The 71744-nt window shown below is 37.8% G+C and overlaps 8 protein-coding genes and 1 long non-coding RNA gene across 9 annotated transcripts; 5 read left to right on the top strand and 4 right to left on the bottom strand.

Moving 5' to 3' along the window:
• Positions 1 to 1701: 1701 nt before the first annotated feature.
• On the bottom strand, positions 1702 to 2928 carry LOC129941163 (peritrophin-44-like). Its single transcript, XM_056049732.1, has 2 exons — positions 2811 to 2928; positions 1702 to 2731 (listed from the first exon to the last, which is right to left on the bottom strand). The coding sequence occupies exons 1-2, from the start codon at positions 2815 to 2817 to the stop codon at positions 1746 to 1748; spliced, it is 993 nt and encodes a 330-aa protein (XP_055905707.1). The 5' UTR covers positions 2818 to 2928; the 3' UTR covers positions 1702 to 1745.
• A 5118-nt stretch (positions 2929 to 8046) lies between these two features.
• On the top strand, positions 8047 to 9787 carry LOC129941165 (peritrophin-48-like). The gene is made up of 2 exons (XM_056049734.1): positions 8047 to 8177; positions 8613 to 9787. The coding sequence occupies exons 1-2, from the start codon at positions 8171 to 8173 to the stop codon at positions 9584 to 9586; spliced, it is 981 nt and encodes a 326-aa protein (XP_055905709.1). The 5' UTR covers positions 8047 to 8170; the 3' UTR covers positions 9587 to 9787.
• A 7325-nt stretch (positions 9788 to 17112) lies between these two features.
• LOC129941164 (peritrophin-44-like) lies at positions 17113 to 18267 on the bottom strand. The gene is made up of 2 exons (XM_056049733.1): positions 18197 to 18267; positions 17113 to 18129 (listed from the first exon to the last, which is right to left on the bottom strand). The coding sequence occupies exons 1-2, from the start codon at positions 18201 to 18203 to the stop codon at positions 17156 to 17158; spliced, it is 981 nt and encodes a 326-aa protein (XP_055905708.1). The 5' UTR covers positions 18204 to 18267; the 3' UTR covers positions 17113 to 17155.
• A 1090-nt stretch (positions 18268 to 19357) lies between these two features.
• LOC129951667 (mucin-5AC-like) lies at positions 19358 to 34664 on the top strand. The gene is made up of 4 exons (XM_056063918.1): positions 19358 to 19456; positions 19519 to 23217; positions 24236 to 24925; positions 31057 to 34664. The coding sequence occupies exons 1-4, from the start codon at positions 19450 to 19452 to the stop codon at positions 34593 to 34595; spliced, it is 7935 nt and encodes a 2644-aa protein (XP_055919893.1). The 5' UTR covers positions 19358 to 19449; the 3' UTR covers positions 34596 to 34664.
• On the top strand, positions 24019 to 25160 carry LOC129941170 (spore coat protein SP85-like). The gene is made up of 2 exons (XM_056049739.1): positions 24019 to 24159; positions 24236 to 25160. Exons 1-2 carry the CDS (start codon positions 24153 to 24155, stop codon positions 24997 to 24999), a joined length of 771 nt encoding a protein of 256 aa, XP_055905714.1. The 5' UTR covers positions 24019 to 24152; the 3' UTR covers positions 25000 to 25160.
• Positions 34665 to 41396: 6732 nt separating the features above from the next.
• On the bottom strand, positions 41397 to 56089 carry LOC129951656 (uncharacterized). The gene is made up of 3 exons (XM_056063907.1): positions 55325 to 56089; positions 54998 to 55260; positions 41397 to 43954 (listed from the first exon to the last, which is right to left on the bottom strand). The coding sequence occupies exons 1-3, from the start codon at positions 56003 to 56005 to the stop codon at positions 41488 to 41490; spliced, it is 3411 nt and encodes a 1136-aa protein (XP_055919882.1). The 5' UTR covers positions 56006 to 56089; the 3' UTR covers positions 41397 to 41487.
• LOC129941168 (probable endochitinase) lies at positions 44569 to 45533 on the top strand. Its single transcript, XM_056049736.1, has 2 exons — positions 44569 to 45223; positions 45286 to 45533. The coding sequence occupies exons 1-2, from the start codon at positions 44603 to 44605 to the stop codon at positions 45481 to 45483; spliced, it is 819 nt and encodes a 272-aa protein (XP_055905711.1). The 5' UTR covers positions 44569 to 44602; the 3' UTR covers positions 45484 to 45533.
• On the top strand, positions 49871 to 50484 carry LOC129941171 (uncharacterized). The gene is made up of 3 exons (XR_008780824.1): positions 49871 to 50126; positions 50185 to 50365; positions 50425 to 50484. It is a non-coding gene; the product is annotated as an uncharacterized LOC129941171 (long non-coding RNA).
• A 2571-nt stretch (positions 56090 to 58660) lies between the features above and the next one.
• LOC129941167 (probable chitinase 10) lies at positions 58661 to 59759 on the bottom strand. The gene is made up of 2 exons (XM_056049735.1): positions 59639 to 59759; positions 58661 to 59565 (listed from the first exon to the last, which is right to left on the bottom strand). Exons 1-2 carry the CDS (start codon positions 59664 to 59666, stop codon positions 58673 to 58675), a joined length of 921 nt encoding a protein of 306 aa, XP_055905710.1. The 5' UTR covers positions 59667 to 59759; the 3' UTR covers positions 58661 to 58672.
• Positions 59760 to 71744: the final 11985 nt, after the last annotated feature.

Genomic DNA, 71744 nt, shown 5'->3' with positions numbered 1-71744 from the left:
CTTTCGCACACTTTGATGAGACCTGCTTTCCCAAAATGCTAGGAGAGCAGGACACTGGCTGATTGTCCAGGTTTCTACTAAAACTCTTCTAGAATTGTGGTGCCGCAGTAAGAATACGTTAAGGGTGGTTAGCAAAAATTAGGTGAAACTTGTTGTGGTAAAATTTACCGCAACACTGTGTCCAAAACTTTATTATAAATACCCGGATGTGCAAAAATTATCTTTCCAATAAACCCATACATTTTTTTCAAATGTGAGGTTTCATTTTGACTAATTTAAAATAGCTTACCTGTCACTTTTCAAGCTGTCTTCTTTTCCCATTTTACAAAAAAAATACACTATTACTAAAAGTAAGAAACATACATGCTTAAACGATGCATAGAAGTTGTTAAAATTCACTACAATAACGTTGAATATTTTCACAGCTTGTGGTTTTGGAAAGAAAGTTTCTTCATTGTGTTATTTCTGTTGAATGGTGATCAAAACTGGCAACAAAGATCTTGGGACTTAACGCCTTTGTAATTTTTTTTTGAATGTACGTGATACATTCCAGATGAAATCTGTGCAGCTGTAAAATTGGGAATTAGTGTTGGTAAATTCCATGAAAAGCTAATGCAACCGTGGTCCATGTTGCTCATTTGGCTGATAACGTTTTTTATTGCTAATAGCATACCTTCCTCTTAAGAGTGATATAAGCCTCCAATAATTTCTCGTTTCTTTTTATTATCAGAATAAAATCTCTTATTGAAACACCCTAAAAGTAGGAGGCCAGCAATTCTCCCTAAGACTATTCTCTCAAACATGGCGAAGAGTTTGGAATTAATTCTGTTATCGAATTATATAAATCCATGGTATTATTCAGCTATGATTAAGCTTTTGGATTTTAAAAGACTTCCCAATGCAGACTCCTTCAGATTTCTCCTTTCATAGTTTTCGTTTAGTTGACCCTATGAACAACAAGTTTCAAAAAATGGATCTTTGAAAAAAAAAAAAAAATAGTAAGGAAAATTCATTGAACCAGTCTGAAGCCTTAAGACTTTAAAAATTGTTTAATATTTAATTGCATACTTTTTGGTGAATATAATCTCTCTTTCTCTTTTATATCACAGTAGCAGCCTGTAATAACTAGACACTGAAATTGATATTTTTTACGATGTAGCGTCTCCGTCTTATTCCCAAGACCACGCTCAAGATTTAAGAAAGCTCATTACGTAGATTAATTCAGGCAGTTCTAAAATAACACTTTTTTGAAACCTAAGCCGCTGTTTTTTTAATTAAATTCAGCGTTTGTTTCAAAATTCACTTTTCAAATAATTGTGGAGAGCAATATCACACAAAAGTGAAGCTGACCAAAAACTTGCCTATTTTTGAATAATTCTGTTGTTGCACTAAGCTTGTGTGCATCTTCACACCAAAGACAGAACGAGCTTAAAATTTGGCGTTATTTCGAACCACCCAAAGGAATATGTCATCAGCAATCGTCTAGAGGATTCGAAATATTTCAAAATTTATTAAAAATAAAACGCTTCGTAAATTTTAGAAAATATTTAAAATATATTTAGCACCTTTTAGCACCTTCTTCAGCAGTTTAATATAAACTAAAATATCCTGTTATAAAAATATTTAAAAAAAAAAAATGCAATATCATCATCAAAAAATCTAAAATTTGACAGTTACAATTACAATAATCACAAAAACCTGTATGAACAACATTATATCTTTATTCTTGCATTTCAAAATCCAAATCAAAAGTCACAAACCGGATAGAATGTCTCATTCAACGTACAAGCTTGTAGTTTTTCATCAAAGAACATATCTTTCGGACACTTGCGTGTTTCTTTAACAGAACCATTTTCACAAGCTAAATAGTCCCGACATCCCCAGATTTCGGAAATGACTTTCAAATCTCCCCGACCCTCACAACGATTGTGCTTACACGTGCTTTCAGTCGGATCAGCGCAAGCTTGCAATTTTTCATTAAAGAACAATCCTTCGGCGCACTGATACCAGGAGGGTTTTTTATCAGACAAACGTTCGCCCTTATAAGCGCAATAATAATAGCCCCGACAACTGACCTTGTCCTCAACGAATTTATCGTAAATCGGTTTACTATCCTTGCCACAGACATTGGATGGAATAGGATGTTTCTTGCAGGGTACTTCATACATGCTTTTACACTTTTCACTAGCTATATCATAGTACAGACCACTCGAACAAGTTGTCAGCTTTTGTACAGAACTTTTGGAACACTTGTAGTACTTATTGCAATTGCTGGGATCGGAAAATGAGGAACTGGAAGGAAGGATTCCACAGAAGTCCGAAATATCCTTGCACTCCGAGTCCGATGGGAAAACACACATTTGGGCACTTTCGTCAAAATGATAGCCATCGGAACAAGTGCCTTTGATACCTACGCCAGATTGACAGTAAATGTATCCAAAACAATTTGCTGGATCCGATAACCAGCGGCCATTTTTGTTTTTGCATTTTTCTTTGCAGTATGAATCGCTCACTGATTTGGCACACTTCTTTTTGTCCTTATCATAGAGTTCACCTTCTGGGCAAGCTGTTACTGTTCCAGTTCCATTTTTGCACGTTACAAAAGCTTGACAATTACCGGGTTCTCGAAATTTCATTCCATCAACAACTCGAGCACATAATTCATCATATTTGGCAAAGGTAACAGTTATGAGAGTTGTGAAAAGAATTATGGTAAAAACATTGACAAGAACTGAAAATAATTTAAAAAGAAAAAAGGAACGTTTTATAAAATCTTCTGTCATTTTTGACACACTCGTATCTGCTGTCACCTTTCATCTTTTTGGAAGGTAAGTCCAAACTGTTGACACGATTAATTCTGGAAAGCAACTAAGCCAATAAAACAAAGTCTTATTGGTTTTAAATGCTGGTATCAAGAGTCATAGTATATTAGTTGATGATTTTTGAACTTAAATTATTAAAGCGATAAGATAAATACTAAGTGAGTTGCTGAAATGTTCTATAAAATCTCAAAGCAAGATTTACAATGGAAGCAATAAATACATCCAATTTGTTTTGGTTTTTTTTGTTCTTTGATTTTGATAAGCTATTATCTGCATAGTACTTTTAATTGTTTATTTATCATGTTTCCTTAGACTGATTGGGTTTTTCATCTTTTTATAAGACTCTGTTTGCACTGATTTAGGACAGATATTATTTCAGAAATCCTGATAGATAAAGAGGAAGACAAATGAGGAAGAACGTCATGCAAAAAAGAGGTCTATGTAAGTAGTTGTGACAAATCGTGGTGGATTTTTCAAATTCGAGACTTCATAGAAAGCTAAGAAAAAGAAAGCAAAAATCAATAGAATTTGAAGAAGTTGCAAAAACTTCTCTACTCTATGCCAATTTTTTAACAAGCTTATACTTTTGTTCCTACAATCTGCTAATTTTTTCACTCGAGATTATGATTTATAAAAATAAAACCCTTCTTTTTAACCAAACAAGCCGTTTTGACCAGTAAAGAAGTATAATTAATGGCTGAATCACAAACACACTACAGATTCGGGTTTGTCTGCGTTACGGTGGGCCTGCTTCGAGGTTGCTTTAAATGACATGTCTATTATTTCATCCCTCCAAAGAGCAAATATTTTGTTTGTTGACATTTTTTTACTGCTGTTGAGCTGTCAGACAAAGCAAATGTTCATATAATTGAACTAAAGCTTCCGTTTCGAGTCACATTACGTTACGATTGTCAAACGAAACGTGAGGTCGAAGCTCCATTGTGATAGCATGCATTGAATTCCTATGGCTGAACTCGTAAACGTCAGGTGAAGCCGAAGCTGAAGCGTGTTTGTGATTCTGCCATAGCGGCTTCAAAGCACTGAAGGACAGGAAAGCAGTTGGACTTGATTCCTGCAGTGCTTCTAAGAGTAGCTCAACTATAGGGTTTTTCAATAAGAGTGGATAAATGTTGTTCGTAGCACCGTCCTGCTGGAACCACATGTCGCCTAGGTCCATATGGTGCAGTTTGGACCATAGAAAATTAATTATCATCGTTGTTGCGCTCGCTGTTGACAGTGACCGCCTCACTATTTTCGTTAACAAAAAAGTACGGACTAATTACGCAGCCGGCCAGCCCAAAATCCACACTATACGGTAACTTTTTAAAGATACATTACCACCTAGCGAACATCGCGTGGGTTGGTGTTGTCACATATACGTCAATTTTGTTGTTAACTCAGCCATTCATCCAAAAATGCGCCTCGTCACTAAAGATGATTTGTCGGCCAAAATTGGAGTCTTCTTCTAAACGATTGGAATCCCAAGCAGCAAACAAACGGCCCGGCGTTGTCTATGGTCATGAACTTTGAGTTCCTGGATAAGAGGGATCTTGTACTGGTGTAGGTCCAAGTCCTGACCCAATATTCGCCAAGTTGAAGTCTGCGAAAGGCCGAGTTCTTGTGCACGGCGAGGAATAGACTGCCCCGGGTTCTGCTGTACACTCGAAACGAAAACTCATTTTGATTATAAAGTTAAATCATTTAAACGTGCAACTTATTCTAGCTGACCATCTGGTATCGGAAAGTTTGTGAAGGGATCTGGGCACATGTTTTTTAAGAATTTCCCAAAGTTGGGCACTGCTGCTAAACAAGTTGAAACACTTTTGAACAACACCAATAAATGTGATTGGGGCAGTACAACATTCCGCTGAATCGACTCTACACACGGTATTCGGATATTTCTTTAAAATGTAATTTCATATTGCTTCCATTGCCATAGCCTTGTGCACATCAGGTTTCTAAAGGGATTCCGTTCTTCGCCAATGTTTCGCAGATAAAATCAGCTATTGCGGTGCAGTTTTTTGTTGCAATCGAAAAATTCCAAAAACCGTTCTTGGATGGAGAACATTTTTTCTTGTGACAGTGTCTGTGACCTTCCAAGTGTTGTATCCATAAAACAGTACGGATTCAACATTTAAGCAGAACATGTTTGGTTCTTAACATAAAGGGTGGTTAAATTTTAAGGGCCGATGTTGAGCGAGAACTATACCTAAAAGTTAAGATTTTACTGCATTTCATTGGACATTTATCAATTTCAGATTAATTTAATTTGAACCATGGAAAGATACACAATTCATCAATGCGTTAGAGTTAATCAGGCTCACTATGAAAATGGGCGTTCAAAAATCAAAATGCTTAATCTTAACTTAAACCTAACTTAATCGTCCAAATGTGCGTTTAATCGGAGAAATCGTTCAAAAATTTTAGCTTGAAAATGTAAAAACCCCAGTGCATGTACGCTCAAGAACTAAAGCGTCGTCAATGGTTAATATTATTGTAAGAAATGTCAACATAAATGATCAATTTTTAAAGAAAATTGTCTTCGGTGATCAGTCACATTTTCGACTCAGTGGATTCTTCAATAAGAAGAATTGCTGCATTTTGGCGAATGATAATCTAAACTTTGGCGCGACAGATTCAATTGCTGAGTTATCTCACGAGTTAGGGATGCCAATAGGCCGCCAAGATCATGTGTTTTTGAAAAAAAAGTTGCACGTCAATAAGCCAGCAATAATTCAAGAGCTAAAACATGAGATAATTCAGCACAATAACGGCATGAATCTGAATTATGTCTCAGCGTTATAAAGCCCTTTGATTTTTCCTTTAGCCACACGATTTTCTGCTATTCAACTTTTTAGTCACTTGACATTTTTTAATTAAATTTTGAATTCCTCCATTTACATTCGACAAAGCATTCCCTCCACTTTGAATGTCAAAGTTTTTTAACAAACTTCCTTTATGTAAATGGATCCATTAAAATGAAGCCTATAAAATAGCAATCAATATATCTGGGCCTCCTGCGCCAAGCAAGCCAATTTCCTGTTGCCAAATTAATTTCCTACGGCTTTTTTGGAAGCTTTTTAATCTTTCGTTTTTTTCACTATTTAGAAAAGTTTTCAACTCAGCATATCAGAGGCGGCTTCTCTGATTGCATCTTGGCAATGTTGCCACTGGTTTTCAATACATTGTGTTGGCGGCAGCGAACTTCGAGAGAGGTTACTTGCAACTCGGTCGGAAAACGATTTGGCGAACTCTGGCGATTGTAGCCGTTCGACGTTGTACCTTCTCCCAGCACCTCCCTGTTTTTCCTTGGGTCTGGAAACCCAACTGCTACCTTGGCTACAACGAGGTAGTGCTCCGAGTCGATGTTAGCTCCTCGGAAAGTTCGGACATCCATGATGCTGGAAGTGTATCTGGCATCGATCGCAATATGGTCAATCTGGTTGACGGTAGATTGATCTGGAGAACTCCAAGTTCCTTTGTAGATGTTGAGGTGTGGAAAACGCGTACTGGCTACTGGCTACGTTTCGCCCCGAAGCAAAATCTATGAGCCTAAATCCGTCGTCGGAAGTGTTGTCGTGCAGGCTGTTCTTCCCGATTATTCCACCAAAGATTTCTTCCTTTCCTAGCTTGGCATTAAAATCGCCCAGGACTATTTTAATATCGTAGCTAGGACACTGCTCATATGTTTTGTCTAAGAGCTCGAAGAACAAATCTTTGCTGTTGTCGTCTTTCTCTTCTGTGGGGGCGTGCGCGCATATCAAGCTGATGTTGCTTAATTTAACCTTGATGCGTATGGTCATGAGGCGTTCATTGATGCACCTATAGCTCAAGACTTCTTGCCTTAGTCTGGACCCAATGACAAAAAAATAAATAAGTTGGGTGACAAAACAGTCCGTTGAGAACTAGCGCCTAGTAACTTACAACTCTCAACCATTCCTATATTCGAGTAATGTTGTCAGGAAAGGAGGCCACCTACAGTTTATATCCCGAATCCTAACGGCTAATTTGAGAAAGCACTTTTTCGTGACAAGAGTTACTCTTCTAGAACATGTCAATTCCTCGCAAGAGGCAGTACCCGTGAAAAGACTTTAGACGGCATAGGCAGGGATCCAACCCAAGACATCTGGCATGACAGTCCAACGCAATAACCATCATGCCACGGGTACTACAATGACAAAGCCGCTTCCAAATAAGCGCTGTTGGTTTTCGTGGTAGCAGTCAGCATAGTAAATATTGCAGTTTTTCATCCTTTTTTGCCCAGCCCATCCCATCGTATTTCCTGGATGGCGGTGACGTCTGCTTTATAGCAGTCTAGAGCGTCCGCTAATTCTTCGGCCGCACGTGGTCTGTTAAGGGACCTAACATTCCACGTGCATATCCGAAGTTCGTTGTCCTTAATTCGTTTGCATAGGTTGTCAACAGTAAATCCGTCTGTATCCGAGGCTTGTTGGTGCTTCGCAACTGTGAGGCTTTTACTCCAAGAATGGGGAGCCAAAAAAAACCGCTCCTTATAGGCCTTGGCTCCGAATAAGTCGAAGAAGCCCTATAAGGTGTTCACTTAGTAGTTCAACCTTACTCGAACTGTAGACACCACCGTTGATACCATCTCGGGAATTATTTCCGTTGATTCCAACCAAATTCATGCTATTTGTAATAGAAAATAAGAGGGTACCATATCAGTAGGCACGAACTTTGAAAAAAAAAAAAATTGAGATTTTTTCATTCCGTTACCGGATTTCCTCTCGACGCACGGCCCGGAATCAGCTAGACTAGGGAAGAATTGGAAAGAACTGAGATATATTTCCTGAAGTCGTACACTATGTAGCGTAGTAGGAGGCCCTATTTCCCGATTTCATTGGCCTTGAAGTTCCTAATTAAGTAAGTTCTTACCCAAAGTCCCAAGTTCTTTAACATAAACAAAAAACCCAGCTGTTAAACCTTAAAAATAATGATCATAAATAAATTTGTGTTGATTTTTCCATAACATTTATTATCAAAGAACTATTCAGACACATTTTTTAATTATTAATTTACAACCAAAAGCGTATAATTTTTTCGATAACAAACATTCTCATCAAAATTGGTTCGACTAAATTCTTCTACTCAAACCTTACTTATTTTTGTTCTTTTTTTCTATCTAATCTTTAAACTACAATATTATAAGAAATTCACAACATTTTTTCAAATGAATAAATTGCTAGGGATTAACAACAACAAATACAAAAAGTATAAAAGGCCGAGTTTGTCTAAGGAAAGCTTTTAGTTATCGGTTGTTTAAATTTTGACAAAAATCAAAATAATATTAGCAGATTCGAATATAAGAATCTAATATTATCGCAAGAACAATGAAAGGTATGAGACATAATAAAAAACAAAAAAAAACTGAAATTATCGATTGATATTGAAATTTTAATTTCGCTTTCTTCGTGTTTTTTAACTTGTCATTTCGATAACTCGAAAACAATTAGTTTTGACTTTGTCTAAGTAAATAAAGGAATGTTCTAGTAAGTGATAGCATGTGCTTGAATTGAAAGAGTTTAATGTAAATAAATAGATATGAGTGATTGAATAAATTGTCAAGCTTCTTGTTGTCTATAATTTTTAAATTTGAACTCAATAAACACCTTTAAGAAAAGTTCGTGTTTTCAGAAATGTCATTCTTATTTATAAGCGCATATAAACCACTCAATAAACACGGGTTTAACTACAAATACCTCTTATCTGCAAAGAGATTCCCAAACTTATGAACTTATAAACTTAAACTGTATTTTGTTTTTGGTTTTTTAGGATTCGCGGTCTTTTCCAGCACTGTTAGTCTGTTCCTAATCTTGTTTGGAGTCTCGCAGACCTTAGCAATCTTCAACAACATTTGCCGCTTATTTCCAGAGGGAACAAAACTCGGTGATCCACGATCATGTGAATCCTACATAACATGTATCAATTCTACAGAAGTCTTCACAAAATGTTCCAAAAACCAAACTTTCAGTGTTGAGTCGAAAAAATGTGTTTCATCCAAAACTGGCTGCGTCGATCCATGTGCACCTGATGTTGATGAATATTGGTTAGCTGATACACGATCTTGTAGCGGATATTATTATTGTAAGAATGGTGTTGGAACTATTGGAAATTGTTCACCGGGTCAGCATTTCGATGAATCTTTACAAGAATGCATCTATTCGGAGAAATCGAAATGTAAAGGAGACAATTACTGTGAAATTGTTCCGAATAATATAAATTTCAAGGACGAGAATGATTGTGAAAAATATCGAGTTTGTTCGAAACGAAAATTAAAATCGAAAAAATGCCCCAAAGGTCAATGGTTCGATCGAGACACTGGAAATTGTGCAAAAAAGTCAAGTGTCAAAAGCTGTAATAGTTTACCAACAAAAGTTTGCGTTAAAGGCTTGAGGGTTGAGAAGAATAAATTTGTTCCAGATAAGGCCACTTGCAGGGGTTATTATTATTGTGCGGATGTCGGAAAGTCAGCTGATGAAAATCCTGAATGGCATCAATGTAAAGAGGGACAGTTTTTCAATTATAAATCTCAATCGTGCACAGATCCTTTGAATGTTAAATGCGATGAAGATCGTTGTGACGGACGTGGGAATCTATTTGTGAACAGCGCTAAGAGCTGTCAACATTATTTGGTCTGTCAAAATGGATTAAGTGTGGCAGAGAGGAAATGCGCTGATGAAATGTTCTTCGATGAAAAAAGACAAGGTTGTACATCTGAAGTTATTGAATATGATATTTGTTCTTAAATATAAGCATGATTGTTTAAATAAATTCAATTATAAATATGTACATATTCAATTTAATGAAGAAGTGTCATTTTTTTTAATTTATGAATTAGATCGTTATGAATACACTTGCAATCTTATTATTTAATTTATACATCCTGGCAAGAAAAACTTCTTTTTTTAAATAGAATACTTCTAATAAAATTATTGCGATTTATACAATATTGACGTGTACTTTATGAATGTCAAATTAAAATTGACATTTTTCAATGGTGATACTTTGACGTGCTAAGACTTTTTTGCAGGGTAACAACTTAATTTCTGCCTTTCGAAGTATACATTTAAAAATGCCTAACTTCACCTTCAGGGAGCATTGGTTTATACAGAAATTTTACGATAAACTAACAATGATTTGTTGGGGGTTGTGCGTCGTGGTGACTTCCTATCCACATTAAAGCTTTCATAGTTGCGAAGCACCAACAAGCCTCGGATACAGACGGATTTACTGTTGACAACCAACGCAAACGAATAAAGGACAACAAACTTCGGATATGCACGTGGAATGTTAGGTCCCTTAACAGACCACGTGCGGCCGAAGAATTAGCGGAGGCAATAGACCGCTATAAAGATATATACGATATGATGGGCCGGCCAAAAAGAGGATGAAAAACTGCGATATTTACTATATGGTGATTGCTAATACGAAAACCAACAGCGCTTATTTGGATGCGGCTTAGTCATTGGACCCAGACTTAGGCAAGAAGTCTTGAGCTATAGGTGCATCACCGAGCGCCTCATGACCAAGGCCAAATTCGGCAACATTAGCCTGATATGCGCGCACACCCCCAAAGAAGACAAACACGATAACACCAAACATATGTTCTTCGAGCTCTTACACAAAACATATGAGCAGTGTCCTAGCTACGATATTCAAATAGTCCTGGGCGATTTTAATTCCAAGCTAGGAAAGGAAGATATCTTTGGTGGAATAATCGGGAAGAACAGCCTGCACGACAAAACTTCCGACAACGGATTCAGGCTCATAGATTTTGCTGCGGGGCGAAACGTCATTATAGCCAGTACGCGTTTTCCACACCTCAACATCTACAAAGGAACTTGGAGTTCTCCAGATCAATCTAACGTCAACCAGATTGACCATATTGCGATCGATGCCAGATACGCTTCCAACATCATGGATGTCCGAACTTTCCGAGGAGCTAACATCGACTGGGACCACTACCTCGTTGTAACCAAGGTAGCACTTCGGATTTCCAGACCCAAAGCAAAACAGGGAGGTGCTGGGAGAAGGTACAACGTCGAACGGCTTTAATCGCCAGAGATCGCCGAATCATTTCCCGACCGAGTTACAAGTAACCTCTCTCGAAGTTCTCTACCGCCTACACAATGTATCGAAAACCAGTGGCAATATTGCCAAGATGCAATCAAAGAAGCCGCCTCTGATGTAATGGGTTTCAAACAGCCACCAACAAGGAACCCCTGGTTTGATGAGGAATGTCGGCAGGTAAATGCAGCCAAACAACAGGCATGCAAAGCTGAGCTGCATAAAAGGACGAGAGCTGCTCATGAGCTCTATGAGCAGAAGAGTCAAAAGGAATGCCGATTTCTCAGAAGGAAAAAGGGAGGGCATGAGAAGCATGCGGTCGAGGATGTTGAGAGGTTTAAAAGCAGAAATGAAGTTCCAAATTCACTGGTACATAAACCTAGAACCAAAGGCTGCAAAGACAAAAGTGGAAACATCATAGTGTAACCGCAGTCAATGCTGAGGATATGGAAGGACCACTTCTACAGACTGTATAACGGCGACGACGAACTGAATTCCGCTGTCAGGCAGGATGATCCATTCAACATAGACGACGAAAGCCAACAATTCCGTCCTCCCGACTTAGACGAAGTAAAGATTGCCATATCTAAGCTGAAGTCTAATAGCGCCGCTGGAGCGGATGGCTTGAATGTTGAGCTCTTTAAAGCAGCTACAGATAAGTTGGTTAGGAGCATTCACCAACTTATTTGTAAGACATGGTCGAAAGAAATCATGCCCGATGAATGGAACCTCAGTATTGTTTGCCTGATCCTAAAAAAGGAGACCCTCTAAACTGCACCAACTATAGAGGACTCAGTCTACTTAACATCGCCTATAAAATCTTCTCTGCCGTAATATGTGAAGGTCTAAAGCCCATTGTCAACAACCTGATAGGTCCTTATCAGTGTGGTTTTAGACCAGGAAAGTCCACAGTTGATCAAATATTAACATTACGGCAGATTTTGGAAAAAACCCTAGATCTTTTCATCGATTTCAAGGCCGCATATGACAGCATATACAGGGACAAGTTGTATAGAGCCACGTTTAGTTTTGGCATCCCTCCCAAACTCGTCCGTTTGTGCAGGATGGCCATGGAAAATTCACGCTGCTCCATAAAGGTTGGAAACAACTTTACAGAACCTAAGGATGTCAAAAAAGGTTTTAGACAAGGTGGCATGTGATTTTTTTAACATCGCGCTTGAAAGAATAGTGCAGAGCTCACACGTCAACAGTAGAGGCACTATCTTTCAAAAGTCTGTCCAATTACTGGAATATGCTGATGACATAGACATAATCGGAAGAACTCAGCGTGATGTCAATGGGGCTTTTGTGAGTATTGAGGCAGAGGCGGCAAAAATGGGTTTAAGGGTTAATGAGGGCAAAACAAAGTACATGCTGTCGTCAAGAAAGGACATAAGGACATACAACACCGACATCTTGGTCAAAACGTCAAGACGTGACTTTGAGGTAGTCAAGGACTTCGTCTACCTAGGCTCCGCCTTAAACGCAGAAAACAACACCAGCGCTGAGATCAAACGCAGAATAACTCTTGCTAACCACAGTTTCTTTGGACTAAGAAAGCAATTGAGTGGTCAAGTCCTCTCTCGAGGGACCAAAGTGTTGCTATATAAGACCCTTATCATCCCCGTCCTGCTATACGGTGCAGAAGCATGGACACCTTGGGTCGGTTCGAGAGAAAAGTTCTTCGTGTAATCTACGGTCCCGTATGCATCGAAGGGGAGTGGAGGAGAAGATGGAACGACGAGCTGTACGGGCTGTACAGTGACGTAGACTTAGCCAGAAGGGTAAAAGTCCAACGACTAAGATGGCTGGGTCACGTAGAGCACATGGACAGCGCAGTAGAGAAAGACCGCGGATCAGGTGGCTCTCACAAGTTGAAGGTGACCTCACCCAACCTTGAGCGCGAAACTGGAGACATCTAGCTAGGGACCGAGCTAGATGGAGAAGTTTGTTTGATGATGCCCTAGTTCACACAGGACTGTAGCGCCACCTTAAGTAAGTTAGTAAGTAACAATGATTTGTTTGCTTGGCTTACACGTTGGGATTTAATGAAGTACAAGGAACTTACTTTGAGGTTTCATCATTTTATTTTGCTCCTACTTGGTAAATTTTTCCGCAATAGATGTGTTGTAATCGCAACCTTATTATTAAATATTGTAATCACTGTACTTGTCATTGACTTACTCTGAATTTATATGTATACCTATTTTGACATTAGAACTTTATTCTGAATAAAGAAGTCCTGGTGTTCACCTTTACTTATCATTTGACCACGAGGATTCTTTCTAAATTTTGAACCACAAATTGTGATAATTCAAGGAAATTATCAAAGGGTAAGATAAAACGATGGAGAAAGTAACCTTGGAAGCTATTTTGAACACACAAAGTGATTGGATGGCACAGATTTTGGAGGCTCAGAAATCATGGATGGAGACAAACACGCGGAGCATAACTGTTGTTAATTCAGATATGTCAGTTGTTCATTCTTTTCCGGCTTACAAAAAGGAGGATAAGCAAAAGCGCACATTTTTCCTTTCTTGAATTGGAAGTGATAACTTTGAAACTCTTCAGAAGCTCTATGGGGGAGAAGACTTAACTACAAAGTCTTTTAAAGAGGTAACGGAGAAGCTAAGTGAGTATCTCGTGTCCAAAATTCATGTTCTAGCTGCCAGATACCAATTTCACAAAACATCGATGAAGCCAGGCAAATACATGCCGATTGGGTTGCTGATCTTCGAGCTGTACGTTTTCTTGCCCAAAAGAAGAGTGTTCAGAACCGTACGTAGATAACATGATTCGGGACATCATTGTTATCTACACTCCGCATTACACTGTTCGTACGCAAGCTTTACAAAAGATTGACCCAGAGTTAAAAGATGTATTGGATATAGCCACTGCATACGAGACAACGCAAAAAACACTTTCTGCGATCAAAGGGAACAATAATAAGATGGAGGTAAATGCATTATCGACCTCAAAGTGATGTTCTCAGTCGCTCACACAATCCGGTTCAGCGAGAAAATCTTGTCCCAGCTGTTTTGTTCATCATCAGAGAAGCAATTGTCGTCACAAGAAAACTGTTTGCAATAAATGCAAAAAAATTGGGTATATAGCAGCTGTTTGTATGATGAGTGCGCACGAGTGTTGCCCGATGAGATTCCAGGTTGACACAGGGCCATCTTGTTCGCTAGTTGGGTTGGAAGGATTCCAAAATGGGGGCAGCCAAAGTGCTGTTCTACAACCCAGTCTCTCCAAGCATACGGTGGAACACCACTTAGGTTAAAATGAGAACTGGCTTTACAGGTAACATACGAAAATTCCACACATAATATGAATTTTCCCGTAGTTGATGGCTCTGGTGCGAACATATTGGGACTAGATTGGTTCAAAGCTTTCAGCTTAAATATTCAACACTCTATTTTACAAATTAAATCTAATGTTTTTCTTCTTAACAGCATTGAGAAGTTATGCAAGAAGTACGGCAGACATTTTTCATCGGGGCTAGGCAAGTGCACATCCTTTCAAACCTCACTTGAAATTGAAGGAGGGTGTAGTGCCAAAGTTTGTAAGTCATCGTCAAATTCCCTATGCTCTCTTAGACGAAACGAAAAAAGAACTAGATCACTTGGTAGCCGAGGGAATATTGTCCTGTGTTAAGTGCACTCAATGGGCCGCAGCGGTGGTGATCGTCGAGAATGCTAAAGGAGGAATACGGATTTGTGGCGATTTTAAAACAATGGTGAATACACAAATCTTATGCCTCCAAGACTGTGGACTGCCATCATAAACTCTGTAGTCAAATAGAAATTAGTACCTTTATAGCCGTATTTTCGAGCTGCAAACGGATCACAAGCCTCTAACGGCGATATTAAACCGGAGTAAGCAGATTCCCGAAATGACTATTCGACGTCTTCGGAACTAGGCTTATATTCGGTGTAGAAGACTTCATTCGAGAATGGATTATTTCCATGCTCAGTATAAGGAAGATTCGAGCCACTCTAGGCAATACAATCGCAACAAAACCCGTGAGTAGGGGAACACCCCAGGGTGGTGTCCTTTCGCCTCTTCTATAGCTTCTGGTCATGGATACAATTCTCGTTAAATTAGAGAGATGTGGAGTGAAGGCGGTAGCCTACGCGGATTATTTGGTGCCATTGGTGTCAGGAAAGTACACCTCTGTGATTAAAGAAATTACGGAGTCAGCTTTAAAGAAAGTTAGCAGCTGGGCCACTAGCTGTGGACTAGAAGTTAACCAAAGTAAAACTGAACTGTTGCTCTTTACCACCAAAACTAAAGTACCGCCCTTCACGCTACCTCGACTCAATGGTCAAATCCTATCATTGTCTTCCAATGCAAAATATTTGGGGGTTATACTCCACCCTAAACTAAACTGGAAACTAAATATTGAAGTACGAGTTAAGAAGGCCTGTGTTGCCTTCTACGCTTGCAGCAAAACTTTCGGCAAAAAGTGGGGACTTCAGCCGAAGATGATTTTATGGACGTACACAACCGTAGTACGTCTAATCTTAACATATGGTTCGATTGTGTGGTGGCCTGCTCTTAGCAAAGCCTATAATATTGATAAGCTAAAGAAGGTTCAGAGAATAGCTTGCGTGGGCACCACAGGGGCCATGTGAACCTGCCCAACGGACGCCTCAAACTTTATTTTGGATCTTCTACCAATTGACCTTTTTATTAAATACATAGTTTCCTGCAGCGCTATTAGGTTAAAGAAATCAAACAGCTGGTTGTCAAAACCTTATGGTCACAGCAACACAACGAAATTGATTTCCTCAGATATTATCTCGGTAGACACTGACTACTGCACTCCCACTTTGACCCTTAGTAAGGGTTTTAAAGTTATTTTTCCATCCAGAGAAGATTGGGAAGATGACATGTGGTCGATAGGTTTCGACACAACCATCTTTACTGACGGCTCAAAGATGGAGTGCGGAGTTGGTTCTGGGATCTTTTCTGAGTCCCTAAATGTAGCTAAACCCTTTAGGCTTCCTGACATTGCTAGCGTTTTTTCAGGCTGAACTGCTGGCAATAAGGGAGGCATGTAAGATACTTAAACAAAGCCCAAACAAAATCGAAATGCGGCTATCTTCACAGACAGTCAGGCAGCTGTCAAAGCCATTAACTCGGCCACATCCTCGTCTATATTGGTCCAGCAATGTCGCGATGAGCTTGCGAGTCTGAATATTAACTTCGGTGTCCCCCTGATCTGGGTTCCGGGCCATAGTGGTTATCGTGGGAAATGAACGGGCTGACGAGCTAGCCAGGCAAGGATCGGCCCTTCATAGCTCACTTGCGAAAATGGTTAACATTCATCTTGGTGCTATGAAGGGTAAAATCTTTTCTATCTACCAAACTGAATCAAACTGAAGGTGGAGCAAATAACCCAACTGCATTATATCTAGGAAGAATGGCCCACCTATAATAAAACCCGTACAAACGATCTTCTATGCAGGCCCAGCCAAGACATAGCCAGGATTGTTGCGGTTTGTTCCGGAGATTGGCCTATATAGGAGTTGCATTTCATCTGCAAATGTCCTGCTTTGGCAAAGCATTCTTTCAACAACTCGATGAGCTATCTGAGACAAAGATTAGAGACCTAATCTTTTTTCTCAATGCGACAAAATGGCTTTAACAAAATCGCTATGAAACTTTCCTATAGATCTTTTCCTTTCTATCACAGGTCAAACGAGGTTTTGGTATCAAAACGGCGCACTACAGCGCTAACTAGATCTCAGGCTAGGTTGCCTTGAGATCGCCATTTCTTCCTTCCTACCTAGGCTTATATTTACGTGAACAGCCCCAATGACCTTCATGAATATATTTTATTTTAACGCAGTTAGCTACCAATTTTTCGATTTTATTTTTAAAGAGTTGGAGGCATGTAAAATGCTGAAACGTCAAAATAAGCCTTCTCAATGTCGTGAACAATGTCGATGGAAAACTTAGAAAATTGATTATATCTTTAATTTAACTGTGGCCCATATTTCCCAAATATTGAGTTATAAATTGTAGTGTTTAAGGTCCCCCAAAAGGATTAAGATACATTTAAGGTTACCTTTAAATATATGTACAATGAAATAAAACGACCTGACATGTCAATTTATAGCATTGACAAATCAATATAAAGTCAATAGTGACATTTCAAAACCATAATGCTACTGTCCACTTTCAAACAAAAACAAGCTGACATTTCATTTCTCAATTTATTTTGCCATCATATTACATCCTTAAAGAGAACACGCTGGATAAGACTTGACATCTGTTGTGCACTCTAAAGTGTCAACATCAAAATACATATCCTCCGGACATTTTTCTTCAGCAACCATAACTCCATCCTTACAAATCAAATAATGCTGACAACCTAATTCGGAACTGATGACTTTGGGACTATTCATATTATCACATCGATCCTCGTCGCATTTGACATTTTCTGCAGTTATGCAACCCTGTTCAACGGTGTCAAAAAATCTTCCCTCCGGACATCGACCGATAGTTGGTTTTTCATCTACAACATTATCACCACGGTCATGACAATACAAATAACCAGAGCAAGTCCGTTCATCGTCAACAAATTTATCTCGAACTGGTCTCTTAGCTGTACCGCAAATTCCATTGGGAATCGGATGTACCGGACAATCAACTTCGGATTTTTTGACGCAACCTCTCTGAACGTCATAATAGCCCTTGTTGCAGAAACTTTCTTTCAACTTATTCTTGACACATGTATAATACTTTTCACAGTTTTTCTCGTTCTTAAATGACACATCGTTATTTGGTACTATGTCACAGTAATTGAAGCCTTTGCATTTTGAATCCGATTTGTAGACACAAGCTTGTTCTTTGAAATCAAAATCCAAATCATCTGGACAATAATCCTGAACACCTCCATGATCGGTACACTTGAAATATCCATTACACGATTTAGGATCTGCTTCCCAAAATGGTGATTTCTTATTGCACGGATCCTTACAATATGAATCAGGGGCCTTGCTAACACACTTTTTGCTATCCTTGTTGTAGAAGGAGTTTTTTCCAGTACATTGGGTTATTTCCTCTACGCCATCGTTACAGGTTATATAGGAATCACAACTCCCAGGATTACGTAGCCGAACACCATCTGCAAACAGTCGGCATATATTCGATCCATATGGCTCAACTTGGCCATATGATGCACCAATAAGAGCCAACAAAAAGATCAAAACTGTACAATTGGAAAGGTTTAGATTAATTTAAAAAAAACAATCGATCTTTAGTTGATGCGAGCTTACCCTTCATTTGACGTTTAGCTGCCAACAAAAGAAGTAATCAACTGGCAATGATTGGCGCTTATAGTCTTGTTTATAGAATAGTTCGATTTCTTAAGGGAAATAAAAACAAGGAAGATAAGATAAATCATAGCCACTGATGGTTGTTAAGACAAAGATAATGTTTTGGTAAAAACCATGCTCTAAACGAAATGTCTTGATAACGATAAATATCGGATTCATAAAGAGAACGCAGGACGCTTATACTGTCAAGTCCTCAAAAATCAATTCGAATTATAGAATGACGATGATAGATAAGACACTCGTATCGGGTTTGTGCTGTATAAGAAATAATTCAATCATGATAGTACCCTCGAAGCATTTCCTCCGTTTTCAGCTTTGCTTTAGAAATGCGGTAGAGATGTCAGATTATTTGTCCCAAAGACCAGGAGGTCTGCGGTCTTCTATTTATTTCTCTTCATTTCTGCAAAATAGTCTGGAAACTTATCTTCGAATAGCTTTTAGGTAGGATTCCAATGACTTCTTCGACATTCTACTATTTCGTTTGTTCAAATGTTAAGTATGTTTAAACTGTTACAATATCGTAGTCAAAACTTTAATATTCTTATCAATGTTGATAAATTAATAAAGTATAGTTTATGTCTACTAATTGTTGTTCATATTATTAATTAACAAGTATCTTGAAAATGTATTCTTTTCTTTAAGAGGTTCTTATGTTTGACAAATTGTTTATTTACCTACCTCATTTCTGTGGTGATTACACACTTCGGAATGTGAAGAAAGTACTCATGCAACCTACATTATGTACCCGCCTACAATGAACATACTAATTAAGAGTCATTAACTCAGAGGCGCATGACTTAAGCGCCTATTGCAAATATACCCAGGAAACCACCGTATCGCAATTCTCAGAACATTCCAAAATATTAATTGGTAAATATTGATTTAAGACTGTTATAATAACAGCAACTAACTTGAGATTTGTTTATTTAAGATTTTATATGACAAAGAAAAAACAAACCTGAACAAAACTACTTCCGTCGATTTTTCAAAACCCTCAGAACACAGAACTTACAAACATGACAAAAAGCCATGTTATTAATTATAAAGACAAGTACAGAGTGCTTAAAACTTAACAAGGATACTTAAAGTTCTGCGAACACACTTTGATATTTAAGATAAGAACCGAACATATAAAATAGACACAGCTTAAGAACGTTTCCAGATAGTCTTTAGCTGAAATAGTGCAACGAAATATGTTCCGTAAGTACAACTGCATACACTTTTAACTTCAAATTGTTCATTAAATTTTTCAATTATGATAGGAATTCTAATTTTGACGGTTTTGCTGACGAGCATACCAGTCCGACCGACAATAGCAGCAGATGAATGTACGGGTATTCCTGATGGATTAACATTTCAAGATCCAAGCGATTGTCACGGATATTTTATTTGTTTAAGCGGTCGAAAGTTTCAGCAATATTGTGCAGCTGGATATAAATATGATAAAATAGCGGCGATTTGTGTTTGGGGAAAGTGTCCACCTTGTGGTGTTTGCGAGGATGCAAGTACGATGGAAAATGCAACTACAATCGAACCAATTGCGTCAGTAACACCTGCAATCGAAACTGAGGCAGAGCCTGAGACAACTGCCCCGTCAACAACTGAACGTGATATTTCTGCAATAACTGCGTCATCAAGTGAAGCTGCGACTTCGTCAACATCAACAGTTCCTCCTAATTTAACACAGGATACTTCAGGAAAACCTGTATCTTCAACTGGGGCTGTTACTGACTCAACACCAACAGTGTCTGAATCAAGTTCTTCTTCATCTTCTACACCTGAACAGTCCACATCAAGAACACCTGCTTCCTCAACTGAAGCTGTCACTGATTCAACAACTATAGCGTCTGCAACTACTGAACAGAATACTTCATTACCACCTGCATCCCCAACTCAGGCTGTTACTGACTCAACACCGACAGTGTCTGAATCAAGTTCTTCTCCATCTTCTTCACCTGAACAGTCCACATCAAGAACACCTGCTTCCTCAACTGACGCTGTCACTGATTCAACAACTTTAGCGGCTACAACTACTGAACAGGATACTTCATTGCTACCTGCATCCCCAACTCAGGCTGTTACTGACTCAACACCAACAGTGTCTCAATCAAGTTCTTCTCCATCTTCTGCACCTGAACAGTCCACATCAAGAACACCTGCTTCCTCAACTGAAGCTGTCACTGATTCAACAACTACATCGTCTTCAATTACTGAACAGGATACTTCAATACCATCTGCATCCTCTACTGGGGCTGTTACTGATTCAACACCAACAGTGTCTGAATCAAGTTCTTCTGCATCTTCTACACCTGAACAGTCCACATCAAGAACACCCGCTTCCTCAACTGAAGCTGTCACTGATTCAACAACTATAGCGTCTGCAACTACTGAACCGGATACTTCATTACCACCTGCATCCGTAACTCAGGCTGTTTCTGACTCAACATTAACAGTGTCTGAATCAAGTTCTAATCCATCTTCTACACCTGAACAGTCCACATCAAGAACTCCTGCTTCCTCAACTGAAGCTATCACTGATTCAACAACTACATCGTCTTCAACTACTGAACAGGATACTTCTATACCACCTGCATCGCCAACTGAGGCTGTTTCTGTCTCAACACCAACAGTGTCTGAATCAAGTTCTACTCCATCTTCTATACCTGAACAGTCCACATCAAGAACACCTGCTTCCCCAACTGAAGCTGTCACTGATTCAACAACTATAGCGGCTACAACTACTGATCAGGATACTTCAATACCACCTGCATCCTCAACTGGGGCTGTTACTCACTCAACACCAACAGTGTCTGAATCAAGTTCTACATCAAGAACACCTGCTTCCTCAACTGAAGCTGCCACTGATTCAGCAACTATAGCGTCTACAACTACCAAACAGGATACTTCAATACCACCTGCATCCCCAACTGGGCCTGTTACTGACTCAACACCAACAGTGTCTGAATCAAGTTCTTCATCAAGAACACCTGCTTCCTCAACTGAAGCTGTCACTGATTCAACAACTATAGCGTCTGCAACTACTGAACAGAATACTTCATTGCCACCTGCCTCCCCAACTCAGGCTGTTACTGACTCAACACCAACAGTGTCTGAATCAAGTTCTTTGCCATCTTCTACACCTGAACAGTCCACACCAAGAACACCTGATTCCTCAACTGAAGCTGTCACTGATTCAACAACTATAGCGGCTACAACTACTGAACAGAATACTTCATTACCACCTGCATCCCCAACTCAGGCTGTTACTGACTCAACACCTGAACAGTCCACATCAAGAACACCTGCTTCCCCAACTGAAGCTGTCACTGATTCAACAACTATAGCGGCTACAACTACTGATCAGGATACTTCAATGCCACCTGCATCCTCAACTGGGCCTGTTACTGACTCAACACCAACAGTGTCTGAATCAAGTTCTTCATCAAGAACACCTGCTTCCTCAACTGAAGCTGTCACTGATTCAACAACTATAGCGTCTGCAACTACTGAACAGGATACTTCATTGCCACCTGCCTCCCCAACTCAGGCTGTTACTGACTCAACACCAACAGTGTCTGAATCAATTTCTTCTTCATCTTCTACACCTGAACAGTCCACATCAAGAACACCTGCTTCCTCAACTGAAGCTGTCACTGATTCAGCAACTATAGCGTCTACAACTACCGAACAAGATACTTCAATACCACCTGCATCCTCAACTGGGCCTGTTACTGACTCAACACCAACAGTGTCTGAATCAAGTTCTTCATCAAGAACACCTGCTTCCTCAACTGAAGCTGTCACTGATTCAACATATATAGCGTCTGCAACTACTGAACAGGATACTTCATTGCCACCTGCATCCCCAACTCAGGCTGTTACTGACTCAACACAATCAGTGTCTGAATCAAATTCTTCTCCATCTTCTACACCTGAACAGTCCACATCAAAAACACCTGATTCCTCAACTGAAGCTGTCACTGATTCAACAACTATAGTGGCTACAACTACTGAACAGGATACTTCATTGTCACCTGCATCCCCAACTCAGGCTGTTACTGACTCAACACCAACAGTGTCTGAATCAAGTTCTTCTCCATCTTCTACACCTGAACAGTCCACATCAAGAACACCTGCTTCCTCAACTGAAGCTGTCACTGATTCAACAACTATAGCGGCTACTACTACTGTACAGGATATTTCATTACCACCTGCATCCCCAACTCAAGTTGTTACTGACTCAACACCTGAACAGACTACATCAAGGACACCTGCTTCCTCAACCGAAGCTGTCACTGATTCAAAAACCATAGCGTCTTCAACTACTGATCAGGATACTTCAATACCACCTGCATCCTCAACTGGGGCTGTTACTGACTTAACACCAACAGTGCCTGAATCAAGTTCTACTCCATCTTCTACACATGAACAGACCACAACCAGAACACCTGCATCCTCAACTGAAGCTACCGTTGAATCAACATCTATAGAGTCTTCTACTACCGCACAAGATACTTCAGTAATACCTGCATCTTCAACTGAGGCTGTTACTGGGTCTACTTCCACATTGTCTGAATCAAGTTCTGCATCATCTACACCTGAACAGACCACATCAAGAACACCTGTATCTTTAACTGAGGCTACCACTGAATCAACATCTAAAGCCCCTTCAAGAGTACCTGCATCTTCAACTGAAGCTGTTACTGATTCAACATCAACAGTTTCTGAATCAAGTTCCAATGCATCTTCTTCATCCGAACAGAATTCTTCAGAAACACCTGCAGCCTCAACGGAGGATGCCACTGAATCAACATCTACAGTATCTGAACCTGATCAGAATTCTTCAGTAACACCTGTATCCTCAACTGACGAAGCTATTAAATCAACATCTACAATATCTTCAACTACTGAAGAAGATGTTTCCGAATCCAATGCACAAAATCCAGAAAAACAAATCAACTGTACAAACGTTGTCAATGAATACCTAATACCAGACCCTAAACACTGTCAGATTTTCTGGATGTGTCGCCAAGAAATCCCAATCAGATTCGTTTGCCCGGCCGGACAGTGGTTTGATAGGTACAAGCAAATTTGTCAACCTTCCGAGATTGCTAACTGCTCTGCAAATATAAACTGATATCGACTCTAAGATCATAACCTAAAAATAAGAATTATGTACGTATATTTTGTTCCCTATATCAAAAAATGTCGTAAGACATTCTTTTTCTAAAATATGTAAAAACTTATCCTTAAAGAATTATAATAAATGCTCAGACAACTTAGCCTTTTTCTTATTTGTTATTAAACATATTTAGATGACTTTCTCAGGTTTAGGATTTTCAATTCTTAATAAAATATCTTCAGGATGGATTTGTCATTTCCCTAATGAAGCGTGTATTTCCTTAACTAAAAATATGAGTCATCACATTAAAGCTAATCAAAGGTAAACTTCTATCTGCTGCATTTCTCCGGACAACGTACCTATTAAACAAAAATCCCACAATTCTCAAGTGATATAAACAAAATACTTTTCCTTATCAATTCCATGGTATTCCACATTATGAGTAGCTATCCGATCATCGAGACATATTGGACACTTAGTTCTTACTAAGAAGTCGACTATGAATTAAAGATAATAACATATGTAATATTTACAAAGGTTCTCAAATGGGTTAATAAGTTATTTCTGTGCAAGTGCTTAGCGATTTTACAAAAATAAGTGCCACTTCTTGAAAAGTAAATCTTTTCAATTGTGATATATAGATGGCACTTGAGATTAGAGATAATAATTTTGCTATAACAGTTTAATTTAGATAACAATCAATAATATAAAACGAACTGGCTTATAGTTTCTTTTGGTAGTCCTTTCTTACGGTACTAAAGTTAAATACACATTATGATTAGTGAGTATTTTTGTGTTTAGAGCGAAAAGCTTAACGAAGCGATAGCAGTAATAATTGAATCTATTGTAATTGACAGGTCTGACGGCGATAGGAATTTTCTTGGCTTTACTATTGCAACTTGGTGCTTCGGTAGAGGATTGTGAAGACAATTCAATTGGAAAAACTTTACAAGATCCTGAAGATTGTACTGGATATTTTTTGTGTCACTCTGGACATAAGCTTCAGCAATATTGTGCCCCGGGATATAAATATCAAAAAGAAATTGAAGCGTGCGTTGTTGGAAAGTGCCCACCATGCAATTGTGATAAGACTCCAACAGAGCCTCCCACAGAGCCTCCAACAGATCCTCCAACTGAGCCCCCAACTGTGCCTCCAACTGAGCCCCCAACTGAGCCACCAACAGAACCTCCAACAGAGCCTCCAACTGAGCCTCCAACATCAGGAACTCCAACAGAGCCACCAACAGAGCCCCCAACAGGGCTTCCAACAGAGCCTCCAACAGGACTTCCAACAGAGCCTCCAACAGGGCCTCCAACAGGTAATCCAACTGAGCCTCCAAATGAGCCTCCAACAGAGCCTCCAACTGAGCCACCAACAGAGACCCCGTCAGAACCTCCAACCCAACCTCCAACAGAGCCCCCATCAAAACCATCAACAGTAAGTTGTGAAAACATTCGTGATGGATCGTTCTTCGCTGATTCCGTGCATTGCCGTGACTATTATGTCTGTCGTAATGGGGAACCAGTTCTGCTTCACTGCGAAAAAGGCATGTGGTTTGATGACATCAACTTTGTTTGCAACTTCCCTCCCTTAGTCGATTGTCCTGCAAATATTGACTAAAACAACCGAAGTGAACTTTAAATTTAAACTTTTAGTTTAAAATAAATTGTTAATGATTTAATTGAATAATTGTGGCACTGAAATGCTTTCGTTTTATCTTTACTTAAGCTAAACAAGGAAAACAATAATATTAATAATGTAATAAAAATATAAGGAATGAATCTTTTTGTTTCATTGTTTATTTACAACGTGCGTATACAAATTTCCTGCTGCACCATGAACTTTCTTATCAAATGTAAGTGTAAGTTATTTAGATAACATTTTTCTGTTGATAACATTTTATCTTGTTAATTAATGACAAATAATCTTCTTTGAATGAAATATGACTTATGTAACCCTGAGAGTGTAATGGAATACCAAACATTTAATCTGTCTTTAATAAAACGCAATAGGTTGCTTAAAGCGTTTATTTTATTTTTTGACAGTTTTAACCCCAGGTCACACTTGGGTTTTTCTTAGCAGATCTAAAGAATTATGCAAAAAGTAGAAGTGTCATTGCACGTGTTTGTGGACCAATACATTTATATTTAAGACGCAAATGCAGTGCAGCTGACATAAAAAGATACAAGTGTACACCGGGTCTTAAGGGTATTTTTCTCAGTTAAAGAAGTTAATAAATAAATACGTTCGGAGCGGCTTTTTACAGGGAAACCTTGGTATACAAAACATACACTATGACGGACGGAATTAAGCTAACTTATTTTTAAATGTCACTTTTTTATGCACTGTAAGTCAAGCTAAACGTCAAATACTTTAACAATGCGCCACCTATTGGTTTTTATTTAAGTATGTTCTTCTCTTGGCAACGATGTTAGTTAATGAAGTTAGAAAATTGATGATCGATGATCTATGATAGAAGTATGATCAGCGGTCTTCCTCTACTGCGCTGACTTTCCGGGCTGGAGCATTAGTTTCAATGCGTCTCAGTCGTTGGACTTTTACCCTTCTGGCTAAGTCTACTTTGCCTTACAATCTGTACAGCTCGTTGTTCCACATTCTCGTCCACTGACCTTCTATGCATACCTTACTGCTTGAAACCCAGCACGTCAGATGTGGCTTCCCCGATTGCGTCTTGGCAATGTTGCAACTGGTTCTCGATACATTGTGTTGGCGACAGAAAACGTCGAAATAAGTAGCTTGTGACTCGTTTGGGGAAGGGATTGGCGACCTGCTGTAATTTTAGCCGTCTGGCGTTGTATCACCACCCAACAGCTTCTGCAAAGCCGAAGTGATACCTTGGCTACATCGAGGTAGTGGTCGATGTTAGCTCCTCGGAAAGGTCGGACATTCAATGATGCTGGAAGCGTGTCTTCACAATATGGTCAATCTGGTTGACGGTAGGTTGATGTGGAGAACTCCAAGTACCTTTGTGAATGTTGAGGTATGTAAAACGCGTACTGACAACGATGACGTTTCGCCTCGTAGCAAAATCGATGAGCCGGATTTTTTTATGGGAAGTTCTATCCTGTAGGCTGTATTTCCCGAAAATTCCACCAATGATGTCTTCCCTTCCCAGCTTGGCATTGAAATCGCCCAAGACAAATTTAATATCGTAGCTAGGACACTGGAAATATGCTTTGTCCAAGAGCTTGAAAAAAACATCATTGGTGTTGCCTACGTTCTCTCCTGTTGGGGACGTATGAGCATATTATGATAATTTTGCTGAATTTAACCTCGATGTGATGCACCTATAGCTTGTTGCTTAAGTCTTTATTTTCTCTGTAGCAGTCACCATAGTAAATATCGCATTTTTTCATCCCATTGCGTTTTTTGGATGGCAGTGATATCTGCTTTATAGCAGTCTAGGGCATCCGCTAGCTCTTCGGCTGCGCGTGGTCTATTAAGGGACCTAACATTCCACGTGCATATCTAAAGTTCTTTGTCCTAACCCGAGGCTTGTTGGTTCTTCGCAACTAGTTTTTCTTTACGTGGCTGGGAAGTCAAAGTGACGAAAGTCCTTCAGCCTGAAAGACCAATACCCTGGTTAAACTCCAAGGGAAACAGCTGTCATATCTGCTTCTTACAAGCCTGACTCCGAATATGTCGTAGTAGCCCAATAAGGTGCACACTAAGTTATTCAACCTTACTGGAACTGTAGATGCCACTATTGATTATATGTTGGGAATTCCTCCATTGCCGTCTGGATGAAAGAAGGGGTGAATTAGTGGAAACACTTCTCCGCCTTCTCTCGTTTGCTATTCCCAACATCTTTCCACTGGGGTTGAATCCAATCTTAAATTATTAGGTATTTAAGATCCCGTTGTTCACCACGGAGAAGTGAGAGTAGGATTAAATAGACAGAGGTGGGTTTTTAGAAAAACCGGTGGACGCTCATAACCTACTCTTGTTTCAATGACAATCCTTTGATTAGGTCTACTGAGAAAGCTAACTTCTTTGCAAGTCAGTTTTCCGCAAATTCCACCACACCCGATAGTATCATAGTTCCTCCAGTTTTTAAGCACGTTAATGATTCCATTTGACTATTCTTTTTGTAGTACTAGTACTTTAGTACTTTGAAATTTCAACATACATATATAAATTCGCTTGTTTGAGATGGTTTTTTCACGCTACCAAAACCCTATTCTTCTGAGGTATTTCCGAGCAGTTGAAAACAGCATTTGTTCAGATAGTACCCCAAAAAGGTGAATATTTGTCTTCCTCAATTTATGGACCGATTGCACTAACGACCCTTCTTTTCCTGGTCATGGAAACGCTGATTAGTAATCAGCTTAAGAAATAGCTTGAGAGGTGAAAGCTTCTTAATGACCGTTAATACGCTTTTCGTAGAAATAGGTTCACTGTGCGGTGGAACCACTGTGCACTGGTGATTTCATGGTTCAACGCACAGATCAGTGAAACTTATCCTTACATAGTTTTGAAGAAAGCACTTGATATTGTGAAGACATTTGATAAAGTCTGGCTATAATTAATATAATTTTAGCAAGTACCCACTACCCACCTTGGTCCTCTGGAAAAGTTTCGGATATACACTTCTTCGCCCACAGCAAACTTGGACTTCAATGCATGCATCTTTGGCGGTTCTTCACGTGGTGCTAGTTGTGACAAAAGCGTGTGGGGCTGTCTAGCATGAAGCAGTTCTGATATTGACTTTTCACTTGAATTTGGTAAAGACCTGTAAGAAACTAAAAATTTTAGTAAGGCTTTTCTTTTATCATTATCATCTTGAAACAGCTTTTTCATCGCGGATTAAGGGTGATATGGGGCCGATCTCAAGTGTTGAATATTACCCTTTTCCGTAAAGCTGGGTGCCATTATCGGAAACTATCAACTCAGGCAGGCATTCAATTCCAAAAATTTTCTCCAAAGCTGTTAGCTTTGACTCTTCTGACGTATTTGACATTTCGACCACATACGGAAAATTAAAGTAAGCATCAACTACACAGATAAGATACATGCCCGTCAGTAAGGGACCTTGTACCATGGACCAAAGTCCACATGTACCCTCTGCCATTGTTCTGATGGTGTTGGCCAACTCGTAAACTCCTGTTTTGGATTTGCAGCATTTTGTTGGCACTTCTCACATTGCTGTATTAACAATTCAATTTCATGGTCAACTCTACGGCAATAACAATATCGACGAGCTAACTGTTTTGTCGAAAATATACCCCAATGGCCAGCATGTAACATATTTAAAACCTTTTTTCTTAAACTTAAGGGAACGATAACCCTAGACATATTGTTGCCCTGCTGGAGCAAAACTCCATTTTGGCGAGTTAAAGCAAAACGCCGAGAAAAAAATTGCCTTAAGTCTTTATCTTCTTTCTTAAGCTTATCAGGCCAACCAATATCTAGCAGTCGATAAACAATTCTAAGCACTGGATCCTTAGCTGTTTCCTGTGCTACCAGCTTTGCATTGACGGGAAAATCAGCAAGTTCATCATCCATATCTGCATTCACCTCAAAAATGTTCTCTTCTTCATCGTCGAATTTAGTATCATGCCCTAAAGGCAAGCGGGACAAGCCATCTGCATTTCCATGTTAACGTGTTGGCTTGTACGTGATGGTATAAGTATATGCCATCAAAATAATAGCCCATCTCTGCAACCTGTGAGCTGTCATTGTTGGTTTGGTAACTGCTTGCTGGGGCTAAATATGGACAAAAGCGGCATATGGTATGTAACTAACTCGAACATGCGACCATAAATGTATTGGTGAAATTTCTGTACACCGAATATTGGGGCTAAATATGGACAAAAGCGGCATATGGTATGTAACTAACTCGAACATGCGACCATAAATGTATTGGTGAAATTTCTGTACACCGAATATTATTGAGGGCACCTCCTTCTCAATCTGGCTGTATTTGACTTGCTGGGAGTTCAATGTCTTTAATGCATGGGCTATAGGGCGTAATGTATCGTTATCCTGATCCATCAGGATAACGATACATTAAAACAGCACCAATTCCATGACACGATGCATCCGTCGCTAGCACGATTGGTGATTCGTTTGTAAAATGCACATGACGCGTTGTTTCTACCACTTCCGACTTTGATTGATCGAACGCTTCCTGATGACGCCTAGTCCAAATGAAGCGTGTATTCTGTTTTCGTAACTCGTTGAGCGGAGCTAAAATTTTAGAAAGATTAAAGATTAAAAGATTCCTAAAAAAGTAACTGCTTAAGGTCTTTGGGGGTTTCATATTTTTAACAGCTTTAATTCCACTATAGGTTGGCCTTATACCTTCAGCATCAATCTTGTGACCCAGATACTCAATGCTTTTTTGAACAAACTCGCATTTCTTAACTTCACTGTGTGGGCCAAAAGATTTTAGTCGACCCAAAAGTTCTTTGACGTTTCAGCATGTTCTTTATTGTTACGGCCCGTAACTATAAAATCGTTAATAAAAACAGCACAATGATTCATCCAAGATATAAATTGATCCATCAACTTTTGGAACATGCAAATGGCACTAGCGATTCCAATGGGCAAATACCTCCCTTTTAATCCCCAATTTTCTTCTGCTTGTAACGTCTAATCCAATAATTTGTTTCACTCTTCATACCCATTTTCATCTTTGAACGTTGAACTACAAGGACAAAATATGGTAAAAATAAAAAACCACTTAGAATGTAATGTTTCGGAAAACCAACTCTGTCTTTTACTGTAAAAGCATCCGATCCGATCCGATGCGGAATGTCGCCAGAAAGGACGCAAGCTGTTTGAATTTTCTGGGGCGATACAAGTAATTTGTATCTCCATCTGATCTGGATACAATTTACAGAACCTTTATTTCTCATGCTATTATATTAGTTCTTCAGCCGTACAACGCGAATGTGGAATGCTTTACCGCGCTCTATCTTTCTCTGTCACTGTAATGCTCAAGAACTCAAAACCAGTGTACACCAACACTCCGTCCCTTATGCCCTTAAGTGGTATCTCATGTACGCAAAAAAGGCATAATGGTTTAGAAAGTGTTTTTAAAATGTGGATCCCTAAAACGTTCAATTGAACTTTACTATTTACCAATTGAGAGGTCTTTAAAAAAATTCTAATAAATACATTGGCAAATCTTAAGATTTCATTTCTTCAATAAAATGAACCTATGTGAAACTATGTCGTCGTAAAGTGTCGATATAAAATATTTTTTCCTTTGTCTGAATTTTAATTAAAACTAATTGATATTGGTAATTGTTACTAAACTTATAGATATGTTTATATTTACTTTTCGGAGAGTAAATGGTATTTCAATCAAATTTTATAAGTACTTTTCCACAATAATGTGGGGTGTAATGTTTACTGGTCTTTTAGGTTCTTATGATATTTTTAATAAATAATAATTGCATCGAGTTTCTCAGAGATCTATACAAATAATGAAAAATGAATTATTGATAGCATTCTTCTAATGTATTTGTTCTAAAAGGCAAAATAAAAAAATAAATTAAATTTAGTCAATAAAATGCAGAATAAATATATTGAAACGTTCAGTTATATTTCGAAAGCAGAATCATGATGGACAAGCTTTCACTAGGTAATAAGTCAAATCTAGAAATTCATACACCAAGATTAAAATTAAAATTTTAAATTTATTTTCAGCTTCAATAATTCTTTTTGTAATTGGTACTCTATCAGTGCCATTTCTTAATGGATACTCAGTCAATAATGGATGCTATAATAAGCGGAATGGTTACACGTACAGAGATCCAGAAGACAGTTTTGGATTTTTCATTTGCAAAAGTGATTTTGTTTCATATAAAAAGTGCGATGTCGGCTATGAACTTAATGAAATCAATCACAAATGTGAAAGGGAACCAAGGAAAAGCAATTACCTTTTAATACGAAGTCGAAGAGAATCAGGTTCTTCTGTAGATGTAGAAAACGATTCTTCAATATCGACAGCCCCACCATCTTCTTCCACCTCATCTGGTAGTGTGAACAATGAACAATCTTCAGCAGCAACTGAAGCTAATTCATCGTCGGGATCGTCAGACTCAATGATCACAACTTCTAAAGCTATAGCGACCCCAGCAACCAGCACCGGAGATGGCGATTCTTCAAGTTCCACTGATAAATCTTCCAGCTTAAAACCCAATGAACATACCTCAGCAGCAACTGAAGCTAATTCATCTGCGGGATCGTCAGACTCAACGATCACAACTTCTAAGGCTCCAGCGACCCCAGCAACCAGCACCGGAGATGGCGATTCTTCAAGTTCCACTGATAAATCTTCCAGCTTAAAACCCAATGTACATACCTCAGCAGCAACTGAAGCTAATTCATCTGCGGGATCGTCAGACTCAACGATCACAACTTCTAAGGCTCCAGCGACTCCAGCAACCAGCACCGGAGATGGCGATTCTTCAAGTTCCACTGATAAATCTTCTAGCTCAAAACCCAATGAACATACCTCAACAGCCACTGAACCTAATTCATCTTCGGGATCGTCAGACTCAGCAATCACAACTTCTAAGGCTCCAGCGACCCCAGCAACCAGCACCGGAGATGGCGATTCTTCAAGTTCCACTGATAAATCTTCCAGCTCAAAACCCAATGAACATACCTCAACAGCAACTGAAGCTAATTCATCTGCGGGATCGTCAGACTCATCGATCACAACTTCTCAGGCTCCAGCGACCCCAGCAACCAGCACGGGAGATGGCGAATCTTCAAGTTCCACTGATAAAACTTCCAGCTCAAAACCCAATGAACATACCTCAACAGCAACTGAAGTTAATTCATCTGCGGGATCGTCAGACTCAACGATCACAACTTCTAAAGCTCCAGCGACCCCAGCAACCAGCACCGGAGATGGCGATTCTTCAAGTTCCACTGATAAACCTTCCAGCTCAAAACCCAATGAACATACCTCAACAGCAACTGAAGCTAATTCATCTGCGGGATCGTCAGACTCAACGATCACAACTTCTAAGGCTCCAGCGACCCCAGCAACCAGCACCGGAGATGGCGATTCTTCAAGTTCCACTGATAAACCTTCCAGCTCAAAACCCAATGAACATACCTCAACAGCAACTGAAGTTAATTCATCTGCGGGATCGTCAGACTCAACGATCACAACTTCTAAAGCTCCAGCGACCCCAGCAACCAGCACCGGAGATGGCGATTCTTCAAGTTCCACTGATAAACCTTCCAGCTCAAAACCCAATGAACATACCTCAACAGCAACTGAAGCTAATTCATCTGCGGGATCGTCAGACTCAACGATCACAACTTCTAAGGCTCCAGCGACCCCAGCAACCAGCACCGGAGATGGCGATTCTTCAAGTTCCACTGATATATCTTCCAGCTCAAAACCCAATGAACATACCTCAACCACAACTGAAGCTAATTCATCTGCGGGATCGTCAGACTCAACGATCACAACTTCTAAAGCTCCAGCGACCCCAGCAACCAGCACCGGAGATGGCGATTCTTCAAGTTCCACTGATAAACCTTCCAGCTCAAAACCCAATGAACATACCTCAACAGCAACTGAAGCTAATTCATCTTCGGGATCGTCAGACTCAACGATCACAACTTCTAAGGCTCCAGTGACCCCAGCAACCAGCACTGGAGGTGGCGATTCTTCAAGTTCCACTGATATATCTTCCACCTCAAAACCCAATGAACATACCTCAGCAGCAACTGAAGCTAATTCATCTGCGGGATCGTCAGACTCAACGATCACAACTTCTAAGGCTCCAGCGACCCCAGCAACCAGCACCGGAGATGGCGATTCTTCAAGTTCCACTGATATATCTTCCACCTCAAAACCAAATGAACATACCTCAATAGCAACTGAAGCTAATTCATCTGCGGGATCGTCAGACTCAACGATCACAACTTCTAAGGCTCCAGCGACCCCAGCAACCAGCACCGGAGATGGCGATTCTTCAAGTTCCACTGATACACCTTCCAGCTCAAAACCCAATGAACATACCTCAACAGCAACTGAAGCTAATTCATCATCGGGATCGTCAGACTCAACGATCACAACTTCTGAGGCTCCAGCGACCTCAGCAACCAGCACCGGAGATGGCGATTTTTCAAGTTCCACTGATAAACCTTCCAGCTCAAAACCCAATGAACATACCTCAACATCAACTGAAGCTAATTCATCATCGGGATCGTCAGACTCAACGATCACAACTTCTGAGGCTCCAGCGACCCCACCAACCAGCACTGGAGGTGGCGATTCTTCAAGCTCCGCTGGTGTATCTTCCAGTTTATCAACAACAGAACCAACTCCTACCATCAATCAATCAACAACGTCTTCTAGTGCAAATTCGGGACCAACTTCAGCATCAGGATTGCCTTGTCCACAAGAACCATTCAAACTTGATTGCATAAACAAACCAACTGGTACTATTGCAGCTGATCCATTTGATTGCAGCAAGTATCATTATTGCAGAAAAGACATAACCTATACGAAAAATTGCAAAGACGATCTTTTGTTCGATCCCGACAGTAAACGTTGTGTTTCTCACGAACTTGTCAAATGCCCTTACTATGGATGTGCTCCTAGTCCTAGTTATACAACTACAGCACGTAATCCAACTTCGACTGTTGAAGTGACAACTGCTACAACAAAAACTGTAGGACCAACGTCAGCCTCAGGATTGCCTTGTCCCCAGGAACCTTTTAAACTTGATTGCATAAACAAACCAACTGGTACTATTGCAGCTGATCCATTTGATTGCAGCAAGTATCATTACTGCAGAAAAGATATAACCTATACAAAAAATTGCAAAGACGATCTTTTGTTCGATCCTGACAATAAACGTTGCGTTTCTCCCGAACTCGTTAAATGCCCCTACCATGGATGTGATCCGGATATTATTACTACAACACTTACTCCAACTTCAACTACAACTAAAACTACAACTACAACTAAAACTTCAACTAAAACTACAACTACAGCTTCTCCAAATCATTGCCCTCCGAAAAAACCAGACTGTTCTAAGTTGGAAACAGGAACTGCTTTAGCTGATCCAACAGACTGTAATAAATTCTACGTCTGCCGCAATGGAGAAGCAATCTATTTCGAATGCCCTACAGGATTTTGGTTTGATAATTCCACATACCTTTGTAACTACCCGGTTTTGGTAAAATGTCCCCATCATGGATGCAAAAATTAAGCCTAACTTAAGATAACAAACAAAAATCTGTATGCTTTTATATTCACTTTACTTTCAATAAACTTTCATGCAAACTTATCTTGACTATCAATAAATTGGAGAAGTTTTAAACTTACCAGAACTTTCAGTTAGATAGGTAAACAACCAAAAGAGTTGCCTCATATACAAAATTGGTCTGTCATATTTATTTATTTTATGACGTTTATGACAGAAAATCGATTTATTGGCTGCGTTCAATCTCGTGTTGGATAGGGTATCCTGGATGGGTGGATTTTTAGATACCTTTTTGAACGAGTTGGATAGCTGTATTGTGATAACTGTCAAAAAGTAAAAACAACTTTCAGCTGTTCACAAAAAACAGAAAAACCTTTAAGCTTCGAAGTTAAAATTGTTGTAAGATAAAACATTTAATGGATAATTCAACTGATTCGTCGGACGATGATGAATTGATAGGTGCGGAGGATTCGGAGGCAAATAGCTTCTTCATTGTCTGTTATGTACAGAACATCCTCTAATACAACTTCAACTAATATTTTGTATCTTTTTGTTTACCAACAAATGCAAAAAGCTGAAATCAATTTTAATGTTTCTTGAAATTCAACCATGTGTTGAATCAGCTGTTCTGTCGGATAGCTTCATACCGCAGAAGTTTTTGGATACCTTTGGATTCCTTGTTTGACATCTCAGCTGTTTTTGATCAGCTGTTATTTTAAACGTAAAACACTAACAAAAAGGTATCCGGATCCCCTTTCTGTCTGAGATTGAATGCAGCCATATATATATATGTACCTGGTTTAAGTTTGACAGATATTTGAAAGTATCTCTCTGTAAGTAAGTAAAGTCAGTTAGTAAGCTTCGAAGTTTGATAGGACGGTATTTCAGCCACACATGTGCTAAGGAGACGAAATTCGATAACAAGCGGTTCAGGATCTTAACTATCCCAGTAACAGAATTGTCAAAATATTGAATATGCCACGATAAGGAGGTAAACAAAATTCAGCGTAGTTACAGATTCAAACTAAGCTGAACCACACAGCCTTTTTGAGGTTTAAATAATGCATGATGTTTTATTGATTTAACGCAACAGAAAACAACGTACTGTTCCAAGCAAACTTCAAACTCAAATCGATATTTTCTGTTTTTTGTTCCAAACGAAAATATACTTCCGCAACTTATTACGGCATAGGAAACTTTCCATTGTCTTTTTCTTTTTTAGTTCAGAGAAGAGCTCGAACTGTCAAAAAAATAATTGGGTTTCTTTTTGAGCTCTGATCGTTCAGAGTTTCAAATTTGTGTTTCTTTGTTAGTTCTGAAAATGTTCAGAGGGTGCTCTATGAGGTCAGAATAAACTAACAGAGAAACGAACAGTAAACAAACAGTAGCACCAAGGCTAAATTCGCCAACATAAGCCTAATATGAGCGCATGCCCCAACAGAGGAGAAAGATGAAGACACCAAAGACATATTCTTCGAGCTCTTGGACAAGACATATGAGCAGTGCCCTGGCTATGACATTAAAATTCTCTTAGGAGATTTTAATACCAAGCTAGGAAGAGAAGACATCTTTGGTGGCATAATCGGGAGATACAGCCTGCGCGACACTACCTCCGACAACGGATTCAGGCTGGTCGATTTCGCTGCGGGGCGAGACGTTCTGGTAGCTAGTACGTAGTTCACGCATCTCAATATCCACAAGGGGACATGGAAATCTCCTGATCAATCAACCGTCAACCAGATTGACCACATTGCGATCGACGCACGACACTTCTCCAGTATCCAGGATATCCGAACATTCCGAGAGACCAACATTGACTTGGACCACTACCTCGTTGTAGCCAAAGTACGGCTACGGATATCCCGATTCGACGTTAGACGGCTACAATCGCAAGAGACTGCCATGTCCTTTTCCGATCGAGTCTCTAATAACCTCTTAAGGAGTCCAATGCTTCCTGCATTAAGCATTGAAAACCAGTTGCGGCATCTCTGATGGCTGCAAGGCAATGTTGCCACTGGTTTCACACGGCCACCACAGCGAAACCCTTATTTTGACGACCAATGCCGGCAAGCGCACGCAGAAAAACAAGATTCATACAAAACGGCGCTGCACGAAAGGACTAGAAACCGGCTTCTTAGACGGAAAAAAAGAGAGCATGAGAAGCGCTCGATCGAGGAGATAGAGGGATGTCACAACAGGAATGAGGTTCGTAAATTTTACCAAAAGGTAAAAAAAACCTCCCAAGGTCACGAACCGAAGCCTGTAAGGACGATCAGAAGAACATCGTAGTAGAACCGCAGTCGATGCTGAGAATATAGAAAAATCACTTCTCCAAATTATATAACGGCGATGACGAACCAAATTCCGCTGTAAGGGAGATAGAACCACTCAACCCCGGCGACGCAGATCAACAATTCTGCCTACCGGACCTTGACGAAGTGAAGATAGCTATATCTAAACTTAAGTCAAACAAAGCTGCTGGAGCTGACGGCATCGCTGCCGAACTATTCAAAGCAGCAGGCGATGACTTGGTACGGAGCATGCACCAACTCATCTGCAAAATATGGTCGGAAGAAAGCATGCCCGATGAGTGGAATCTCAGCACGATACATAAGAAAGGAGACCCTCTAAACTGCGCCAACTACAGAGGTATCAGTCTCCTTAACATTGCGTATAAGATCCTCTCTGCCGAATTATGTGAACGTCTAAAGCCATTCGTCAACAACCTGATTGGTCCTTATCAGTATGGCTTCAGACCAGGAAAGTCCACCATCGACCAAATATTCACATTACGGAAGATCTTGGAACAAAGACAAGTCGATACACTGTCATGCGACTTCTTCAACATCGTTCTGGAAAGAATTGTGCAAAACGCAACCGTCAACACTAGAGGCACAATCTTCCAAAGGTCCATCCAATTACTCAGATACGCAGATGATATTGACATAATTGGAAGATCAAAGCGTGATGTCAGTGGAGCGTTTTTGAGCATTGCGACGGAAGCGAAGAAGATGGGTTTAGTGGTCAATGAGGGCAAGACCAAGTATATGCTGTCATCAAAAAAGGACACTGAACGACGACGTCTTGGACAAAACATCACCATGGACAGCTATAACTTTGAGGTAGTTAAGGACTTTGTCTACCTAGGCACCGCTATTAATGCAGACAACGACACCAGCGCTGAAATCAAACGAAGAATAACTCTTGCAAATCGCTGCTTCTTTGGACTTAGAAGGCAATTGAGAAGTAAAGTCCTTTCTTGAGCATGTAAAATCACCATTTATAAGACACTCATCATCCCGGTTCTCATTTATGGCACTGAGGCCTGGATCCTGTCAAAGAAAGATGAGAGCGTCTTAGGATGCTTCGAGAGAAAAATTCTTCGGGTGATTTTTGGTCCCGTAGGCATAGATGGAGAATGGAGGAGAAGATATAACGACGAACTGTACGGGCTGTACAGCGACACTGACCTAGTTAGCAGAATTAAAGTCCAACGGCTTAGATGGCTAGGTCATGTAGAGCGGATGGACATCAACGCTTTAGCCCGGAAGGTTTTCGAATCCAATCCCGAGGGACGGCGACTCAGGTGGGGCACCCAGGTGGGAGAGGACCTAAACCAACTTGGCGTGTGAAACTGGAGACAGCTAGCTAGGGACCGAGCTGGCTGGAGACGCATGTTAGTTGAGGCCCAGATCCGCCCCGGACTGTAGTGCCACCTTAAGTAAGTAAGTAAGTAAGTAAACAAACAATTTGATATTTGAAAGCCGGGAAACTAAAAAAAATCATCGTCAAAACAAAACGAACATTGGATCCATCGGATCCAGAGCTGTGTCACCTGAGTTACTTTCTCAGGAAGTAGGAACAAAAGACTAGATATCGCTCTGAACAACCAGCTCTAAGGATCTCAGTCATGCGCAGGACTCATAAGCCGGCCATGAAAGGAAATTTTAAAGTTTGATGAAAACACAGTCTCGGATGAACGGACTAATCATGTCAGTCATGCGCAGGCCCCCGCAAACAAAAAACGGAAAACGATTTACGTGTATGTACATGGAATGTGCGTACACTCAAAGCAGAGCAGCTTGCCGATGCTCTCGCCGAAATCAAAGCTGATGTGACAGCCCTCCAGAAGACACGATGGAATGGGCCAGGCAGTAGGATGATTGAAGGCAGTTATCTATAATATAGGAAATGTCTACTCGATGGGAGCAAGCGCTTATTTGGATGTGGTTTTGCTGTCAGAGGGAAACTAAGGCGAAGAGTTTTAAGCTTTCGGGAAGTAAGTGAAAGAGTGACGACAATCCGCATTAAGGCCAAATTCCACCACTTGAGCCTTATCCACCTCATGTCCCGACGGAAGAAAACGATGACAATACCAAAGAAGAATTCTACGAGCTCCTCGCCAAAACATGTAAGCAATGTCCGGGAAGATTTTAACGCCAAAATCGGTAAAGAAGGCATCTTTGGTAGGTCAATCAGAAGACATAGCCTATACGACATCACATCTGGAAACGAACTCAGGCTTATCGACTTCCTAGCCGAGAAAAACATGGTGTTGAGTAGCAGCAGATTCCCACGCCCAGATATCCACAAACGTACTTGGCCGTCCCCCGATGATCGAACATGCAACCAAATCTATCATGTTGCTATTGACGGAAGACACTCCTCTAGCATACTTTACGTTCGTACGTACAAATCAGCCAACATAGATTCCGACCACTACCTAGTTGGTGCTAAACTGCTCGTACGAATATCCATGGAAGCTCTTAGGCCAACAACAACCTCGAAGAGAAGATTCAACGTTGGAAGACTGCAGATGATACCGCCAATGCCTTTGCCGACCGAGTATCCCTAGAGCGGGATTGATTGCGAGAAACCCTACAACGGACAAGATGTGCCCAGAGACCCACTGGCAGCTTTGCAAACAATCCATCAGGAATGCTGCAGAAGAGGTGCTACCAATAAACCCCTGGTTTGACTCTGAATGTGCTCAGGCAAACGAAGCCAAAACGGAAGCATACAGATTGTGGCAGCAAAGGAGGACACGATCTTCCCGCCAGTTCTACGTCGACAAGAGAAGGGATGAGAACCGCTTGCTCAGAAGATAGAAAAAAGCCCATGAGCCAGCGTGAAGTCGAGGAGATCCAGGGATGTTTTGAACACGAAACAGGTGCGGAGCTTTTATAGAACAGTCAAAAAGAAAACAACAGCATTCACTAGCCACCCTGGAGCCTGCAAAGATAAGGAGGGGAATAACGTAGTCTAGACGCAGTCAATGCTAAAATCTGGAGAGATCATTTCAACCAGCTATTTAATGGTTATGAAGTCAACGATTCCACCAGCATCAGTCACGTAAAATCCAATTGAATGAGCACCCGACCATAGTGAGATCAAATTAGCCCCCGTCAGGCTGAAGTCGAACAAAGCAGGCGAGCTTTTTAAGTACGCTGGATCAGATCTGGTAAGGAGCATGCACCAACTAGTTACTAAAATTTGGTCCGGAGAAAGCATGCCCTACGCGTGGAACTTAAGCACCATCTGCCCGATCCATAAAAAAAGTTACCGCCTTCTCTGGCCAACTACAGAGGCATTAGCCTTTTAAACATAGCGTACAAGATCTTGCCTCAAGCCATTTATTGACAAACAAATTGGCCCTTACCAGTGTAGCTTCAGGCCTGGAAAATCTACCTCGGCCAAATTTTCACCCTACGCCAAATCCTGGTAAAGACCTAAGAACATAACATCGAAACACACCATCTTTTCATCGATTTTAAAGCAGCTTATGACAGTGTAGACAGGAATAAACTATGTATACCGTGCAATGTTGAGCTTTGGTATCCCTACCAAACTGATACGACTTATCAGGATGACGCTGGAAAATGCTCGTTGCTGTGTCAAAATTGGAAGAGGCTCGACCGAAACCTTCGACTTTGAAAAGGCGATGCGCTGTCATATAGCTGCTTCAATATTGTTGTCAAAAGAGTGGTGCGCAATACCAACGCCAATACAAGTGGCACCACCTTTCAAAAATCCACACAATATCTTGGATATGCAGATGACATCGACGTTATGGGAAGAACCAAACGAGCAGTGACGGGTGCGAAGAAAATGGGTCTTGACATTAACAACGACAAAACGAAGTATTTACTGTTATCAAATACAGTCGATCCACACCGTAGACTTGGTCAAAGAGTGACAATTGACCAGTACAATGTACAAGTTCAAGGTGGTAAACGAATTTGTTTATCTTTATTCTGTTAATTCTGCAAATGGCATCAGCGCAGAGATCAAACGCAGAATTAAGGAATAAGGCGCAGTTGAGGAATAAGGCCCTATCGCGAAGTACCAAAGAGACACTGTACAAAATTTTAATCATCCCAGTCTTCCTGTATGGTGCAGAAGCATGGACCTTCTCCCAGGCGGATGAAGGAACTCTTGGTATGTTCGAGAGGAAGGTTCTGCGTACGATCTATGATTTAATCAAGAGTTATATGGGCAGCGCCTTGCCACTGGTCAAAAAACTGCGTGTACAACGCTTAAGATGGCTAAGGCATATGTCGAGCGAATGAACATCGAAGCTCCAGCCCGTAAGGTATTCAACGCCAAGCCTGAGGGAACAAGAAGCAGAGGCAGACCTCATCTCCGGTGGAGTGATCAAGTTGAGGCCGATGCAGCTCTGAACTAAAAAAGAAAAACGCCATACCTATAAAAGACCCTTTTTGGCTCTAATAACAATTGAAGATCAATCCAGAAGTATTACAGACGATCTTCAGTTCAAAGTAAAAGAAAATTATTAAAACAATGAAATAATCTTACTTTATGCACAGTTTGTGTTTATTTACATTAATTTAAAATAATTTGTATTCAGAAAACCAAAACAAAAATAAAGAAAATGTTCCTAATCCATTCCGGAACCGCAACTGACTAGATACTTATAGTTACATGTCTTTATTTCATCATTGAACCATTCATAGCCAGGGCAGCTACCTTTTACAGCCATTCCATTACGGCATATATAATAGACACTGCAATGCACAGAATGTCTAAAGACTGTTCCTTCTGGTAAAGTCATACAATCTCTGATGCTCGGATCAACTTGACCGTTTGGGATCATGATTGAAGGAATAGGTCTTGGGATAGGTTCTGGAACTACTATTGGCGCTGAAACAATTTCGTCTGGTTTGCAATCAACAAGGGCGGAAAATTGGCAAGCATTGATGGTTGTATCGAAGAATTCTCCATTTCTGCACAATTCAGGAACAGCCAAATTATTTTTACAGACATAGTACTTTCTGCAATCCTTGCGATCGCGATGGAAGGAAAATTGAGGCTCTACCTTACAATTAGGAATTGCATTACAATTTTCATCTAAGGTGGTGCATTGTACTTTTGATTCAAAGTTACAGCTTTTAGCAATATCATCAAAATATTGCCATTTTTGGCAGGAGAGAGCAACAGCGACTCCATCAGAGCACACGTAGAAGGTCCGGCAATCTCTCTTATCGCGATGGTAAGAGCCATTTGGTAATTCCTGACAATTTGGTACAGTTGGACATTGAGAGCCTGATGTCTCAGTGGTTAGAACTGCAGAAGTTGTTGGCGGCTCAGAAGTGCATCGTACTAGGGCGGGATAATTACAGGAATTGATGGTTTCGTCAAAGTGAAATCCTGTTTCGCAGGTCAGAAGGGTAACCACTCCATTTTTGCACATATAATATTTACCGCAATCCTTCTTATCACGGTGAAAAGTACCATGTTCTGATGCCTGGCAGCAGGGCTCGTCGTTGGCACACTCTGTTCCCGATGAAGATGCTGTTGTGGTCTGTAGAGCAGTTGAAGTAGACGCCTCCGTAGTCGTTATTGTAGAAGTTGTTGGAGGCTCAGTTGACGGTGCAGCCGACGATGTTTCAGTGGGATTAGGATTACATTGTACTAAGGCGGGATAATTACACGCATTAATAGTTTCATCAAAGTGAAATCCTGTCTCGCAGGACAGAATGGTAGCCAGTCCATTCTTACACACGTAATATTTACTGCAATCCTTCTTATCACGGTGAAAGGTACCATGTTCGGATGCCTGGCAGCAAGGCTGGTCATTAGAACATTCCGTTCCTGGTGAAGATGCGGTTGTGGTCTGTAGAGCAGTTGAAGTGGATGCCTCCGTAGTAGTTATTGTAGAAGTTGTTGGAGGTTCAGTAGACGGTGCAGCCGACGTCGTGTCTGTGGGCTTAGGATTGCATTGTACTAGGGCGGGATAATTACAGGCGTTGATAGTTTCATCAAAGTGAAATCCTGTGTCGCAGGACAGAATGCTAGCCACTCCATTCTTACACACGTAATATTTACTGCAATCCTTCTTATCACGGTGAAAGGTACCATGTTCGGATGCCTGGCAGCAAGGCTGGTCATTAGAACATTCCGTTCCTGGTGAAGATGCTGTTGTGGTCTGTAGAGCAGTTGAAGTGGATGCCTCCGTAGTAGTTATTGTAGAAGTTGTTGGAGGCTCAGTTGACGGTGCAGCCGACGATGTTTCTGTGGGTTTAGGATTGCATTGTACTAAGGCGGGATAATTACACGCGTTGATAGTTTCATCAAAGTGAAATCCTATGTCGCAAGACATAAGGCTAGCCACTCCATTTTTGCACACGTAGTATTTTCTGCAGTCCTTCTTATCACGGTGAAAGGTACCATCTTCGGACGCCTGGCAGCAGGGCTCGTCCTTGGCACACTCTGTTCCTGACGAAGAAGCTGTTGTGGTCTGTGGAGCAGTCGAAGTAGATGCCTCCGTAGTCGTTATTGTAGAAGTTGTTGGAGGTTCAGTAGACGGTGCAGCTGACGTTGTTTCTGCGAGCTTGGGATTGCATTGTACTAGGGCGGGATAATTACAGGCGTTGATAGTTTCATCAAAGTGAAATCCTATGTCACAAGACATAATGGTAGCCACGCCATTTTTGCACACGTAGTATTTTCTGCAATCCTTCTTATCACGGTGAAAGGTACCATCTTCTGATGCCTCACAGCACGGTTCATTTAAACATTCTCCAGGTGAAACTGTTGTTGTTGGAGGACCTTTACATGGCGGATAATCATCAATAACACACGTTTCTTTATTAACATCGTATTTCTTTCCATTTTCACAACTTGAATGTTCCCATTTACCATCAAGACTACACTCAAAAAACTGAGTACAATCGTTTACATCTTCTTTAACCGTTCCAAACTGACATTCGTCTTCACTTCTTGCTAAACTAAGTGAACAACTTTGAAGAAGGAGAACTATTAGCGCTATTTGAAATCCTTTACTAGTTCTCGTCCTATAAACTCGTATATCCTCACCATCGCTATTTATTCTCCCAGAAGTCATATTTCAGACTTTATTTTATATTAAATCAGAGAAATGGCGATCTTACTGGTCTATTTATATCATTTTTATTTCGAAGATAAAAACACTTAAACTCCAACGAGATGAGATAAGGAATCTTTTTCAAGGGCTGCAGCACTATGTGATAAATGGGATCCCTTGACTCCCGTCGTCATAATAGTGATGGGAATGGAGCCTTTAACGTATTGTACCATTTTAATCAATATTGACCAAAGTAATCAAATATTTACCATGCACAGTAATCAATTCAAGTACTTAGTCATGAAGGTATCAAAACTGTTAAAGAGGCGCGAAGAGATTGATTGATTGAAATAAAATTTAAAAAAAACAACACCAAATGCCACACACCAAACATTTTAATTGAAAAATGATCAAATGTTTGAATTCTGGCTTATCAGAACAAGCTTCAGCGACTTTAATTTTCTGACTTTTATAACCTATCAGTTAAGCCAAAAAGTTTACCTTAACATTTGTTTAATTAATTTTTAATATCACATTATCTGCGTTTTAGTCATAGCCGTTTATGTTGGAATTGGAGATACATATATCCAAGGTCTCTTACCAGTATATATAACTAGAAATGCCTTGAGTCTTAGTAAGTTATTTCTTTGGATATCGTCGCGGATTTGAAATGGGTTTAATAATTGGTGTGGTTTTAATACTTCTAGCATTTCATTCCACGGTAATTTGTGATATATTTCCTGAATGCGATGGTGTCGAAAGCCAAACATTTATAGCTGATTATAATGATTGCGAATCTTATATCTATTGTGACGATGAGGAATCTTTTGCTTCAAAATGCTCAAACGGTGAAAGATTTAATGAAGAATTGGGCATATGTGACGATGCCGGTAATGTTGAATGTAACGTGGAAGAAACTTTGACATCCACCGATAAATCAACAACAAAGGAGGAACCGACAACGAGAGAAGAAGTGACTTCAACCGAATCTCCGTCACCATCAAGCACGACGACTTCAACAACAAGTTTAAGTTCAACTAAATCTAATCCAACTTCATCATCTACCTTAGTTCCGTCATCGTCATTGTCAACAACAGAAACAGCAACAACAAATGTCATCTGTCCAACTCCATCGAGAGCTGAAGACATTGTTTATCTACCCAACTCTGAGTCATGTTCGGAATATTACATGTGCTATAATAAAATAGCAATTCCAATGACGTGTCCTAGGGATTTGGAGTTTAATAGATTGACATCTTCCTGTGATTGGGCATATTCCGCAAATTGCAAGGTAAGCTAATTGTTCATTCTTTCCATTTTACGCAAGTAAATAGTTTTACCGTCTCTTCTAAGGTTATCGGAACTACAACGCCTAGTCCAAGGGAACTATGTACTGGTAATAAATCTGGTTATTTCGAATACGTCAAAAACTGTCACTATTATTATCGTTGTATGAATGGTTTGCTGACAATTCAAGAATGTCCATCAGGATTTGGGTGGGATGGTATAAGAAAAATGTGCTCCTCAACAGCGTGTAGAAGAAAAGTTTAAATGTTTAGTTAATTTAACAAATAAATAAGAGAAATTGCTAAAAATTATAACGGAGAAGGTTCATTAAACATCTGTCAAAAGTGACAGCTTATCTGACGTTAGGTTGTTCCGCTAGGTTCTTAACAGGTGAGTGATTCAAGACTGTTGATTCGAATGTTTTGTTTTTTTTTTTATAACTAATAAGGTAATAAGAAAACGCCACATCCAGATCCACTCAATAAGATAAGTGCAGACTTCACTTTATTAAATGCGATGTATTGTGTACATAACTCATTATATGTTTTAAAATTAAAAAAATAACCATTGATATCCGGTATAATTTACCAACTTTATGTTGACAAATAAAACTTTCTAGATATAAAATCAATTTAGAATGTAATTGAATGTCTTTAAAAAAGCTGATAAGAATTTACAAACAAAAAAAAAGAAAACAAAACACTGTAGATAGGTTGGTAATCGAAATTCACTTCGAAAATGCACTTCAAATTAAATAGTTGAAGAATTTCACAAAAATTACACAATCATGCGATAACGCAGTTCGATGAATTATAATTTCTCTGAATACTAAAAGTCTTATACATTTATTTATAGAAATGGTTGTCAAATTGATTTAAGGTTTGAAATCAAATATCTTTGATCTCCGGCTTCGAAATGTCCCAAGAGGAAACTGCATGTCAGATTCCTAACCAAACCCTACAAAACAAATTTGTTTGTTGAAGTAGTGAGTCACTATTATCTTTAACTTTTATAGCCTTCAAAAATCTCAAATAATTTTCTTTCCATTTTCGAAAAGTAGTATCTCAAAAAATTAATGTAATAAAACGATTTTGAAGGCCATCAATAAACCTTCGAAAAAATGATAAATTAATTGCTATACTAATCTTGTTCTCCAGGTTACTCAAATGTCATGTAAATGCCAAAAGGGGAATGATGTCATAATACTTACCTTTAAATTGGGGACTTGGAGATTTCTTGTGAATTTGGCAACACTAATTGATACCTTGGAAATGTATGCCATGTTGATTCTTGTCCAATATTGTAGATTTTGTACGCCTTAAACAAAAAAGTAAGTTTTCACGAAGAAATTGCTACAATAAAAATATTACGAGAGATTGACAGAATTGCAACGTGTATTTTTTGTGTCTTGGGATGTTGAGTACTCATGAAATGAAAGCAAAGGCAATTGTCAATTTTGTAGTTTTTATAATGAACGTTATCGAACTATTAGCGAAAGGGATCGAACCTGCTTCTTATCTTTACAAAGATTGAGTGTTGTTTTGTTCTATATTTGTCGTCGTTAAGATCATAAAAGGAGATGTTTTTTTTTCGAACGAATCTCGAAAATTATAAAGTTGTCCGAACCTTGATCAAAACTGCTAATTATTCACAATTGATGTCCAAATGTTGTTCTACACAACACAAATTAGGTAGTTTTAGGCAGAAGAAAGCGCTCACGAGAAAGTAAAATAATTTCCCCTATTGACAAATACTGCCAAAGGAATTTCTTTGAGCAATTTATAACAAGAAACCGTTCCATAGTGTTTTGGTAGATTTAAAAATAAGCAACGAATTTAAAAATAAGCAAATCAGCACAAGAATATCATCTTCTTACCATTTTCGTAATATCCAGACAATGCCACATCATCAAAGAAGCAACTTTAAAAAATTCTAATCTATCATTAAAATGTCAACGGACTACGGACAAAGATCAATAAGGTCTACAAAAATATAACCATTCTAGCACAAGACATAATCATTTTGACTGAAACTTCACTAAACAATACATTCTTGGATACGGAACTTTTCGATTCGAATTATCAAGCGTACAAACGTGATAGACACAGCTTAAATGACATCAGCACTGTAGGAGGTGCACTTTTGCTTGCCGTGAAAAATTGCTTGTTATGCACTTTGGTTGACGACTTTCATCAATCTGATGTAGAAATGATTTGCATAAAAGTTTAGACTGCACAGCTCGTCGTTCTATCTTCTTCTCCACAACCCTTCGATGCATACGGGACCGTAGATCACACGACGAACTTTTCTCTCGAACCGGCCCAAGGTGATTTTATCCACTTTTGTCATAGTCTATGATTCTGCACCGACTTGATAAGGTTCTTATATATCGGCACTTTGGTCCCTCGAGAGAGGACTTTACCACTCAATTGCTTTCTTAGTTCAAAGAAACAGCTGTTAACAATAGTTATTATCTGTTTGATCTCAGCGCTGGTGTTGTTTTCTGCGTTTTTAGCGGAGCCTAGGTAGATGAAGTCCTTATCTACCTCAAAGTTACGGCTGTCGATATTGACGTTTTGACCAAGACGTCGGTGTTGTATGTCCTTTTTTGACGACAGCATGTACTTTGTTTTGCCCTCATCAACTGTTAAACCCATTTTTGCCACCTCTGCCACAATACTCACAAAAGCCCCATTGACATCACGCTGAGTTCTTTTGATTACGTCAATGTCATCAGCATTGCTAGTAATTGGACAGATTTTTGAAAAATAGTGCCTCTAGTGTTGACCAGTGGGCTCTGCACTATGTTATAAAAATCACATGACAGACATCGAAAGGTTCTGTTAAGTTGTTTACAACCTTTATGGAGCAGCGTGAATTCTCCATGGTCATCCTGCACAAACGGACGAGTTTGGCAGGGATGCTAAAACTAGACATGGTACTATACAGCTCGTCGATTTGGTATTCTTGGGGTTTTTCCAAAGTCTGCCATAATGTGAATATTTGATCAACTGTGGACTTTCCTGGTCTAAAACCACACTGATAAGGACCTATCAGGATGTTGACGATGGGCTTTAGACCAATGGCGGATCCACGGGGGGGGTCGTAGGGGTCATGACCCCCCCTGGGAGATAATTTGTTTGCTTTTTCGTACGAATTCCCTTCAATTCAAAACTAATCGTACTGCGTAAATGGATATGACTCCCATTATATTTTGAATTATTTATTTTTTTGTATATGTACTCGTAAACAACATTTGTATTTTACTTCCTTAAACTTTGCTAAAAGTACTACTTTTGACTGGAGATTGGACCAGGAACAAAATATGAATCGGATATTCAGCCCTATTTCAAAAGCACAGCACAAATTCATCAACTTTTGACCAATTGACGATCCAGGGGGGGGGGTCATATGAGCCATACTATAATATAGCTTATACAGTTAAGTTGTATAAGTAAAGATTTCATTTAAAGATTTATTAGTAATTTAACAACATTCACCAAAAAGTGGTTTGCTTTCAAAAACAACTCAAATTTTTATTTTCGCTCAATTTAGAACTTGAAAAAACTTTAGTCATGCCTTAAATTTTTTTCATAAAAGTTGTTTCTATGAAAAATAGAAAATATTTAGGTTCTTAAGAAGAAACCTTGAATAAGAGATCATCAATTTTATATTAAGTTGCCTTTGAATTCTTTAAACTAGCCTTCAATTTTATTATTACATTTTTTTGACACACATAAGTAGTGATTATTGAAGTGATTTTTACTGCGACATAAAGGAACTATTAGCAAGTTTTGCATTAGTAAACAATTTCAAACTAGAATTTTTAATCAAATATGACATTACGACGGTAGAGAAGTCGAAAAAAGTGTTTACCTAGATTCCTTTCGTCTGTCTGTCTTTCCTGGCCCCTACAGTCTAAACAATTGTTCTGATTGAAATTAAGATTTTTAGCTGATTAGTGTAGGGAGTTTTTATCATTTCATTAATACAAAAAATAACAGCGTCCCCACACAAATTTTTTGGTACAAATATGTGAATTTTCTAAAACTTTCTCAAAATTTTCTGTTCTTAATTTGGCTTGTTTCTACAACAAAAACATATTTTCGTATTGCTCCAGAAGGGTACCCCTCAAAAAAATATTTATTTTGTTTTTAAAATTGCTCAAGAACTAATGGAACGATTTCAAAATTCTTCTCTTTCTGTGCAAGCTCTTGTCAATGATCAAATTGATGATGATTTTGTATGAGCAAAAATGTTTTTTTTTTTTAATTTTTAATAAAATTAAATTTAATTTTATTTACAAAACTTGATATCTCAGAAAGGGGACAACATTTTTTTACGAAATTTGAATGTAAAATGTTTTATAAGCTCTTTATTTAGTGCTTATACCAAAATTATTTTTAAAACAAAATTTAAAATGATTTTCGAAAAAAATAGGTTAATCTAGATTTTTTGACAAATAAAATGGCATTTAAATTATTGAAGAGAACTTATTTTGAAGGTATGTACATTTTTAAATATTAAAATATAGGTAATATTTTTAAACAGACTTTTTGGAAGAAATTATTAAGTTCTTGCGACCCAGTCGTGCATTTCATTTCTTTCAAAACTGGTTTTCTGTTGAATACAAAAGATCTTAAAAAATTAAATAATGCCCATGTTCTGCATTTCACTTATTGTGAATACACTTTGCGAAAGTGAATTTGGGTGTTCCACAATTCGTTATTGTGAATTGGATTTTCGAACATGAAAATGGATGTTCTGTATTTCGGTTTGTTCCATTTTTTGAACGCATTCAAATCACATTTTATATTTCTGTGAATTGTATTGTCTGCCATACAGTTGCAATTAGTTTGTTCTTTCTTTAGCATTAGCTTGAAATTTTCTTCGTCTTCCTGCAAAATGTAAGAAAAAAATTGTTTTTTTGTCGTTTTTTGGTATTATTATTGTTTTTATTTTTAGGGGAAAACATAAAAATATACGACAGGAGAAGGTATTCCTGAAATGGATGGAGGATCATCCGATCATAGCAAGAGGCTTCTCAAGCGGAGACAAAGCCCACTCCGAATCATTGTGGGCTAATCTGTCCACTTCCTTAAACAGTGAGGGACCGCCAGTAAAAGACGTAACTGGATGGAAGAAGGTAAATACAAAACATGCATTTGATAAAATATTTTGTTTATCGTTCAAAACATCTTGCAGGTATGGTCCGACTGGAAATCCAACATACGCAAAAAACTGGCACACAACAAAAGGGAAGCCCTTTCCCTTAGAACATATAAAAAAAGCGTCTTTGCTTAATCTAAAATTACCATGAAAGCTTGAAAGAGGAAATCAAGAATTTACTTTATTTATCAGAACAATTCTACATACATAATTTGCACACACTTACATTGTGTCAGGTAAATCCAATATATTTGAATTGTCTCGCTAAATTCGTCTTCTTATTTTTTCTCTTGAATTCTGTTTCCTTTTTTCATTTAAAATTGCCAATAATATTGCATCCATCTTGAAAACAGCAAAAATTTTACTTCAGAAACAAAATAAAAATGGATGGTCCTTCAGTTCTGACAGTTCGAAACAATTTCGAAGTTTTCGAAATCGATCGAATTCAAGAACATGCAATTTCATTTCACGTGAAATTGAAAAGTGATTTCAATTCACTTTCGATCAAAATTCGGAACATGAATTTGCTTTGCATGCTCTAGAACTAAGATTCAAGCATGAATTTCAATAATACAAATGTCCCAAGAAATCAAGTGACACTTTTGTTAAACCAATGGCTAACTGAAAAACTTAATAAACGTTTCATATCTATTGATATAAAAGCTTTGAAACGTGTAATTTGTGAGTGCTACAAAAAATGTTTTCCCAACTTATTTTTTTACTTACCTTACTTTGTTTTAATTTAATTTTCTAAGATAAATTATGTACTTAAATACAACTATTTCCTTGAATTCAAGAACCAAACCTTTTTGTCTCTACAATTTTTAAGTTTTGTTGACGCCTTTATAAGATCCAAATACGAGTAAGCAGATTGATAACGATAGTAATAAGAGATTCCCGGAAATTGAGTTCGAAAAAACTAACTAACAGTTTCTGGATGTTTAAATTTTTGCAGCGTTCTTGGCATTAATAGAAATGAAAACAAGAAAAGTGTGTTTTGTTTAAGGAATAAAGCAACGTTTCAAAACAATTTCCTACATTTAGGAGCGAAATGCAACAAAAACCATCTAAGCTATGGTATTTTAGCTCTTAAATATGGCATATTTAGACAACTGTTCGAATCTTGGAATGCTTTCATATGAGTGTTCTAAATAATTTGATAGCTATGGTTGTCAGTTTAGCAATTATTAAATTTTGTCAGCATCCTTTACAAAACATTAGAGAACATTTTTAATCGGCGAGTGAAAACTCATCTAAGTGCGTGACCCCCCCCTGATGAAAAGTCTGGATCCGCCCTTGCTTTAGACGTTCACATATTACGGCAGAGCAGATGGCGATGATAAGTAGACCGATTCCTTTGAAGTTGGTGGAGTTTAGAGGGTCCCCTTTTTGGGCATGCATTCTTCCGACCATATCTTACAGATACAGCAGCTGGAGATATCTTATCTCCAGCTGCTTTAAAGAGCACTGCGTTCAAGCCATTCGCTCCAGTGGCTTTATTAGACTTCAGCTTAGATATGGCAATCTTTACTTCGTCTAAGTCGGAAGGACGGGCTTTCGACGTCTATTTTGAATGGCTCATTCTGCCTGACAGCGGAATTTGGTTCGTCGTAGCCGTTATACAGTCTGCAGAAGTGGTCCTTCCATATCCTTAGCATTGACTGCGGTTCCACTATGATGTTTCCACTTTCGTCTTTGTCGCCTTTGGTTCTAGGTTTATGTACCTGTGAACTTCGTTTCACCTGTTCATAAAACTTTCGAACTTCATTCCTGCTTTTAAACCTCTCAACCTCTTCGACCGCACGCTTCTCATGAGCTCTCTTTTTCCTTCTGAGAAGTCGGTGTTCCTCTCGCCTCTTCTACTCATAGAGCTCATGAGCAGCTTTTATTTGTTATTCAGAGAACTTCGAGAGAGGTTACTTGTAACTCGGTCGAAAAAGGATTTTGCGATCTCTGACGATTATAGCCGTTCTACGTTGTACCTTCTCACAGCACCTGCCTGTTTTGCCTTGGGTCTGGAAATCCGAAGTGCTACCTTGGTTACAACGAGGTAGTGGTCCGAGTCGATGTTGGCTCCTCGGAAAGTTCGTACATCCATGATGCTGGAAGAATGTCTGGCGTCGATCGGAATATCCCCAATCTGGTTGACGGTAAATTGATCTGGAGAAGTCCAATTTCCTTTGTGAATGTTGAGGTGTGGAAAACGCGTACTGGCTACCATGACGTTTCACCCCGCAGCAAAATCTATGAGCCTGAATCCGTTGTCCGAAGTGTTGTCGTGCAGGCCCGATTATTCCACCAAAGATGGCTTCCTTTCCTAGCTTGGCATTAAAATCGCCCAGGACAGTTTTAATACCGTAGTCTAAGAGCTCGAAGAACATATCTTTGGTGTTTTCGTCTTTCTCTTCTGTGGGGGCGTGCGCGCATATCAGGCTAATGCTGCCGAATTTAGCCTTGATGCGGATGGTCATGAGGCGCTCGTTGATGTACCTATAGCTCAAGACTTCTTGCCTAAGTCTGGCTCCAATGACTAAGCCGCATCCAAATATGAGCTGTTGGTTTTCGTGGAAGCAATCACCATAGTAAATATCGCATGAAGTAATTAATTGCATTGACAAAATAAACGATCAAATTGAGCCACAAGATGAGCTACTAGCCTTAGGAGATTTCAATCTTCCAAACTTGATCTGGACTAAACAGACACATTAGAACTATCTATCTCCTATTAACATGTCCTCTACCAACGAATTCTTGACAATTGACGGTCTTTCCTCATGTGGACTAAGTCAATTTAATGCGATTGCCAACAACTTCAACAAAATATTGGACCTTATATTCTTTTCGGACACACTCAATGCTGATATTGTTGTAAATTCAGCCATTACCCTACTTGTCGAAGAAGACCGACAGCACCCAGCATTAGACCTATCTTTTAATTTAAATGTAGTAATGTTACTAATTGCTCCAAAGAAAATCTTGAATTTAACTTTTAAAAATGTAGACTTAATGAACATTTCAACCTGTTATGTAATGTATGGGCTATAAATTCTACTCTTTTCTCTTTAACTTTTTTTATGAGACCACACCATTGCGAAAACCGCGCAATATTTCTTAATCTCCTCCATGGTTTGACTCTTGCTGGAAAAACTTAAAAAATAAAAGAAACAAGGCCTGGATAAAATATAATAAAACAAAAGCTGATAGTGACTTGGTAATATACAATGAGCTAAGAAATATGTTTATTGACTATTCAGATATTCTTTATCATGACTTTATTTTAAATACTGAAACCGACATAAAAAATAACCCAACAAACTTTTGGAGCTATGTTAATAGTAAGAGAAATACTGACGGGTATCCAAACTGCATGTTTTTCAATAATAATATGACAATAATGGCTGCGTTCAATCTCAGACAGATAGAGTATCCGGATACCTTTTTGATAGTGTTTGACGTTTAAAATAGCAGCTGATCATGAGATGTCAAAAACGGTATCCAAGAATTTCTGCGGTATGAAGGTATCTGACAGAACAGCTTATTCAACATATGGTCGAATTTCAAGAAACTTGAACATTGATTTCAACTTTTTGTATTTGTTGGTAAACAAAAAGATACAAAATGTTAGTTTAAGTTGTATTTGAGGATGTTCTGTACATATTAGACCATGAAGAAGCTATTTGCCTCCAAACTTTATTATTTATTTATTATTATTTATTTTTATCTTATAACAATTTTGACTTCGAAGCTTTTTGTGAACAGCTGAAAGTTGTTTATATTTTTTGACAGCTATCTCAATACAACTATCCAACTCGTTCAACAAGGTATCTAAAAATCCACCTATCCAGCACGAGATTGAACGCAGCCAATGTTTTCGGTAGTTTTTGAACGATCAACTGAAAGTTAGATGTGAGTGAAGTGAAGTTCCAAGTTTGAACTTTATGCCACTTGAAAAACTATCTAGTTTCCTTGGTCAACATTTCTGTTCAACGAATTCAGTTGAGTGCAAATAAAGTCCCTTGTGTTGTCTGAACCTGACCAATAATACTAACAAACCTAATATTTTCGTAGTAATGGGCAGGTTTAGGCGACATAAGATACTCGAAAGTAGGTAAGTTTCTAGTATCTGATTGGCCAGCTTCCAAAAATTACCTTCCAATTAAGGCAACTTTAATGGAAAGTTGACTTGAAAGTTAGTCAAGAAAAATCTTCCTAGCTATTGAGTTAAAAACTAATAAGTGCCCTTGGTTAGATTTACGTTCAAAAAATGAGTTGACTGCAAAGTCCCTTATGTTGACTCAACCCACCCATTGCGTTATATCACTTAGCTTTTTTCCCCTTTTATTTTTCTAAGCTGTCAAAATAAGTTAACCGCCAAAGCCAAGCCACAGGAATTGCTAAAAGTCAAGCGTTAACACCTTCTGCATTTTCTTTTCTTTTACAAAAAAAATCCATAATTTTGTTAGAGTCAATTCGAAAAGTATCTAAGGAAAACAAAACGTCTATATTTTCCAAACTGATATTGTCCATATTTTTCATGTGTCTTACTATTAAAAGCCAACACTTCAAAGTCTTTCCTTCAATTTTACCTTTATTTTCACAAAACTAATACTAGACAGAGTAGATATTATTTAACCATGATTGATTTTGTAACTGATCGACGCCTGCAGCAGCTCTTGTCGGGCACCTTCCATTGTTCAATTTAAGGCAAAGCTTCATCTCATCACTCCAACCAAATCCTATTGGGCATTGCTGAAGACTCAGATAACCATTCATGCATTTGTAGAAATAGTTACAATTTTTCGAATACGGGAAGTAATCAAAAGTATTGCGAACGCATGAGGTCTTCGGATTCGGAGTTGTTTGAATTGTAGCCTTTTTTGAAAGCGAAATAGTTATTAAACTCTAGAAGACTTTTTATTTAATAAAAATGACTTACCTTACAGTGAACCCTCATGGGTAGCTCACATTTTAATGTCACATAATCAAATAATAACTGTCCGGAACAAACCATCCGTACGGGAGTTCCATGATAGCAAATAAAGTATTCACTACAAGAAGTTTCACTTGGTAGAAGGACGACCGCATAAGGATCATCACTTGTGGGACAAATTTGGCCTGGACTTGAGGTCGGACCTACATCTACGCTTTCTGATGTTGTTATCGTGAAAGCACTTGGAGTTGTTTTGCCAGGTTCTGGAGGGTTGGTAGGTTGCACTGGTGGTTGCACTGTTTCAACTTCTGCTGGTGGAGGTGCTTGAGTTGTTGGATCTTCTATTGTAGCCTTTGTAGTTGAGGGCGTAGTTGTTGTTGTTGTCGTGGTTGATGTTGTAGTAGGAGGTTCTGTTTCAGCTTCTGTTGGAGCTCCATCGTCTAAACAATCAACCTCACTTTCTGGTGCGCAACTGCCATCAATTGCATTGAAGAGCAATTGCGATGGACAAAATCCCTCGTAGGATTCTTCACCTTCACAGTAGATGTACGATTTGCATCCCTGTTTTCCAATGATGAATGTACCATCTTCGAGATTTTGACATTCTTCAAAGAATTCACTTTGTGCACTTTTGATAAGGTAGATAAAAATGACGGTAATTAGATTTAAATTGATGGTTTTCATCATTTTGTTTTGAAATTTTACCACGAAAACTATTCTGATAGAAGTTTTGAGTTGAACTGATTGAAATTTTGATCTAATAGGTGTTGAAGACCTTTTAAATGGAATTTTATTTTCGTTAAAAGTTTGATATTGAAGATGTTACATTCGATGATTTACTGATAAGATTCTTTATCAAATGACACATACATAATATTCTCTTTGTGTCTTATGTTTCCTATTTTTGGGTCACTTGTTTAGTAAATTAGACGTAGAAGAATTGAATCATTGATCGAAAATTTGAAACACTGATAAGGCATCATCATGTGCATAGTTAAAGAGAAACAGAAGTGTCAATCATTTAAGCAAAAATAAATGTCTAATTTTGTTAACCATACACTTTTCAAAAATATAGCTTTCTCATTTTGGAGATGTCTACATAATATGTACATATTTCTTGTTGTAGTACCCGTAGCGTAATGGTAAGTGAGTTGGATTGTCATACCAGAGGTCTTGGACTTGGGTTCAATCCCTGCATGCGGCATCTAAAGTTTCTTTGACGAGTACTGCTTCTTGCGAGGAATTGACAAATCCTTTAAGAGTAATTCTTGTCACAAAAAGTGCTTTAGTAAATTAACCGTTCGGGTTTGGCTTAAAATTGTAGGTCCCATTCATTCCTGACAACAGTACTCGCACACAGGAACGGTTGAGAGTTGCAAGTCATTAGGCCCTAGTTCTCACAAAACTGTTGTGCCACCTAATTTATTTATTTTGACATATGTACATAATATTTCGTTAAGCTAAGTATACACGATTTAAAGATCTTAAAATATTGTCAAACATGGCAATAGCCGTGCTTTCTTGATATTCCATATATAGTACAGGGCGGTCTAATGTCACAGTCTAAAAAGGTCGACCACGTCCCTCAATCGTGATAAACAAGCCCTTTTCATTTGAGCTGAAACATGAGTTGTGAAATAAATTCTAAATCTATCTATCTATATATAGTACAGTGAAAAATTGCCAAAAAACGATCCGCAGTAGTCCGGTTTTTATATTCGAAAGTTGATACAATAATAATTGCCAGAATAATTTATCAAAAAATTAAAAGAAAAAAAACCAAATCGTGTTAGCTGATTTTTGATGGTTGACTATCAAAATCATGAAAATACGTCTGTGTAATGTGATAGTCGATTTCAAAGTTTTAACCAAACAATTTGAAATAAAATAAAAACTTCAAAAAGGGGGTTTGTTCGTAGACTACTACATTAACATGAGGTGTTGAAGCGAGCTTGAAGATCGCCTCACTTCTTTATATACCTGAATCGAGTTGAAATGGGCTTGATTTGCCTCTATTCTGGTCGGGGATCGGAGTTGAGTGAAAATTTGTTTAGAAAAACCTATGTGGAGGAGTTGGTTTCACAGATAATGCGTTATGGTCTGTTTTGTTTTAATCAAATTAAAAGAAAAAACTGCACATGGAGTAGGTAGCATACGTTACAATATATTATATAAAATTTAATTCAAGTCTCTAGATTTTTTTGGTTAGTAAGATATTTAGGGTTAACCAAAATGTTCACTTTTTTTCTAACTGCTATGGTAAAAAAACACCCACGCAATTTTCTCGAGAGCCCTTTCTGCATCTTTCTGCCTTATTATCTGTACAACAAAATTTATTTGAAATCGATATCTCTTCTGGTTCTTGAGCTATGGACGACGAAAAAAACGTCCTTCAGACGTCAAGAAATGTCAAAATTTTCAATTTGACCAATCGGACCCATTACATTAACTTCCTATGGGAAGTTAATAATTTTTGGTCTTTTTTGAGGAACAAGGAAAGACGGTGATTGTTAATAGTGCCCGTCACATTGATATGCTTAATAACTTTTTAAAATCAGAGTTGCGTAAAAGAAGTCGACTGGTTTTAACAAGATAGAGCACATCTTTAGACTGTGATCGCCACAATACACAATGAAAGTCTTACAATTTTATTGTCAGATGTATATGAATAGCTGACAGTTGTCTGAAAATGACGTTTCTGAATTTTAATTTTTAATGGATGCTTCGTTAATGTCTTAAGGATTTTCATCGCCTCATATTCGACGGCAATTCTGCTAATTAGCGAAGTCATTTAACAAGAAATATGCTTTGTCACAACACATGTAAAAAGGATGAAGGACTTTATAAATTTCACGTATTTATTTATTATTATCTTCCAACTTGGAAGAGTTGTTCTGGTTTTTAAAAAGTTCAAAGGATGAAATTTTGTTCGATGCGTTAAGTTTCGTTATAATTCTGCAAGATCTGTTTGAGTCACTCTGCGCTTTATTGAATTTGACAGCACAGAAAAATATTTAAAAAAAGAAAATGGAGCACCAAACGCTTATTTAGGTCCAAGTCAAACCATATGAAAAAATTCACTAATTATTGTTGAACTTAGGTGCGTTTGTTTGGTCAGTTTTTTGCCATATTTTATTTCTTTGATTAAAACTATGGTCGCCCTGAATTTAAACTTGCTCTATTGTCATTGCTGGGTTAAGTTGAGGGAATGAATTACAAAATAATATTCATTTAATTTTAACAAAAATTACTGAAAACAATGAAACCGAGAAACGATCTTTTCCAATATGTCTTAAAATAATGACTTTATTTTCAAAAACAAAAATCTATTACAATTTGTCCTCAATCACAAATTTAAGAATAATTCTTCTTGATCACGCACGTAGCCACAGTTTGCCATAAACACCTCCTCGATCGAACATCAAAATGATGGTAAAACGGGCATTGTTGCACTGTTGCGTAACCATTGATACAATAAATAAAATAATTACAATTCACCGGATGCGCATATATTTGTTCCCCTCGAAAAGGACAAGTTATCATCATTCCCGTAGTAAACGTGGAAGGTTTAGTCGATGGAAATGGAACAACTGTGGGATTAATGCACCCTGAATTTTCAGGAAAATCACAGCGATTCGTTTTGGCATTCCAGTGAAGTTCAGATATACACTCTTGGGCGACTGGAACTCCATGATAACAAATGTAATAGCGATGACATTCGAATGGATGTCGAAGAAATGTCAACATTTTAGCGTCATTAAGAGGGCAACGGATTGCACCTCCTACTACCGCCGTCGTTGGCGCTGAAGTTGATGTTCTCGTTGCTGGTGTTGTTGTCTTCATGGTTGGCAGCTTAGTTAATGCATTTGACGCTGTTGAAGGATTGGTTATGGTTTCAGAATTTGTTGATGTTGAAGAACTTTCTTCGTTTTCAATCCGAGTAGAAGTAGATATCGTTGAAACACCATCTTCCTCCCCATTTATTCGGGGAACACAAAGATAATTCGTTGGTAAGTCACATATCTCCTTTTCATCATTGAAGATCATCCCATGGGGGCAATCCACAACAACAGCTGTTTCATCAGGACCACAATAGTAGAATTTATCACAAGAATATGGGTCTCTTACGAACTTTCCTGGCTCCTTGCCACTACATGCTGGATCAAAGGCTAAACGAAGGGCTCTAGCCGATGGTGAAATTTGTTTAAAAGTTGAATAAGCGAGAGCAATCTGAAGGAAAATGAGCCCTGTAATAAAAATAACATATTTTCTTGTGAATTTGTATTTATCTCAACTTCTAACATCTCATCTTTCACATACCGCTGATAATTTTTGTATAAGTTAACATAATACCCGGAACCGGAAGCAACTAATATTTTCTTCTCAAATTTTAGTTTTTCGACTTACACGCTTGATGTAGGTTTCTGTTTTGTACCCAAACAACACTTAACTTGTGCTACTTTGTGCGAATTTTACTTCTAGTAGAAATTCCAATTAGGCCAAAAATCATAATTAAGTCACTAACTGTGATGATATTGATCGACCATTATCATAATTAAAAACAACACCGTACCTAGAGTTGGAACAACTTGTACAAAAATATCGTATAACAACTTGACAGAGATGAGATTTAACGAGATACGTGAACTCCATTTTTTAAAGAAGTTGTCTGGGAGTCTAAAAACAAGACTATAGCCGATATAAATCAACAAGTATTTGTGATTTAAAGTGACATTTCAATTTAACGAGATATTGGTGACCTAATTTATTTGCAAAGTTTTTTTTTAGGCCATAGCGAAATGTTAAGCAATTTCATGGCTAACTGCGTAGTTGAATTATGTTTCAGATACTGATGATATTGAAAAGGATTATAAAGTTGGCCCATTTAGCTTTGGCCTAGTTGCATAAGATTTAGTGTTTTTGTTTTGAAAAACTTGAATTTACCCTCGGACTAGGACTATTCTCTGACTATGAGGTCGCTCTAAACTGTAATACCCATTTTCAAAGCAAAAATCATGTAAGAAGCAAACTCAAACTCTTATTAAGTCCTCCGAATGATATTTGCTTCTTTTTTAAAATTTCATGGGCGTGTTCAAAAACAACCAACAAAATCCTAAATGCAGACATGGTCTTAAATTAGAAGACTTCTATGGTTTTTTTTTAATATTGTAATATTATTAAAGTGTGAGGTGGACCTTAAGTCCATATTACACCAGATCAACCGGCTTCACCTTTGCTTCGGAGGGCGGGCAACATTGAAAAAAAGAGGCTGGGATGCGACCCACACTGATAACTTCCCATCCCGTCTGTCGATTTGTCTCGCTTAAAAGTTTGTCTATATGTACTCGTATTAATTTTTACCAAATTTGCGTGCTATTTTTTGTAGATTTTATTTTTTATGAAAAAACGGACTGTTAGATTTGTATATAAAAATTACTGAATATTGAAAACAATATTTTCTGTGAAATAAAATAAGTTTGAAGGTAATATTTTTCATTTTTGAAAAACTATTTGAGCCGAAAGTAAATTTTGACCAAGTTTAAGTATTGTTTTTTTTAGAGTTCTATTTTTTGTAAAAAAACTGTCAATTCGAATTTTTAAAAAAATTTAACAAATGTTGAAAACAATATTTCTTATAAGATAAAATTAGTAAGAAGCTATTATCTCAAAGTTTTGAAAAGATATTTGAGTCGAAAACCATTTTTTACCAACTTTTATTCATTTTTTTCGGTTTTTAATTTTTTGTAAAAAAACTGTCAATTCGATTTTTTTCAAACTTTAACTGAATGTTGACAACAAGATTTTTTGAAAGATAAAAGTAAATTAAAGCCAATATTTCAAAGTTTTGAAAAGATATTTGAGTCGAAAATCAATTTTTACCAACTTTAATACATTTTTTTTTATGTTTTAATTTTTTGTAAAAAAAACTGTCAATTCGATTTTTCAAAATGTTGAAAACAATATTTCTTATAAGATAAAATAAGCTTAAAACCTAAATTTCAAGTTTTTGAAAAGATATTTGAATCGATATTCAATTTTTACGAACTTTAAGTAAAGTTTATTTTTAGATTTTTATTTTTTATAAAAAAAACTATCAATTAGATTTTTTTCAAAATTTTATCAGATGTCAAAAACATTATTCTTCGTTGCGCAAAATTGTTTTAACTATGAAATCATATTTCAGTCGTAAAAATCACATTTTTTTTTTTCAGTTTTATTGATTTATAAAAAAAAAACCGTTATATTGATTTTTTTTCAAAAAATATACTTGTTTGGTATCACGTTACAATATATTATATAAAATTTAATTCAAGTCTCTAGCGTTTTTGGTTCGTAAGATATTTAGGATTAACCAAAATTTTCACCTTTTTTTCAAACTGCTATGGTAAAAAAACCACCCACGCAATTTTCTTGAGAGCCCTTTCTGCATCTTTCTGCCTTATTATCTGTATAACAAAATGTATTTGAAGTCGATATCTCTGCTGGTTGTTGAGCTATGGACGACGAAAAAAACGTCACGAACGTACGGACGTACAAACGTACGTACACACGCACGCACAGACATCTTTCTAAAAATCTTTTATTTTGGCTCTAGGGACCTTGAAACGTCGAGAAATGTCAAAATTTTCAATTTGACAAATCGGACCCATTACAATAACTTCCTATGGGAAGTTAAAAAGAAAAGAAGCTTGACCGCGGAAAAAAGGGAATGGAAAAGAAGAAGAAGGAAGAATTGGACGCATGAATTGAAGGTTATAAGGATTATAAGAAGCTTTTGGCATTTTACCGACAAGCTTCCGTAGAGATACAGAGCTAGATGTTTCTTTTATGTACTTAAAAAAATACAAGCCATTCGAACAATAATTGAAGCTTTGTTGGCTAAAAACTTTGCAAGGATTGTAAAAAAATATCATTTTTCCCTTTTTATAAACTTTAAATTGCAATCCTTAAAAATTTGCATCAGCTTGTCTTCTGTACGACAACAATAGTGAATGGGCAGTTTCAGACGACATAAGGGACTTGAAGGCAAGGCAAGTTTCTAGTATCCGATTAGCTAGTTTAGTTTAGCAACTATGTATATCCAAAAGTTAGTCTAGACAAATCTGCCATTACTATCAAGCCAAGTCTACTTATCTCAAAATGTCAGCTGATCGTGTTTTTTCATTTAACTGGAAGCTGAACTTCATAGCTCTGGGGTTTACTCATTTACTCAATTGTATTTAAAGTTGAAAGGGTTCATTGTCATATTGGAAAATAAAAAAATATTTTTTTCTTTACAATATAAAACAACATTAAAAATTATAATATTTTTAGGATTTACCTCAAGTAAAAGATAGTCAAAGTTCCAAGTTAAAAATGAATAACAACTTTGTACTTAAAACCTATAGTGCTATAGGCTTCGACGAATTAAAAAAAAACAGCTCCCCATAATAAAACCATAAATTCTACATGCTTATATCGGGTTTTTCAATAAGAGCGCTACAAAAGTTTTTTTTTACCTAAACCAAAAACGATTTTGGATATCGATGAAATTCTTTATTCCTATGAAAGTACGTTCGATGCCATTATATATGGAACTCAATTTCTTTTGCATGGCCACCATAAGCACGCTTGCCGAAGTCCAACCCAATTTTCGACGGTTTTCAAAAGATACTGCTGCAATTTCACGTTCGAGTTTCTTATTTTTTTTTTTTTTTTTATAATAAGCGCACACTCAAAGGGATATATTACCCTTATTATGAATACACAGTGTGAGCACTAGGAAAGGGAGAGAGGGTTTGAAAGGAGATGTCGGTGCACATTGGTTTTGAATTCCTGAATATTGCAATAGCTGGGAAAGACAGAGTGTGGCAAGGCATTCCACATTCGCATAGTACGGCTAAAGAACGAATCTCTGTACTTGACAGTACGACCGAAGTTGGGCTCGAGTGTATATTGATGAGCATTCCTAGAAGCGCGAATATTACGGTTGAACTGTTTAAGGGGAGGAATGCAGCTGGCTATTTCTCTAGAGCATAAACCATTAAAATAACGGTAAAAGAGGGTGAGACAAGAAACATTTCGACGATGTTCAAGTGACGTAAATGATCTTATGATGGTAATATCACCAATCAGTCTAAATGCTCTACGTTCAATACTGTCCAAGAGGCTTAAGTAAGTTGCAGGAGCACCAGCCCAGATATGGGAGTTATACTCAAGCTTTGGACGTATATAAGTCTTGTAAATAGCAGCCAGATCAGAGGGGGAGAAAAACTTCTTGCATCGCCTTAGAAAACCCAAACATCTTGCGGCATTTTTGGCGACATCGCGTATGTGATCGTTCCACAAAAGGTGGTTGGTGATACAGATACCGAGAATATCGAGATGTTCAGTTTCCTCGATGCAAGTGCCATTTATGGATAATGGCAGGGGGGGTATATATCGCTTTAACGATACAAGACAGCATTGCGTTTTCGAAGCATTAAATTCCACGCGGTTTCTTATTCCCCATTGTACAATGCTGTTTAGGTCGGAATTTAATGAGCTTATCATATTTTGTCGTTGCAGTTCCACATCCGAAGAAGAGGGGTGTGAATCTGAAAACGAATATGAAAAGCTAAGAGTACTATCGTCAGCGAAATAATGTATTGGATTAGATGTTGCAGACAGGAGATCATTAATAAAAATGAGAAAGAGTGTTGGAGATAGAACAGAGCCCTGGGGCACACCAGCATTTATTTTGTGGTTTTCAGACTTGAATCCATCCAATACAACTCGTATTGAACGATTCGAAAGGTAATTACTAATCCAATGAAGGAGGGATTCATGCAAACCGAAAGCACGCATTTTCGATAAGAGAGCCTGATGCCAAACCCTATCAAATGCTTTTGAAATATCAAGTGCAATAATCTTACTTTCTCCAAAACTATGTAAAGATTTGTTCCACTGTTCGGTGAGATGAACCATGAGATCACCAGTGGACCTATTGCTACGAAAGCCATACTGTCGGTCATTAAGAAGCTTCCGTTCTTCAAGATATTTCTTGAGCTGATAATTAATCAGCGTTTCCATGACCTTGGAAAGAAGGGACGTAAGTGCAATGGGTCGATAATTAGACGGTGAGGAAGATTCGCCTTTCTTGGGAATAGGCTGGACAAATGCAGTTTTCCATCCACTCGGAACGAGACCTGAGGAGTAGGACAGATGAAAAAGCTTACGCAGTGGTTTTGCCAGCGATGAAGAACACCTCTTCAGAACAATAGCGGGGATACCATCCGGAATTCTTATGAATTTCATCAACCGATTCCCATTTACAGTAACGTGCCGGTCCTAATCATCACGGCGTACTTCTTCCGTGATGATCTGGGCCGTCGGCTCATAAACCACACCAAACCGTAATTTTTTCGGGATGTAATTATGACTTATTGAGTACGTTTGGATTGCTTCCTGACCAATACCACATATTTTGTTTATTGAGGAAGCCATTCAGCCAGAAATTGAGAAATGAGTCTTATGTCTGAAGGTGATTCTTCGATAAAAATCCCAATCATTTTCAAGTTGTTGCTCAGCCCAATTCACGAACATACTACACTTCTGGTGGTGGTCAGTCGGCTTCAATTTTTCCGTCAATTTAATCTTGCAAACATGTAGGCCAAGATCTTTTAGCAAAATTCGAAACAACGACGTCACATAGATGCCCAACGTTTAAGAACACATTTGGGCTTTCTGCAACTGAAACCTCAGCGGCAGCAATATTCTCGGCACTTCTTTGTTTCAGTGGCACCTGAACGTTTTGTACTGTGCCTCTGGATTCAAATTTTCTTACTAGACGCTCAATTGTTGATTTATGATCTGCTAAGACGATTATAATGACCATAAATTGAGACCACTCACTACGAATTTCTGTAGTAATTTCGACTCGTTGTTGTCTCTTTTATCCTTCCATCATGCAATGGCAAACTTTACTGAAGAAAAATGTTAAAAAAGGCAAGAAATATGGCGTGCTTTGCTGTCCCCGTCGCTCTTATTTTGAAGCGTTCCTGTCGAAAAACGCTGTATATAGAAAAAATTAACTATCTTGATTTTATTGACTGCAAATGAAGGCCTTTATGTTGTCTGAAGCCAACCAGTAAGTATTTTAAGTGTCATAAATTTCAAACTCAGAACTTTACTTCACTGATTTAACCTTAAGTTCATTGTAGAGCTACCAAAAACATTATTGCCGACAAAACACTCCTTTTCTTTCTTTTCCAATTTGACAACGAACCTTTTAACAAAAAACATTAAATGGAACTGTGCAGAAAATAAATAAAGCAATGAATAATAAAGTTCAGCTTTCAGTTGAAAGAAAAAACTAGATCAACTGTCATTTTGACATAAGTAGAGTGGACTTGATAATAAGAGAGAGTTTTCTTGACTAGCTTTCCAGTCAACTTTCCAATAAAGTTGGCTTAAATGGAAGGCAATTTTCTGGAATGTACTAGATAGAAACTTAGATTACTTTCAAGTCCCTTATATCGTCTGAGTCTGCCAATTTTTATATTTTTGTCTATCTTGTTATGTTTTTTTTTTTATGTTTTTAGTCCGATAGTTAGTTGGGAATAAACATTAATAAAACGCGCGAATAAGGGAAAAACGGGTTGAGATTTGCAAATAAATAATTTCGAATTTTGGTTCTGTCAAAGTTAAATGTGCAAGTTGACAGATGACAGCTCACTTGGTATCCCACTGTAGCAAGACACGACCCAGAATAGAAGACACGACCCAGGGTAGAAGAAGGGGGTCCTTATTTACTGGCCAGATTTGAATTTTTACGAGAAAGACCGTTGTGCTTCTCAGCCGATAGTGTGGGCCAATGGTAACAAAGAATCGTTACACAATAATGATTAGGTGATGGGCTAAGTAGAAAGGTATAGTAGATCGTACGGTAGGTCGACAATTTTTACCATCCTCATCGGTGCGATCGGTACTAGGCCAAAGCTAGAAAATCACTAGTCAAGTGAGGGCGGTCGTTGTGCTGCATTGCATTTAGCACAAATATTTTGTGCCGGTAGAACAATTAAGGAATCGAAATTGTGCTCATGGTTAGAAAAGCTGAAGAATAGCTTGATTCAAGATTGGTTTCATTCGTTTAACTAAAAGCGCATAAAGGTGAGTGCGTAAAGAATGCAAAATTAATGCGAGTTAGTGATTTTTAGTTTTTGATCGAATTAGGGTGAATTTTTGGGTGGACGTAATCCAAGCTAAAACCGAAAGACAAAAGACGGTCGGCCGCATAAATTGGTGTCTAGCTGTTATTAAGACATCATATTGTTAGTGTATAAGTGACTAAGTGGGCAGCTCAAATAAGCCTTTTCGCCCAATCTGAGCGCCCCGAAAATTCACCCGCGCTGCGGATTTTTGCCTCCGCCGAAAAAGAATTTATTTAAAAGGTGCGGTAAGGTAAGCGTGTTTTCGAATGGGTAGTATGTGAGTCCACCACTGACTTGTCTCCAGATTTGGGGAATCCGAGATTCCGGCCGAATGGATTCCAGGCTACGAGGGAACAGGCCAAACCGTGACGTCATCAAAGGTGTCCGAGGAAAGCAAACAAGTGGTGGTGGTGTATCTTTATTTTTGAATTCTAGCATACAAATCAAGGCATGATCTCTGTTTTTGGAAAGAGGTAAGGTCCAGCTACGGTGTCAAGACCCCCCCCATCCTACGAATATAGCTGAGCAATTCAAGCATGCCGCAGCTACCGTAGCGGACATTCCTTCCCTTCCCCTATTCCGCCCAAGTCCTTCTCCTGAAGATTCCTTCCTCGCCCGTCCCTCTCCTACTCGTACCCTCCCTGTTGCCTCGTTTCAAAATAAAAATAAACCATCATTTTGGTAGTTAATCATAGTTTGCATAACCATTTATAAGATAGTTCGCCGCAAGTTCCACCTTACCCGATAGTATAATGGTTCCTCCAGTTCTTGGGCACGTTAATGACTCAATGGGACCAATTTTTTAACTTACTCGTAACCATTCGCACATAGGAATGGTTAAGAGTTATCAGTCACTAGGCCCTAGTTCTCAAACTAACTGTTGCGCCACCCAATTTATTTATTTATTTTATTTATACATCCGCTGGTTCAGATGAAATCCACGCTTTTATTCAAAAGATCCACGCTAACAAAACTCTTCGGTAGCAAATGGTCATCTGGTTATCTCACCAGGAGTAAATTAAAATATCCTTCAAAATTTTATTTCTTACCGTGCGCATGGAACATGATTGAATTTTGTTTTTTTTTTTGTCATTGGATTAATGTAACTTCAAGTTTTAAGAAACTGTATTAGGATTGGTGCAAAGAGGGGTATTTATTTATTGTATGTATTTATTTATTTATGTATTTATTTTGATGGAATTAGCTTTTAGTTGCATTTAAAAATAGAAAGATAAATAAATCGAAAAAGTTTATCATTGCGAGTCTCCAAAGTCTCGTCTTGAACCGAGTGCTGCATCCAATCATCTTTATAGACAAGGGAAGGGAATTCCACAATCGAACCGCGTGTATCAAAAATTGACGACTAGAAACAAGGTAAGAATAGCGTGATGGAGTCAGATCATAACTTCTAGTTGAACGAGAAAATTGAATTTTGCTATAAAGATAGGGTGTTTTTTTTAGTTTGCAGAATACAATGAAGCAATAATAAAGTTCTTAAAGCAAATACGTTTTCGAAAGAGGAGCCATGTATTATTTTCGAGTATGCAGAAATGTGTTCATATCTCCGCAGACCAAAGACATACCTTGCCACCCTGTTATAAACAACATTAAGCTTCCTTTTGTCCCTGAAATCACAATTACTACAAATTTCACAACCTAATAGTAATAGGGGAATGAAAAGTGATTTAGCTTGTATCATTCTTGTTAACTTCCCATAGGAAGTTATTGTAATGGGTCCGATTTGTCAAATTGAAAATTTTGACATTTCTCGACGTTTCAAGGTCAATAGAGTCGAAATAAAAGATTTTTAGAAAGATGTCTGTGCGTGCGTGTGTACGTACGTTCGTACGTTCGAGACGTTTTTTTCGTTGTCCATAGCTCAAGAACCAGAAGAGATATCGACTCCAAATAAATTTTGTTATACAGATAAAAACGCAGAAAGATGCAGAAAGGGCTCTCAAGAAAATTGCGTGGGTGGTTTTTTTACCATAGCAGTTTAAAAAAAGGTGAAAATTTTGGTTAACCCTAAATATCTTACGAACTAAAAACACTAGAGACTTGAATTAAATTTTATATAATAAATTGTAACGTGATCTCAAAGAAGTATATTTTTTGAAAAAAATCTATCTAACGGTTTTTTTTATAAATCAAAAAAACTGAAAAAAAAAATTTGTCACCTCCAAAATTTAACGACTAAAATATAATTTCATCTCCAAAACAATTTTGAGCAATGGAGAACAATGTTTTTGAAATCTGATAAAATTTTGAGAAAAATCGAATTGACAGTTTTTTTATAAAAAATAAAAATCTAAAAAAAACATTAGGTACTCAAAGTTGGTAAAAATTGAATATCTTTTTAAATATCTTTTCAAAAACTTGAAATTTAGGCCTAAAACTTATTTTATCTTATAACAAATATTGTTTTCAACATTCGATAAATTTTTAAAAAAAAATCTAATTGACAGTTTTCTTACAAAAAATAAAAACCTAAAAAAAATAATAAAAGTTGGTAAAAATTCATTTTCGACTCAAATATCTTTTCAAAACTTTGACATATTGGCCTAAATTCACTTTTATCTTTCAAAAAATGTTGTTGTCAACATTCAGTTAAATTTTGAATAAAATCGAATTGACAGTTTTTTTACAAAAAATTAAAAGCCGAAAAAAAATTAATAAAAGTTGGTAAAAATTGATTTTCGACTCAAATATCTTTTCAAAACTTTGAAATATTGGCTTCAAACTAATTTAAGAAATATTGTTTTCAACATTCGGTAAAATTTTGAGAAAAATCGAATTGACAGTTTTTTACAAAAAATAAAAACCTAAAAAAATGTATAAATGTTGGTAAAAATTGATTTTCGACTCAAATATCTTTTTAAAAATTGTAGACATTGTCTTTTATCTACTTTTATCTTTCAAAAAAAATTGTTGTTAACATTCAGTAAAATTTTGAAAAAAATCGAATTGATAGTTTTTTTACAAAAAATTAAAAACCTAAAAAAAATTAACAAAAGTTGGTAAAAATTGATTTTCGATTCAAATATCTTTTCAAAAATTTTAGATATAGGCTTCAAACTTATTTATTTTACAGAAAATATTGTTTTCAATATTCAATGATTTTTGTATAAAAATCCAACAGTCCGTTTTTTCATAAAAAATAAAATCTACAAAAAAATAGTACGCAAATTTGCAAATATAGACAAACTTTTAAGCAAGACAAATCGACAGACGGGATGGGAAGTTATCAGTGTGGGTCGCATCCCAGCCTCTTTTATATTTATTAACTTCCCATAGGAAGTTATTGTAATGGGTCCGATTTGTCAAATTGAAAATTTTGACATTTCTCGACGTTTCAAGGTCCCTAGAGTCGAAATAAAAGATTTTTAGAAAGATGTCTGTGCGTGCGTGTGTACGTACGTTTGTACGTCCGTACGTCCGTATGTCCGTACGTCCGTACGTCCGTACGTTCGCGACGTTTTTTTCGTCGTCCATAGCTCAAGAACCAGAAGAGATATCAACTTCAAATAAATTTTGTTATAGAGATAATAAGGCAGAAAGATGCAGAAAGGGCTCTCAAGAAAATTGCGTGGGTGGTTTTTTCACTATAGCAGGTTGAAAAAAAGGTGAAAATTTTGGTTAACCCTAAATATCTTACGAACCAAAAACGCTAGAGACTTGAATTAAATTTTATAAAATATATTGTAACGTGATACCAAACAAATATATTTTTTGAAAAAAATCGATATAACGGTTTTTTTTATAAATCAATAAAACTGAGAAAAAAAAATTTGTCACCTCCAAAATTTTACGACTGAAATATGATTTCATCTCTAAAACAATTTTGTGCAACGAAGAATAATGTTTTTGACATCTGATAAAATTTTGACAAAAATTGAATTGACAGTTTTTATTACAAAAAATAAAAACCTAAAAAATAATGTATAAAAGTTGGTAAAAATTGATTTTCGACTCAAATATCTTTTCAAAACTTTCAGATATTGGCTTTAATTTACTTTTATATTTCAAAACATATTGTTGTCAACATTCAGTTAAAGTTTGAAAAAAATCGATTAGACAGTTTTTGTACAAAAAATTAAAAACCGAAAAAAAAATTAACAAAAGTTGGTAAAAAATGATTTTCGACTCAAATATCTTTTAAAAACTTTGAGATAATAGATTCTAACTAATTTTTTCTTATAAGAAATTTTGTTTTCAACATTAGGACAAATTTTGAGAAAAATCGAATTGACAGTTTTTTTACAAAAAATAAAAACCTGAAAAAAATGTATGAAAGTTGGTAAACATTGATTTTCGACTCAAATATCTCTTCAAAAATTTTAAATATTGGCTTCAAACTAATTTTATCTTATAAGAAATATTGTTTTTAACATTTGGTAAAATTTTTAAAAAATTCGAATTGACAGTTTTTTTACAAAAAATAAAACTCTAAAAAAAACAATACTAAAACTTGGTAAAAATTTACTTTCGGCTCAAATAGCTTTTCAAAAATTAAATATATTTGCATCAAACTTATCTTATTTCACAGAAAATATTGTTTTCAATATTCAGTAATTTTTATATAAAAATCCAACAGTCCGTTTTTTTCATAAAAAATAAAATCTACAAAAAATAGAGCGCAAATTTGGTAAAAACACATATAGACAAACTTTTAAGCAAGACAAATCGACAGACAGGATGGGAAGTTATCAGTGTGGGTCGCATCCCAGCCTCTTTTTTTAATTGGCATAAGGTAAGGTTTCTGCTAATTACTACTGCTAGATTTTTCGCAGATTGAACAAACTGAACTGTAGTATTGTTAAGAAGTATTGGAGGAAAATACGTCGTTTCTAATGGGTTTATGGAAATAATAAGACATTTTGTTTTGGTTATGTTTGAACACAGCCTATTAGATTGAGACCATTGTAAGACCTTTTTTAGGTGTTCATTTATCTCGTCACCTCCATTTTCAATAGGCCTAAGAATCTGCCAAAACATCTAGGTCTGGAGATTTAATCTTTATTTTGCCCCATTTAATACAAAAAGTAGAGAATGCATTGATTTATTTTATGCATAAGTTTATATTACTTTTGAAGGTATTTAATGAAATCTGGCAAATGCGACGAATTTATCGCCGACGAATTCCTTCTTCTTTGTTGGATTATTATAAATGGTGGTGTGCCTCAAGGATACATTTGGTCTGCGGCCTTATTCCTCATTTTTATATATGTTTCGTTGACAATACTAAACTTGTCATA

Source organism: Eupeodes corollae, chromosome 1, assembly GCF_945859685.1.
Source record: "Eupeodes corollae chromosome 1, idEupCoro1.1, whole genome shotgun sequence".
Taxonomy (NCBI): Eukaryota; Metazoa; Arthropoda; class Insecta; order Diptera; family Syrphidae; genus Eupeodes; species Eupeodes corollae.
This window is presented reverse-complemented; position numbering and strand designations above follow the sequence as displayed.

Coding starts and splice junctions, on each gene's coding strand:
- LOC129951667 (XM_056063918.1), top strand. Junction 23,218..24,235: donor TCCAGAAAAACAAATCAACT/GTACAAACGTTG, acceptor TGTAATTGACAG/GTCTGACGGCGATAGGAATT. Junction 24,926..31,056: donor TCTGCTTCACTGCGAAAAAG/GCATGTGGTTTG, acceptor ATTTATTTTCAG/CTTCAATAATTCTTTTTGTA.
- LOC129941168 (XM_056049736.1), top strand. CDS start 44,603: ATGGGTTTAATAATTGGTGTGGTTTTAATACTTCTAGCATTTCATTCC. Junction 45,224..45,285: donor CATATTCCGCAAATTGCAAG/GTAAGCTAATTG, acceptor GTCTCTTCTAAG/GTTATCGGAACTACAACGCC.
- LOC129951656 (XM_056063907.1), bottom strand. CDS start 56,005: ATGATGAAAACCATCAATTTAAATCTAATTACCGTCATTTTTATCTAC. Junction 55,261..55,324: donor CCATGAGGGTTCACTGTAAG/GTAAGTCATTTT, acceptor CTTTCAAAAAAG/GCTACAATTCAAACAACTCC. Junction 43,955..54,997: donor AATAATATCTACTCTGTCTA/GTATTAGTTTTG, acceptor TAAAGTCTGAAA/TATGACTTCTGGGAGAATAA.
- LOC129941167 (XM_056049735.1), bottom strand. CDS start 59,666: ATGTTAACTTATACAAAAATTATCAGCG. Junction 59,566..59,638: donor TTATACAAAAATTATCAGCG/GTATGTGAAAGA, acceptor TTTTTATTACAG/GGCTCATTTTCCTTCAGATT.